Below are 61,660 nucleotides of genomic sequence, written 5' to 3' on the forward strand. Positions count from 1 at the left end.
GGTCGACTGCGGCTCCTTGGCTGCATCGGAAACACTGGGCCAGCTCGTCGAGTCAGCCAGCACGGCAGCTTCCTCCGTCTTTTTCTTTTTCGCCACCTTGCTCTTGCCTTTCGCACTTGTGCTTGTACTAGCAATGGTCGCGATGCCTGCAGCAGCGGCAGTCCCGGTCGTGCTGGAGGACGTAGAGGCAGCTGGCACAAGGTGCTGCGCTGCATATGACCCGTTCATCTTCGTCCAAGTCGTCTTTGGCGACGATGTGCTGCCGCTCTTCGCTAGCGATACGTTGGAGATCCCAGGCGTAGACACCATTGAAGGGGCATTCGAGGAGCTCGCGGCAGATTCTTCACCACTGTCCTGTCCCTGTCCTTGCCCATGTCCTGAGTCTTGACCTGCACCTGGCTCGGGCCGCAAGGTTACAGCGCTTCCAGCGGTTCCCGAGCCTCCGGTGGTGTTCCTGCGCGCGCGGTACACGTCGGTGCCGAGGCCGAGCGAACTTTCGTAGTTCACCAAGTTGGGCATGTTCTGCCCGCCATTGAGCATGTGAATCCTCCGCAACCACGCATCCTCTGGTTCATCGCCAGGCCCCGGTAGTGGATGGTAACTTCCATTCGCCGAGCGGGGCGAGTACGTCAACAGCGCCGGCAGATGCGAGTGCGGCGGTACCATAGGCAAGTTGAGCGTACTTCCAGCAGGCGAGGACGCTATCGACGTCGGACGCGTCTCTTTGTCAGAGGCAGCGGAGCCGGAGATGGGAGCACTTGATGCAATGGATGCAGCCGAGCGCGATGGGGACTGTGGAGTCACCGGATGCGAGGCAGCTATTCGTAGCCCACCTTGTACCCAGCCTGAAGCGTTTGTCGCCATCCTGTGCGATGGGAAAGTGCTGATGGGGTATGTGTTTGGCCCTGATAGAAGTGTAGGAGCGTCTCCTTGCTTAAGACTGGCGGTCCCCGATGAGTTCGTATTGACATCTGTACCCTGCTGGCTGGCGGCGGCAGCTCGGGCAGCCGAACCTTTCGAAGCAGCGTTCCCTGCAGCACTATCATGTAGTGCTGCTCTGGTAGTCTGCCCCTTGCCCAGCGCAGCTGGCCCACAGACGCTCCTCGCAGCGTCCGAGCCGGCAGTTGTATTCGTACCTTTTCCCTTTCCAAGCGTCCCATGTAAAGGTGTGGCAGTATTGCCTGGAGTGTTCGCAATAGCTCCAGTAGCTTGTGCATTTCCGACGGCAACAGGCGCCGCCTGCTCGCCGAGCTCGCTTGAGGTCGCTCCTGCAGGGGCCTGCCCCCGTTTGTCCATTTCCTCCTGCCTCTCCAACGCCGACGCTGGCTGCTGCACTGGCTTCCTCGCTTCTGTTTGCACCGGCGCTGGTGATTGGGAAGCCTGAGACGCAGAGACAGGAATCGAGGGAGAGGCAGATGAAGTAGCGGGAGCGCGCTGCGCCTGCTGGCGAGCGTTGAGCTTCTCCCGCTCCTTCTCCTCTGCCTGCTGTTTGCGCAGCTGCCAGACGTTCACCGGCGCCACTTTGGGCGGAGGCGTCAACGTGCTCACCGACACCGATCCTAACATTGAAACTGATATCGCTGACAAGGAGGAGGCGGAAGGCCCTGTGCTCTCTCTCGGCGATATCCCTGCGTTGCCTGATGCCGGCATCGCAGATAGAGGCGGCTTTGGTGAGCCGTTGGGAGCTGTCAAAGGTGATGAAGTCGGTGGCGAAACATTTGCATGCGTGCTCGCAGTGGGCAATGTGGCAGCAGCTCCCCCTGCGTACGCTATTGATGCAGTCTGAGGAGACGGCAGGGAACCGGAAGCTTGTGTCAGCGTGGATGATAACTGCGCTGCGCTCATTGATGGCGATGATGACGATGGTGCGGTATTTGGTACCCTTTGCGAGCCGTCCAATGTAATCCCAGATGCCGAAGCCTCTTTAATTTGCGGCTGCGGAGCTTGTGCTTGCGCTTGCCCTGACGGAGCCGTTGATGCTGCTAGGGACGACGCGATGCTCGTCCGTAGGGCAGGTATCGACTTTCGTCCGGTCCCAGTTGGCGTCCCTGGCCCACCGCGGCTCGCAGCACTCCCGCTGGCCCTATTTTCATCCCCCTCGTGATCTTCTCTCCCTCCTGCAGATCCGACTGCGGCTCTCCGCAAGCGCTCAGCATATGAGAGCTGCGGCTTGTCGCCACCGGCGGATGACCAAGCCGGCATCCTGGGGTGCTTGCCCTCCTCACGCCTCTGCGCCTTGCTTACGTTCCAGTTACCTAGCCACTGTGCTGCCTCCTGAGATATGCGTAGCCTGAATGTGTAGTATTTAAAGGGCAAAGGAGGCGCGAAAGGAGGGATTCAGTGGCGTGAGGTGGGAACACACAAGGGCTACGTGTTGGGTTCAGAGGCGACGAACGACGTTCGGCAAGTGGAGATGTCAGCGCCAGTTGACGAAAGCGGAAGCTCGTGTAAGGCCTTCTGCTGCGCTCACCCTCCTGAGGGACGTCCGTTCACGCTCGTCGATGAAGGTGCAGAACCCTGCCAATTAACTCCCTCAAGCAAAGGTCCCCAGCTCGTGTAATGAAATTGAATCTGCGTGAAGCCTGCAGAGGCACAGAGCTTTGGTTGTGAAGCGCGCGCTTGCCTCTCTCCCCCTTCCAAGCCAAATGCACCCCAACGCGTGACCAGCTGACTCGCCCGTCACTTGCTCCGCCTCGACTGCAACTGCTGATACTGGCGATGCTGCCGCAGATTATGGTGACGACAGAGAAAAGTTGCAGACGAGCGACCAAGGTGTTCCCCTTAATCCCTAAACAGAGAGAGAGGATGCGTGGTGGAGGGCACACACGCGTCTCTCGGCCATACGCCGGTGAAAGCCGGTCGATGCCTTTGTGCAGTCCAATCAGCATATGCGTACGGTCGACATTCGTCATGGACTCATTGTCCTCAGTCCAACATCGGCGGGCTACCGGCTGCCCAAGTGGCCTAACGCCAGCGGTGCTCGCGAGGGTTTCTCAAGCGCGAAGCGTGAGTCCGCGTTCGAGCGTCAAATGTACCTCGGTCACGCGCTGTGCGGTGTATTATTATTAGTCGTCCCAATCCCCAGCAGCAGTTGTATCGCAAGAGTAGGTGGGTGGTCGCAGCGCAGAGCCACTCAATTGAGTACGACAATGGCACAAGCTCCTGTAGTTCAGATGATCGTCTGTATCGGACGCAACCGATGATGCATTCTTGTTTGTGAATTTATAGTACGTGCTACACAATTTTCGTATGAGGGCCAGGACTTTTCGTTGGTTGAACATGCTATGCAGAGAGGATGATAGAGGTCGGTTTGCACAAAGCGGTCACGGGGACCTCAAAATGGGAGGAAAGGGGAGGGATGCTGCTGTGGTTGAACCTTTGGAGTAATGGAGAACAGAAAAAGAAGAAAAGCCCTAAGAGGATAAAAGAGAAAGGCCAAAGGGAGGCAAGTGCTTCTCTGAGGGGAAACTAGAGTGGAAGCGCCGAGGCTTAATGGCCAGCAGGGCGCTGAATTTTGCTGCTGTCCGGCACGCCCGGCAAGGGGAACCTTGTGGCAAACGCCTGGACGTCGCCCGCGAGCTGCTCGATCAGCTTGCGCCCTTCGCCTTCGCCCGTAGTGGCCTTGGCAACAAAATCCTTGAGCAGCTTGGAGCCGGCCTCCTTCTGCAGGACCTGCGAGATCTCGATGGCGCGGTGCAGGAACGTGGCGACCTGCTCCATGTCGGCGGGGCCCATCGAGCGTGACGTCAACGCGCTGGCGCCAATGCGCACACCGCCAGGGACCATGGCGGACGTGTCACCCGCGACGGCGTTCTTGTTGATGGTGATATGCGCCAGGTCACAGATCTTCTCAATTTTGCTGCCCGTCAGGCCGAGCGGGCGCAGGTCCCACAGAACGAGGTGGTTGGCGCTGCCCTCGGTCTGCAGCTTGTAGCCGTAACTGAGCAGTTTTGCGCCGAGTGCCTGGCTATTCTTGATCACCGCCGCGGCGTACTCCTTGAACTCTGGCGAGCTGACCTGGCGCAGCGCCGTCGCAATGCCGGCGATAGTGTTGTTGCTGCGCGAATGAAGAGAGGGCGGTCAGAACATCTGCGTATGCACGTCCGCAAAGCAGACAGATGACTCACTGAGGACCACCCTGGCAAGCGGGGAAAACGGCTGCGTTGATCTTCGCCTCGGCCTCCGGGTCCTTGTCCTTACGGAAGAAGATCATGCCGGCGCGAGGTCCTCGGAGCGTTTTGTGGGTGGTGGTGGTGACGACGTCGCAGAACTCGAACGGGTTGTTCTGGACCTTGGCCGCGACGAGGCCAGAGATGTGTGCAATGTCAGCCATGAGCAATGCGCTGTGCTGCTTGGCCGTCGCAGCGAGCTTGGCGTAATCCCAGTCGCGCGGGTAGGCCGATCCACCGCAGATGATCATGCGCGGCTTGAACAGGTTGGCGTTCGTCGCGAGGCGCTCGTAGTCAATGTAGCCCGTCTTGGGGTCGACCTGGTACGGGAAAGACTGGAAGTAGATCGACGATGCGGAGATCTTCTTCTTGGCCGTGTAGTAGCCGTGCGTCAGGTGACCGCCGTCCGGCAGGCCGAGACCCATGATGCGATCCTGCGGCTCGAGGAGCGCGGTGAAGGTGGCAAAGTTGGCCGTTGAGCCCGAGTAAGGCTGTACGTTGACGCCCCATACCTTGGGGTCCAAGTCAAACGCCTTGAGAGCGCGCTCGCGGCACAAGTTCTCGAGACGGTCAATGTGCTCGTTGCCACCGTAGTAGCGCGCGCCTGGGAGACCCTCAGAGTACTTGTTGGTTAGGATAGAGCCGTTGGCCTCCATGGTGGCCAGGGAGGTGAGGTTCTCCGAGGCGATCAGCTCGAGGCCGGAGAACTGGCGCCAGGTCTCATCTTCGATGATCTGGGCAACCTCCGGGTCCACCTCGGCAAGAGGCGCGTACAGGACCTTGTTCTGCGGCGCGATGGGAAGAATGGGTGAATGGAGATGCGTGTCAGCAGCCGTATCCATTATAAGCGAGCATGGCGCCAAGCGTTCCCGCTCACAAAGTCATTGGGAACGGGAATGGCCTGAGCAGACATGTTGGAAGCGGAGAATGCACGAGTTGCGACGATGGTGGATGGCCTGAACGCTGTTGCTGCTGCTGCTGCTGCTCTGCTGAAGGCGATGTTCCGTGTGGAAGTGAGAGTAAATGAGCGAGTCAACGCGGACCTGAGTGTGGTGTTCATCAATACGCGCGACCCTGGCTGTGCTTTGCGGAAGAAAGAGGAATGGTTGAATGGTGAGGGTGGATTAGATGAGTGAGGAGGAGAATGTGCAGATGCGAGACAAGGATGTGTTGAGCGAAGAAGGGCTTCTTGCTTTGGCTGAGAGAGGATCGGAGAAGGTGCATCGCACGAGCTGGTCGTCTCCCTCTTCTCTGCCGGGCGCGTGGAGTTTCGCGGCTGGGACTCTGACGGGGAGTAGGAGGGAGGGAAGACACGAGAATTGCTGACTCGCGCAATGGCGCAACTTACTGAACTCAAAGTCGAAACGGCTCGGAGACCGCTGCAGTGCTGGTCAAATGCATCCGCCACTTGCCCATTGCCACACATTACACGCCGGAAGCAAACATTTTTTTCCTTCCACTGTGCCAGCCACACACCTTCTTGGCTTTGAACGTTGCTGATGTAAGCCCTACTTTCCAACATGGGTCTGCTCAGCCCGTCGTCTCCCCTGATTGCCATCCATCGAGGCCGCCGCATTGAGGCCATCCTCATCGAAACCTCTGCTGTCCATCGATTACACCAGCAACAACGCCCGTCCATGCTCGTCACTGTTGCAGTGACGCACTACAGACACCATCGACCGTCCAACTTGTTGCATCTTGCGTGGTTTCATTTTATTTCCCTTTCCGATCCCGCAGTCTGGTGTTCTCCGCAGGAGAACGGCTGTCGGCGTGTTGCGCAGCGCCTGTATCGACTTGCACCTCCTCATCGGCGTATCCGACCTACATTCCTTACATTCCCATCCACCGTGTCTAGTCTGCTCATCACGCTTTGAGCGCTTGCAAGGACCTTTAGGATTGCTTGAATAGCTGCCAATTCATTCAATATGCCGAAAGCAGAGGCTGGCACGGCGAAGCATTTCGCCAACCAGCAGAAAGCCAAAGGGCTCACGCGTCTGCGCTTCTACTGCCAGGTCTGCGAGAAGCCATGTAGGGATGAGAACGGGTACAAGTGTCACATCGAGTCGGAGAGCCACATGCGGCGGCTGCAGGCGATTACCGGCAGCAAGGGCGAGCTGGCGGGCAAGGTGATCGACGGCTTTAGCCAGCAGTTCCAAGATGCGTTCGTCAGCCTGCTCAGCAGGCGCTACGGCACGCGCCGCATCAAGGCCAACACGGTGTACAATGAGTACATCCAAGAGCGCCATCACCTTCACATGAACGCCACGCGTTGGCTCTCCCTGACTGAGTTCTGCAAGCACCTCGGCCGCGAGGGCATCGTCAAGGTGGAGGAGGACGAGCAAATCCCCGGCACGTGGTTCCTCTCATGGGTCGACAACAGCCCCGGTGCGCTCGCAAGGCAAGATGCATTGATGAAGCTAGAGCGCGCCAAGCTTGACGATGAGAGCCGTCAGCGCCGCTTTCTCGAGGAGCAGATCCGCAAGGCGCACGAGGCAGCAGAGGGGAACAGCCAAGGGACCAGTGCTGCGGGAGCGGGGGCGGGTCCGCAAGAAAGCATGCTCATGAGAGACGAAAATGCCAAGCCGATCAAAATCGGCTTTGGCACCAAGCTCAAACCACCCAGTCCGCCAGATGACAAGGAACGCGATAACGCAGCCCCAGCGGTAGCAGCGAATGGCGATGCGAGCAGCAGTAGCAACCCTCTTTCGGCAAGCGCACTGGTCCTACCCTCGGCGGACGCACCCTCGGCACCAGGGTCAGGATTAGGGTTTAAGCTTGGCATGGGCCTTAGAGCAGCTAGCAAGTCCACTGCACCCGCAGCCGGATTCAATGCGTTGAAAGCCGCCTCTTCCAAGCATTCTGCGGCTGCGCCGCTGCCTACCAGCTTCGGTGCAAGCGCATCGGCGGGGGCGACATCTACTAAAGCGCCGCAGCGGGCATCGATCGTGGACCAAATCATCATGGACGAGATGGAGAAGAAAAGACGGAAGGAAGAACGAGAGCGAGAGCGGGACCGAGGGCAGCCGAAGCGCATGCGACTATGACGGAGGTTCATCTTCCTGTATCCTGATCCACCTCCTCTCGCTCTTGCCCCCTTTCCCTTTTTGGACCCGCGCATGTGCTGGGCCGCTTTTCTTGGGCTCCAACGGCGACGCAATAAGGACCCTGTGTGTATTTGTACAAAGTTGCATTCAAAGCATTCCATCTCACATCAGAGACTCGCGTTAGATCATGTCTTGTTGGGCCCGGTCGACATCGACCACGTGTACGAGTGCTCCATACGCTGTCTGTAGGACATTCCTCTTTGCTCAGGCGCTCATTTGACGCGTCGCATACAGCGAGTGCACTCGCATGGCGCACGGAGACGCTAGGACGCTGGCCTGCTACATGGCCTATAACCCAAGTGGCGCGAAACAAGTTGGCGCGGGGGCTTCATCGTGTATGAGTAGAAGAACTCCTGTGTCAGCTGTGACTTGCTCAAACTTTCTGCAACGCGGTTGTAGGAGACCTGTAGGCTCCTTCCTACATGGCCGTACTCTCCGCTGGCCAAACAGTCCAATGACTTGGTCCATCTCCAGCCTTTGAAATAGGAATGCCGGCGAAGGCAACTCTCCACCAACAATGATATAGGACTCCGACAGAACACAAGCAGGCCACGTGAGCGCTTCTTCCCATGTAGGTTGTGTCAACTTTTCCCTCCATCTCTTGACAACATCCACGGCCGGTTCTTGCCTATTTTGTTGAATGGGCCAAAATACGTTGACCCGTGGTGGCGGCGAACCCGACGTGCAGAACCATCAGAACAGTTTGTGCAATTGACATGCGCCTTGCAACGGCCAACTGGACAGTCAGAGGCGGACTCGAGGAGCTGCCCGGCTGGTCGTTGCATGACACACCTTTTTCGAAGTGGGTCGCCACCACCATGCTAAGAACAGAGCGTCATTTGTACATACCTCACCGGCTCCACCGCTTTCACAACAATGCGACGACGTTGGTATTCGCACGTGCCTGTCTATACATGCTCAACTTGGCAACTAGATTTATATGCTAGCTCCATGCCCTTGTCAGGTTTTATTGTGCATTCATGCATTCACGCATCGAATCAACTACATTTTTGGTCCGACAGCCGCACACATCAGACTGATGGCCAACCGAGAAACCTAAAAGCCTTCATTATTCGTATTTCGGGCTTTTATTGGCATTGACGGCATTTCATTTCTTCGGCTCCAAAGATAGTTGTTGTCTCATGCAATGTCTCCCAACCGCTACTCACGGGTGCACGCTTGCAATTATCCGCCACCCCCCAGCGTCATTTTCAATTTTCATGAAGCCGAAGAACCCCAAAGGGCTGTCTTTTGTCGATCCTCTCGACACTCCCCATGGGCCCGTTCGCCGAGAGGGAAAAGGGTTGGTGACGTCGCTGCTTCGACAAGCTGCCAAGCTTTGGGACGCTTCCTCTTACTCATGCAGAGCGCTGCAAGGTCCACGGTAGTCTACACATGACCGCACACGTCTGATGCAGACCGTGCCGCTAGTGCGGTTCGACAACCACTATGCTGCTGCCTTTCGCGGACGATAGGCGTACCATTTGCGAGTTGCGTGCTGCTGCCCGCATCTTTCTCTGTCTGCTGGCCAGTACAAGGTCTAGTTGCATCGTGTTTGAACACAGAGGTCATTCTTTCCAGGCTTGGGTCCTTCCGGCATCCGGCACATGTCTCATTTGTATTAGGTTATGCCTTGTGGGGTCCAGAAACTGTAAACGGCGGCGTCCTGCGGTGTTCAGAATCTCGATGAAAAATAAAGGGATCTAGTCCCCCCCCCCAATATCTTTCCTGAACATGACGTCCGAGTGTCATTCCATATATATATATCATCACTTGCCACTGCCACCACACTCTTTGCAACCCACTCCACTCTATAAACGAGGTTGCTCGGACATAATCCAATTGAGCTCAGGCAATCGTCTTTACGCAATACAATGTCATCAGCTAAGGTCGGAGACACCATCCCGGATGCGACCCTGCAAACCATCCCTTGGGACCCATCCCTCGAGGACGGCAAGGCGTGCGGGGCTCCAATGAAGGTGAACACACACAAGGAATGGAAGTAAGTTGCACAGCAGCGTTGCCCCCAATATCGTCTCTGCGGATACAAATGGTGCACAGTGCTGATGAGCCCTTTCTTTGAACGAATTTCTATTATAATACTTGGGCCTTCCACAAATCTCGCCCTCCAGAGGCAAGAAGATCGTCGTAGTCGCCGTTCCCGGTGCATTCACGCCCACTTGCCATGTGAAGCACCTGCCTGAGTTCGTGCAACGCGCTGGCGAGTTCAAGCAGAAGGGATACGAGGTCTACATCATTGCAGCAAACGATGTCGTGAGTAACTGTACATCGACCATCACCTGTTCGCTTCATCTGCTGATCTTGCACTCTCGCCACTTGTCTTGCGCTTTGCTACCTACTTTGTGCTCAGTTCGTCATGTGTATGTGTTCAAAGTAGCTTGCGAAGCCTACCGAAAGGGCGATGACTGATCCGCTTTGCTTCCCCTACGCAGCCGCCTGGGGTCGCACAGAAGGCGGGAAGGACGGCCTGCAATTCGCCTCCGACGTGAACCTCGACTTCTCAAGGGGACTCGGCGCGACCCTCGACCTGTCAGGCGCAGGGTTCGGCGAGCGCACAGCCCGCTATGCGCTCATCGCCAACGACCTCAAGATCACGTACTTTGCCGTCGAGGAGGGTTCGAGCGAGGTGAATGTGTCAAGCGCCTCCACGGTGCTTGGGAAACTGTGAGAGCATGAGGTTGAATACCACGCTCGTCGCCGTGGTGACGGCTGCAGCAAGTAAGCGGACCCAGGCTGGCCATGTACTATCGCGTCCTTGTAAACTTTGGGAGTTCAAGGCTTAATGCTGAATGCTGAATATCGAGTATTGTTCCCGAACTGTGCGCTTGAGCTTTCTGTGAAGGCGGCGCTTCGATGTCTCTCCTCTGTGGACTTCGCTCTGATACAGCGCCACCGGGCTAAAAAGAACTTCAAGGAAGAAAGGTCTTTGGATTGCCAGCTTGGCGTGCGTAATAAAGGCCGAAGAGGATGGCATGCGACTGGTGCAGCTTTGCACTCCTCAACACTTACGCACTAGTAGCGCCCCGCCAAGGGACGTCCGTGCTCATTTACTGCTTACTGCATGCAGCTTTCGAAGAGAACAAGTCAAGAACGCTCAATTCTATTTCTCAGTTTGCCACTTTTGATCTGGAGCTTCCGAGCTTCACTCTGCCTTGTTGAAGAGCTGGCTGACTGGCTCCCAAGTCCCATATGTAGCAGGGGTACGACGGTCAATAATATCCCATGTGTTATGCAGGGCACCATTCATGTATTCAATGCAGTGAGAATGTGGCTGCTTTGGTCCGAATGGGACCATCTTCCTCAGTCGGGTGCGCTGTGGCAGCGTCCAGCGAGGAGAAAGATGAGCCGTGGCAAATCCATCTTCACATGGGAAACGAGCATATTTTTGGCAGTCTCTCCGTTAAGTAGTTCTGGCTGGAGGGTGTCATGATAAAAGGTTGGGTCGATTTGCAAAACGAAGGCTATATATATACGTTTCATAAAGTTGCCCTTGAAGCGAGTAAAGGGATGAGCTCCATCCCCTCTACACATAGAATATAGAGCGGTCCGAGCGCCACGGGCGACTGCAAAGCGCTGTGGAGGTATACTGGAAGCTACAACATGCCACGCGCGATCATCGTCGGCGCAGGCGCCTACGGTGCATCGCTAGCTTACACGCTCATTAAAAGTGCAGACGACTGGAACATTCTCCTGCTCGACCGTGCGCCGTGTTCGCCGAGCGTCAGCTCTGCAAGCAAAGCAAACAGCCCCGATGTCCAGGACGCAGCGGAAAAGAGCTGCCTTGCGCCTGACGCCGCGTCCTTTGATATCAATAAAATCATCCGTTCGGACTACACCGATAAGAACTACCGCGACTTAGGCAAGGAAGCAATTCGCTTATGGCGCGACGAGCAAGGTATCTGGAAGCGCTTCTATCACGAAACTGGCGTCATCTTCCACAGCGGTCGTGGCAGCGATACCCTTTGTCATGGACCGGGTAAGGGAGGAGCTACCGAGAAAGACAGAGCGTATGTCCAGCTCGGAATTCGTGGAGCTCACGAAGCTGAGGAGAATGTATCGGACTCGGAGAAGCTACCCGCAAAAGCCTTCCATCTTCAGACCCCTGAAGAGGCATTATCAGTATTCCCAGAGTTGTGCAGGTCAAATATCGGCGAAGGCTTAAGCTCCATCGGCTCGCCATTGGCGCCGACAGCAGCTTCTGATGGCGGCCCTCGATGGAAGCAAGACGCCTACATCAACCCTCGAGGTGGTTGGGCAGAAGCTGCTGCAGCGACCCAATACACTTTGGCCCAGGCCATCTGCGAAGGAAATTCCAAGGGAGCGAGGGAACGCATTAAGGTCGTTGGCGATGCCCAGATCTCTGAGCTGGTTGTAGCATCAGACACTTCCTCTTCTCTCTCTACGAGAACGCGGGTGATTGGGGTCCAGACTACCAAAGGCGATCGTTTCGTGCTGAACGACGCTGAGATCAACGACGGTCAGAGCACGGTAGTGCTGTGCACGGGAAGCTGGACGCGGGATTTGCTCGAAGGCTTGCTCCCGGATCGAAGCGAAGCGTCATCAATCTCAAAGTGGCCGATGGCACCATCTGCACAGTGTGTCATCACCATCCAGCTGCCAAAAGAGATTGCGGGGAAGTACAAGGGATGCCCTGTCCTGCTTAACTTCAACACGTGAGCTTTCTCGCACTCTTCCCCCTTTGTCCTCAAGCCGACGAGCAGCGCTAACTAGCCTAACCTTTCAAAGCGGCTTTTACGTCTTTGAACCAAATCACGAAGGCATTATGAAAGCCGCCATCCACAGCATCGGTTACCAACATCCTCGTCCCGCCAACAATACTGTCTCAAACACGTCAGCACCAATCCTGCAACCAGCCTTCACTGCGGGCGAGCAGCCATCACAGTCTCACCCAGACCTCCGAATGAACGGCAACGCCGCCCCGTCGAACTTGGCAGCCGCTGGTCTGGACGCTGTCGCGGAAGAATATATTCCTGCCACCAAGCTGACCGAGATGCTGGATGAGCTAGCAGAAGTCTATCCCGAGGTCGCGGCGTACGCGAGGGATGCGATCGTCACTCAGAGCAAGGACAAAAGCACCAGCACAAAGATCGTCAAGACGCGCGTGTGCCATTACAGTGATACGGCCGACGAGAATTGGCTGATCGATCACGTACCCGGAACGGACGGGCTGATTGTCGCGAGCGGCGATTCGGGTCACGGATTCAAGGTGTGTTCATTGTGATCTTATGCCCGGATGCTCGTGATCCATGTGACCTTTACTGCTGACACGAAATCCTTTGACGCACACAGTTCCTTCCCATGATTGGCCGCTTAATTGCAGCACGCATGGGTGTCAGCTCGCCCGCCATTCCGCCTTTGAGCGAGCACCAAGCAAAAGTCTTTTCCTTCGAGCATCACTTCAGTCTCACGTCGCTTACGGACGTGGCCAAGACGGATTCCAACCGCTTCAAGCCGGCATCGCAGACCGTGGCGCGATAGCGTTCGGTTTTGGCACACTCCTTCCAGCGCCCTTTCGATAGGACCTAACCAAGGCCGATGACGTATACTATTAAAACGGTGCTGTTATTATAGAACTAGATTTCATGCTTGTTGGGTATCATTGCTTGCTGTTGATGCTGGTCGCATGTAAATGTTGTCGAAGCTGAAACGGCGGCGCGCTGAACGGGCGTGTGACAGCCTCTGCCTCATTCGAGGGGCTGTTGGACCTGTAGGGACACCCGAAAGTGAGGCAGGATGTCAGTGATGTGGTCCCCATACAAAGGAGGAAAGTTGTACATACACGCTGGCAAGGCCCTGGTGACCAAGAAGCGGTTCAGGAGCTGTGGACTTGGGCCTAACAAGGGTATTGGTGATGTAGGACTGCGCCGTAGAAGTCATGTCGGCACGATCTTTAATGTCGCCAGAGCAGCTGTACAGGTCACTCCAGAATTGCAGACGTGGAAGCGCGGCCTCCCTCCACGGCTGAGCATCGATGCTGTGAGGACGGTCGATACCTAGCTCAGATGGTGTGCCGTGTTGGTGCATTGCTAACAGCTCCGAAGGTACGTCCAGGTTGCCGGCTCGACCGCAAAAGACGTGACCGGGGTGGGTGATGGCATGCTGTGAGAGCAACAGTCGCACAAGCGTCGCGCGGCTCCCTTGGTACTCGAACAGCAACATGACTTGATCAAGGCGACGCTCAAGGACGTCCCACACATCGGTAGGGTCCGGCAGAATCTGCATCGCCTGCCACTTGCGGAGCGCACGCATGCGCTTGTCCAAGAAGATCTTATCATTGACGCTTGAAGCCGTTTGGCCGGCAAGCCCCAAGATCTTTAGGTCCTCCAGTAGAGGTTCTTCCACAGCGTGACTGTATGAATCCGCACCAAGCCACAATCGCCAAAGCTCCACCTTCTGCCGGTCTACCTTGCATGCCTTCAGCACGCGCACTACGCGTCTAAAATTGATCTCGACAAGCGCGTCCCGTGTCCAAGAGGTCTCATCCAAAGCCTGCGGCTGAACAGAACGCTCATGTACGATAACAGTGTCATCGCCGTCCTCAACCGCAGCCTCTAGCGCCTGGACGGGATTCCCGGAAGTGAGACTTTCGGGTAGTCCGGGATGAAGAGCCTGGCCCTTAGAGGCCGTTTTCCGCGTCTGTTTATGTTGGAAGCGACGCTCTCTGGTTCGAAGACTGGCGCCGGCGAAGGCAAGATCGTCATCCGCAAGCCGGCGCTTGACAAGCTTCCAGCTGATGAAGGGATTGCGCGCGTCAATCTCCTCCTGCACTGCAGGTAGATCGCCTTTCCTCAGGGACTTGGCCTTCTTCGGGTCGACGATCGCGGGGATCAAGCTCTTCAGCTCCCTGACAGTTCCAGTAAATTCTTTAGCGTGCCTTAAGCGTTTTCGGAGGTACTCAGACTCCTTAAATAAGTTGGGGTCCCCGTCGTGCACGTTTCCAGGACGCCTCCTGGGTAAGAAACCGCTACCGTGGCCCATTGCTGGAGCCCAAAAGACTTCATCATCCTCCGAGGTAGTGGAGCTGTCCATTCCCAGATCGTCTGATTCAGTATCGCTCTCCATCAATTCAGAGTTTTCAAGCGGATGGCGGACTGTTTTTTTGACGTCATCTGGCGTGGCGGCCTCCAATGCATGCGACTTTGTCGGCTCCTCAGCACTTGGGGTGGTGATGGCTTTGGTATGATGTTTCGCCAGCAAAGCTTTTCTCCGCCGCAACCTGATCCATCGTCTTCTGCGAACGAACATCCACGGGTCTGATGATCCTTGCCACTTTGCGCTACGCGCCAGGGCAGTTCTCTTCAGCGCCTCAAGGCCATCGTCTTCTCTTGTCTCTTCCTTCTGCTTTCTTTTCTCGGCGCGCGCCGCCTTTCTCTCCATATGACCCAAGGCGCGCTCTTTGCCTTTGAGCTTGACAAAGCCAATATTGGGCAGCATGTGCAGCGCGCGATAGTACTTGTGCCCAAAGTCGCGGCTGTACTGCCACCCCGCTTCGTCCGTGTCGCCTGACATGTCGATCATCCATTCGGAATGCACCCATTCCCATGACGGATCTGGCAGCTGCGCGTTCGCGACCGTGTAGGCAACATTGCGGCCGGTCGTGCCAGACGTCCACGGAGACGGGTCGCCAATGAAGAGGACTCTTGATGAGAATCGTGGCACGCCAAAGAAAAGGAGGCTGCAAAGCAATACCAATCAGGCCCGAGCCACGATCATGCTACCACATGGAACATGCAACTCACCCTCTTTGGTTCTCGTACAAAATGTCATACTCCATCTTCTCACCCAAGTCCTCCGGCGGAGCTTGCTGCAACGCCTTGCCGATCAGATTGTCCAGCGCCTTGTCGTGGTCCTCCGCCTGCGGCGTGCTGACTACGCTCGCTGCGTCCGTGTCGCGCTTCTTGCCACGGCTCAAGAAGCGAGCGGGGTTTCTGAGCACATTGCGCAGCGTGCTGGAGCGTCCGATGGAGGTCTGCGATGTGAGCGTGTTGTTCGTATTCCACCTCTGCAGGAAGTTTTCATAGCGCGAGCTTGCGTTCGTCTGCTGGCGCTCAAGCTCGAGGCCGCCTTCCGAAAACATGCTCGGCGATTGCCCACGCACGATACCGGAGCCTGCGCCCTGCATCACAGAGCCGATAGCATTCAGATCCGTGCGTGAGCTGTTGGAGCTTCCAGGCGTGGCGGTTGCGACCGGGTGGCCCTGTGTGAACATAAGCCCTGGCGCTTTGCTAGGAGCGGGCGAGCGTGTGTTGCTTCGCAGGACGATGTTTCCTATCTCTTCATAAGAGGCATTGTCCAGGGCGGCAGAGCCGTTGAGCAGTTTGCAAGGCGCGGGCGAATACCGCTCCATTGCGCGTCTGTTCCTGCTCTGCGCCGTAGCGTAATGCAAGCCTCTTGAGACGTGGAGTCCAACAGAGCTTGTGCGGAGATGTCCATGTCCTACTGAGGATGATGGTCGCGATAGCTCACCAGCAGCCATCGCCGCTTCGTCGGCCGAAGCTGCCATTGTCATAGCTTCGTCCGCTTCGCTTTCTGTGTCGCCCAACGCTTCCCCTCTGCGATACGAATGATCTCCGAGCAGTTGTGGGAGCCTACGCTTCTGCTTGCGCTTCGTCGAACCACGCCCATGCTGGAGGCTGATCTGTTTGACATCAACCTCGGACGAGATTTCGTCTTCCGAGGCCGAACCAGCCGAGTCGCCCGATCGTACCGCCCATCGATTCGCCGCAGTCCTCCCTTTTTCTTCTTCGCTCGAGCTCGTATCGCTCTCGGAGCTACGACTCTTGAACTCTGCTCGCAGCTGCGTCATCTGCAGCGGTCGGGTGGCGGAGACGGCTGCTGCCGACCCGCGCCTTGCGGGAGGCAGCAAAGCGTTTAGAAAGGGCTCGAACGCATGATGTGGACTGCTGGAGGACGGGGCTGCAAAGGGCATAGCAGCTGAGGCGGTTGCGGTCACGGCGGTAGGTAGGATGGGCTGAGCGACGGAGGCAGCAGCTGTGGCGCTCGAAGCGGAAATAGGCGCGATAACTGTGCTGTCTGTCCCAGAGCGCTTAGGGGGCATTCCTGCACCTCTGCTTGTTGCCTTGCGATCGTGGCGTTTGCGGTCGTGCCTGTGCACGCTGCTCCCGTTCTCCCGCTCCTCAGCCTTGGCAGTCCCAATCGTCGAGCCATTGACTGCGTGCGCATTTTTACAGACGGGGGTGCCACTGCGCGAGGGTAACGGGCTAGCAGCTGCACCCGGCGTAGTGGACGCGGCCTTGGCTGCGCCTTGGCCCAGGATGTTGACACCGGGTAGCGCGGCGATCTTCAGTTTGACTCCTTCGTACGCTTTGCCAAAGTCGATCAACTCGGAGGCTGAGTCTGAGTCTACCACCACTCAAGCGTGGATGCGGTGCAAGGAAACAGTAATCATCAGTATCCATATCTGGCTGGGCTACGTCGCGCATACAGCCTAATTCCAAGCATACGCTATCTTCATCGCCGCCGACCGGCTGTCTTCTTCCTTTTAAATTCCTCAACGACGCGCACTTACCCTTCTCCGCATGACCATTCTTCTTCTTAAGTCGATGCTTGATCAGGCTCTTGACTCTGAGGATTCGCTTGGCGTCATTCGCCTTGCGTATCTTGTCCAGGCGCGTGAGAGCCGCGCTGCAGTCCTCCGCCGCGCCGCGTCGCGGCAGGAGGTACATATATTCCATATCCGGAGACAGCGAGAGCGGAGAAAAGGGCCCGCTGCTGCTGCCGGCGGCGGCGGCTTCGGCTTCTGCGCGAGCACCAGACGGGGGGAAGCTGATCACTCGATACCGGCTGTCGCGCGACTGCTGCTGCGAGCCCGAGACGCCCATCGAAGGTTCATCGTGCATACGGTCATGCAGACCCCATTCGTGTCCAAGACCCGCTTCGCGCGTGAAGTCGACGTCGCGCACATCCTGCACTTTTCCGATCCATTCTGCGCCTCCTGCGCCAGGAACTGCGCCAGTGGCAGGGTCATGCTCGCTCTCGGACAACGGCTCGTCGTGCTCGGTTGTGTCGCGCAGGTGCGAGCCGCGGCGCAATGCCGGCAGCGGTGGAACGCGCGCATGGCCTTGATAGCTGTTGTTGGGATGGTAGTCTATCGCTGCTGCTCCATCTGCCGCGGCTAAAGAGACCGTAGGCACGTTCCCTGGCGACCAGGGTGGGAGGTGCCCATGGTCACGTGCAGGATTGGCCGCCGCAAAGGTGCCGGCGGTGCCCAACCTGAACCCTCCGGAGCTGGTGAAAGGGCTATTTCTTCCGCCGCTGCCTGCTGCTGCCGCTCCTCCTGCAGGTATCGGCGTGCTCTGCTGCGACGTCGAGCCTGAAGCAGAAGCAAAAGTGCTCATGCTCAAGTCGTTCCCGAACGGCGAGAGCTCCAGCAGAGAGCCCGTGCCAGCCAAACTGCCCGAATGGGACGTGGCATTGGACGAGGCGGGGGCCATGGCGGTGGAACCTGGTATGATACGCGGTGAGGCGCCCAGGCGTGGCGACGGCCCTCGGCTAGTGGCGTTGCTGCTAACAGATCCAGCGACAAGGACACCACGGACCGAGGACGCCGAAGAGGAAGAAAGGCGCGCAGAGCTCGGCGCAGACAGGGGCCGCGGCGGTGGGACGATGGGTGCGGCGAGGTCGAGCGTGTCAATGTTGACGACGGGCGTGGTGATGACGGATCTGCTCAAGCTGCCGTTACATGAGGAAGACGTGCGCATTGGCGGTTGGGGATGGCGCGTTGAGGCCGTGTGCGATGGGCCTGGGAGAATGTCCTGCGAGGTGGAAGGACGGCAGGAGGGTGGTCTCGAGCTTGGCGGCGTCGCTTGCGCTGCCCGGCCATTGTTCCTGGAATGATACATCGAGTCACCAGCTCCCTCTCGCCCTTCCTGCCGCTGTGCGTCCACGTCTTCGTCATCAGCGGAGATTGGGGAGCCGACGAAAGGCAGGCCAGTCCAGGAGAAGCTTTTCTCGAGCGATGCAAGTGGATTGTGTACTTCTGCTCGCCCTCGTGATCGTGCTTGAGCAGCGAATGGCGGGACCTTGAGAATCGAGCCAGGTGCTGCGCCGCCTTCTCCACCCTCTGCTGGGGGTGTTGACGAAGAGGGGGGCAGCATGTTGAAGGGTGGGGTGCGTTCAAATGCAACCCATTGGCTGCTCAAACAGAGTGACAGACATATGCTGCCTGGGTGTTCACTGCTGGGAGGCGCAAGTGCAACAATCACGATGCCTTCTTGTCGGAAAGCGTGGCATGGCTGACGTCCGGTTGTAGACAGCGCCTGTACTCGACTCGGCTGTTGGCCGCTCTAGGCTGGAGTGTGGAAAGGGCAACGTGCCTACGGCAAACGATGAGCCGTGTCCCTGCCTAATGTACAGCCGACAGGAGATGGTAATCGAAAGCACTGGTCCATCTGTCACGGGCAGTGTCCACCTCGCAACCTATGCTGGGCGCATGACAATGACGATGACCAGTCAGCCTTTGTCTTTTGGCGTCATCAAGCTGTCGCAGGGAGTGTATGATCGACGCTGGGACGAGCACAGTTCCAAGTAGAAAGCAACCCACCTTGAGCCCTTCGTGCCCTTGGAGAAGTGGCACCTCATCGAGACTAGGGGGTCAGAAAGGGGTTCTTTTCACCTTTTTCTGTTCAAAAAAGAATCAAATGATTCCGATTGGCTGTGGGGCGGAGCCGGCTTCACGCGCGATCGGCCCATTACGTAATGTTTGACCATGGACCGGCTACCCGTTACCCCACGTCGGCTGATGCACGTGGGGAAGCGAAGGCGACGATCTTCGCTCCTTCCTATAGAAGGGTGGAGGTTCGCCACTCACATTCGGCTGCAGAAAATTATTTAAAAGGAACCGCTACTTCCATCCTGTCGCCCATTTCTGAAGCATTTCTTATTGCCTACCTGCAAAAACTTCGTTTCCGCCGAGCTGCTCTCAGTTCTTCGCACAATGGCAAAGCGTTTCGTCTTCACTGTGGGCCTGCTCGCCGCCGCCACAACCAGCACCGTCGCCAGCAATGCAGTCGGTCCTGCGCCTGTGCTGTATGTCGACCTCGCCCGAGAGGCCTCACTGCCTGTCCCATTCACAGGGCGCGACATCTTCGTGCCTTACGTACCCGCCTCGATCGCCAACGTGAGCGTCGGAGCGTCCAGGAATCAGCACGACGCCCTGGCCGCCACGCCGCACTTCCAGATCCGCAATGCCAAGCTGGCACGCACGATTCTGACACCAGATGCGCGCATGGTGCAGCTCGTCTATGAGCCCGGCTACGCCTTCGCGCACGAGGCCGTCACCTACTTCCCCAACACAGATTCTCTCTACTTTTGCTCCGATGCAGGCGGCCGGCTTGGCCGCTCCAACGCTTCGACCAACAACGTCGAGTTCCAGATCCGCAATATAACCGACGTCGCGGCACGCGCGGCGAGCGGCCAGCCAACGTCGTTTGCGCAGGACGTCGAGGAGGTCAAGATTGACTCGGACAGCGTACAGATGATCAATGGCGGTATGCCGTACGGCTCGGACCACGTCTTGCTCGCCACCTCCGGTCGAGGAGACACGCTGCCCGGTGGGTTAGCACTCGTGCCACGCGCCAACTCGACCAACCCGACGATCCTCCTCAACAATGCCTACGGGCGCCAGTTTAACTCGCCCAACGATGTCGGCGTCCACCCGATCAGCGGCCAGATCTTCTTCACTGACGCTCTATACGGCGCTGTACAAGGATTCGTGAGTAGCGATCTCCAGTAGAGGTTTAAACGAACCAGGTTCGACTCTTCTGACATTTTTCTGGCTCGCATGTGCCTACAGCGGCCAAACCTCTCCATGCCACTGATGACGTGGGCCTATGACCCGTTGAGCGGCAACCTTAAAGCTCTCGACGACACGGTCACCGTGCCTAACGGACTCGTTATCTCTCCGGACGGCAAGACGGTATACATCACTGACACCAGCCCTGTGGGATTCCCTCCAAACCCGAAAGCCAGCAACAGAGCTTCCATCATTGCGTTCGACGTCACATCCGAAAGCGTCCCTGGCTCCTCAACGGAGCACATCACCGCGCACTCGCTTGTCAACCGCCGACTCTTTGCGTGGCCGGAAACAGGCTTCTGCGACGGCATCACGGTAGACACGAACGGCAATGTCTACTGCGGCACGCAGGACGGCATCGAGGTGTGGAGTCCGCAAGGGCTGAGCATCATGAAGATGTTCCTTCCCAATGACGGTGCGGTCGACCTCGCCTTTGCAGGGCACGGCCGGATCGCCGTCAGTGCGCAGGAGCGCATCTGGCTCATCGAAGGCCTTGCAGTCGGAGGGCCAGACTTCACTGCGCTGCCGCCGAAAGGCAAAAAGTTTGAGTCAGCGTGAATTGGAGTGCTAGGAACGGCTCCATCTCCGCGAACAGTACCTCTGCAGGGGCCAGCACAGGAAACAGCACCACGGTTGTCATCGCCGCGGAGCAGATCTTCCAGGGTTTTCTCTAAGCTCCCACGAAGCATCGCTCGTCGCTTGCAACACCACCTTGCCTCCTGGCTTGACCGCGAGGACCATCCTAGCGTGGTGCTGTAGCTAGAACTCACCAGGCATGTTTAGAATGTCATCCGCTCGACCGTGCAGTGTTTCGAGACTTGCAGGGCGATAGAAACAGTCGCTCCCGTAGAAGGACGAGGCGCGAAGAACGGTGAATGGCGAATGATGATGATACACATATGTGTTTTGAGGTGCAGAATTGTGGCGTACGCGTTGGCGATGGAATTCCAATGCAGATGATCATCGTCGCTTTTGCTATTGCAATTGCTGCCGATTCGATAGCCATAAATTGCCACCAAAATTGGTGCACCTAGACATACATACATGGCATACAAACATACAAACAGACATTCGCATATGTAGAGGATCTTCATCTTCGTTGCGCTATGCCACCTTGACTTCTGGCCCTAAGCCCCAAGCGCACGTCTCGTCGACATTAAATATCGAGCAACTTCGCAAGATGAACGCCTCATGTACCGATCTCGAGGTTTGTACGACCAGCCCCACGGCCGGCTTCGATCAAGCGCTACTGGCAGGCCTCACTGATCATCTTCCCGCGACTATGTGGGAATCGCTGCCCAGCATGCTGTTTTCCTCCGTTCTGAATTCAATGAGTCTGTAGCTTACCTACCTACATGATGTGCACCACGCTCTCCGAATCTTCGATTCAAAAATCCTAGACCTGGCTTGGATGGGGAATGGAAGACGGTGTACATCACTCTTTACGCATCTGAGGCTGTACACGACAGCAATGCGAATGCGTCTGAGGTTGGCCAAACCCCTCTCTCCAGCAGGCACGGGCGATGGGAAAAGCAGCAGCGGCGATAAGAAGGTGATCATCGCCGGCCTGTCAGGTCATACTCTCAGGAAACACCTTTATATCAACCTTCTATGGTGCGACCCGTCCCTTCGCGGGAACCGGTATCGGCAGGGCTCTCATGCTCAAAGCAGAGACGTTCGCAAAGTCAAAGGGGCTGCGACAAAATACTCGTCGACACAGGCAGCTGGCAGGCGCCAGGATTCTATGAGATGCTCGGTTATAGTGAGATTTATCGCACCCAAGGCTGCTTCGGCAAGCCCGAACTAGACAGGGTCTATTATCGCAAAGTAATTCTCGAGAATGAACTCTAGACGTTCGATACGTCATGGATAACCACCAAAGACAATAATTATGCTACACATGTCTCACGAGTCTCCCTTGCTATCGAGGCGAATATGGTCACCACTGCCAGCTACTATCGGCCCCGGTGCTGGGCTTCCCGTTAGTGGCAATGGCCGTGGATGTGGACCGTGAGAGCGACGAAGCCGATCCACCCGACTTGATGGTACCATTCGAGCTGGTGCTGAGCCGCTTCTCGTCCTTTGATCCCAGCCCCGGTGACGGTGAAAGCCTCGCCGAGTCTGGTGGTGGTGGTGGCGATGCGGCAAATGTCGGACTGCTCGCCTTGGATCGGAACCAGTCCGTTCCCAGACCCCGCAGCGCGGTCCGCTCCCTCTCGTTGGCCTCGTCTAGGTGGATGCGCCGCGGCATTGAACCGTCGTGGGCGCTGTCGTCCAGCACGATCCCACCTTCTATCCGCGGTCGCTCGCGCTCCGCCATGCCCCCTTCGTCAATCGTCACAATGCTCTCCAATCCCTTCTCCGCTTTCGCCAACAACGTCGAAGCTCCTTCTCGCGCCTCCTTGAGGCGCTGAGACCAGGTCCCCCAGCCACCAGCGGCATTTGCACCGCCATCGCCTGCGTTTCCTCCCGCTTCTCCCATTGCAACACTGCCGAATGACACGACATTGAAGCCTGGAAAGGCGCCGAACACTGAGGTGCGCTTTGACTGCGCCGAACGGCTAGAACTCAAGCTCGCCGTCCGCGGTACCGATCCGCCAACGCCTTGCAAAAGCGAGCGGGTGCTCGTATCCTTTGCGGGAAGCTTCGGCAATGACTTTGTGTCCGCCGCTTTCTTGCCCCCAATGGCCATCGAAGCTTCGTCTTCTTCTGCCTCGGAAAGACTCTCGAGGCCAGTTCGGGAGTCCTTCATTGGCAAATCAGGCACAGGTCCTTCATCTGTTGCGGCTGACGACACTGATATTGCTGCTTCAGAAACATCGATCCCAGTGGACGTGGAGAACCGAGGATCCGGCGTAGGCGCCGCGAGAGCGACCTCGAAGAAGTTGCTAATCTTCCCGCTCCACCCTTTAATCGTCTCTGCCGCTGCTGCCTGCATAGCAGCGAGCTCAGACGTTTCCGATGCGACGCTTGTGTTGCCACTCGTGACGGACGAAAGGGATGAGATAGATATTCCCGCGCCGGTGCCGCTGTTGGCGTGACAAGCGTGGAGGGGCATTGCAGCGAAAGAGGTACGACCTGCAGCCTTCTGCAGCGGCTGATCGATCAAGCCTTCCGTCGCGATCGTGTTCGCGACAGACCTTTGCCATGCGTCACGCAGCGCCTTCAGCTCTGCTTCTTCCCGGCCGAGCTCTGTTGATCGCCCAGAAGCTCAGGTCAGCGCGAGCCCCTGTTAGTTCGCATGCCAGTGGCGTATGACACTAACCCTCTTTTAAGTCTAAGCATCGCTGCTCTTTGGCGGCAATAGCGCTCAGCAAGTTTTTGCTCCTGGCCATGGCGGCCTCCACTTCCTCCCTCGGACCCGTGCCTCCCAGCCCAATCGACGGTTTGCCTGCACCACCACGCGTTGGCGAATCCAGCAATGACATGCGCGTAGTAAGTACAGACGCCGGTAGCCCATTCTCGAGCGTCGGCGTCAATGCGCCCGTGCCTGCTCCGCCAGAATGGGACGCGGACCCGATGCTTGACATCAATCCGTGTGGGAAACGCGAAGGCGAGGTCGCGCTGGAAGCGGAAGAGATCGAGGGCGAATGACGAATTCTTCGTGCACCTGGAGCTCCATAGTTGAAGTACGAAACGTCGCTCGAGGCGGAAGCATCGGCTGCGTAGCCGTTCGTCTCTGGTGTTACCGAGCCGGGGGTGTCTAGCCCTGACATCTCAGCTCCTGCCCCTGCTGGACTTTGAAAGCTCGCAAAGCGCCCGCCCACGGATCCCATAGCTGGTGAACTGGTCCCGCTGGAAATGTACCCGATCGACATGCGCTTGCCTCTCCGCAGCGGGATTGTCTTGCTGCCTGACACGCTGGCCATAGCGGCCTCTTGTTCTGAAGCAGATGCACGCGGCGAACCGTGTACACCGCCTACGGAGCTTGCGGAAGGCCTCCGATTGAATTTCGTGCCGAGGTCGGAAAGAAGACTGGTGCGCATCGCATCTCTCCGTGTTGCCCATTGCGCATGCGTTCCAGAACGTGGTGATCCGCTGAGCAGCGACCCTGTTGTTGGCAACATGGTGCGATCTCGAGGCGGCGAGTTGAAGGCATCTCCAATGACTGCTTGGGGCCGAGGCGAAGTGTGCAGCACGTCTTTCGCCGGAAGAGCTGGTGCAGTGTCTTCCGCCTCCTCGATCGCATCAGTTGCCGCATCTTCCTGATTTGCTTGCGCCATCTGGACATGAAGCTTTTCCAAAGCCCCTTGTCCTCGTAATTGTGGGCTGCCTTGCATCTCCTTTGCCTCCTCAGCTCCTCCGTCCTCGTCCACTGCCACATTTGCGCTTAGCGCTCGGTCCCGGAATGTTGTAAGGTTGTCTTCACGAAGTTTGATCCCCTCTACTTCATTGACGGATGAGCTGTCCGAGTCCGGAGACGGTTGTAGTTCCGGCACGATTGCAAGGCTCGAATCATCTGCAGTTGCCGGCGTCCTATCCTCAGTAGCAGCTTCGCCATCGGCGACTCCCGGCCTATCTGGTGCCTGTAGTGTGCTCGTAGAAGCAGGCGTAGTAGACAGTACATTGTCTGGCGGATCCTCCTTTCCTGGCGGTCGTGCCAAAATGGCACTGCCACGCTTCTGTACTTTCACTGAGATGGACGAGTGCTTTCGGTGATGCCCTCGACGACCTGCGGCCGAAGGTCGAGCCTGCAAGTCATTGGGGGCGGCAGAGGTTGAGCCGCTCTCCGACGACGCATTGGCGTCTGATGGCGTGTCCGCTTGCATCCTTTGGCATAGATCAAGTCGGCCCTTTCCGTATACCCCTGTCCCCACGCCGTTTCCCGCCCTGCTCCTCAAGACTCAAGACTATTCGGATCAGGGCACCCAGCCCAAGCGGATAGATATGCGTTGGCGGGCGTCTCGATCGTCGCAAAGGTCGCTTCCGGCTGGGCCAGTCTGGTTCGACGATTCACGCCGCAGTCTCGGTCGCTTCTATCCGACTCTTCAATGTGAGCACAGGTGCCTCGAGCGGATAGGGACGACTCGCATCGGACAGGTTACGGGAGGCATTAGTCCTGGGCGCGTTCCAAGTATGGATGAGTCTGTCCAAGAGTGGGAGGACACTGGCAATCCCGCGGTTTCGCCCAATCCACAGGCAAGATGCACAACCCTACAAGTTTGAAAGGGGGGAACGAAACAAAGGCCAACACCTCCCAAACATACAAGAGTTCATATCCACTCAGCCTTTATTGTGGAGACCAAGCTCGCCATTCACATTGGCGAGGACAGCGGGCTGCAGTTGCCAGTCGTATGACATCCATATATGCAAAGTATGCTCGATGTGTAGTTCAAGTGGATGGACACGAGGATAATAAGCAGTCTTTGTAGCACGGAGATCTCAAGTCAGCACGGCTCAGCTGTGGATTCAATGACCTGCACGGTGCAACACATGCACGGCTTTCGCCAATCACCTGCTAGGGCGGTGGGCTGATTGGGATCATGGAGTCGCTACCTAGCGAGCTGCTCGTCTGCATCTTCTCATGCTCCGTCCTAGGCCTCGCCGACCTGCATAATCTCCGGCTTGCCATCTCGGCCCCTCGGCACCTTCATTTGCGCAGCAGCAACAGCCGTGGATGGCGGTCGGATCATGTACGGGCTCAAGCTGAATCCGAACCAAACCGAGATACATATGCAGACGGAGAATGGATCATCGAAGCGATTGATCGAGCTGCGAGACTTCATCCTCACACGTCCGTGCTCAAGAATCGCCTACCGCGGCGCCTGACGCGCCATGCCGAACCGGTCACCGACATATCATCATGGCGGCGCTCTCTTCGTTTCGAACACTCACCACTCTCCCCAGGCGGCAACATCAAGTGCGGCCGGCCGTCCAAGATGTGGGACATTTTCAGCGCTACGTCCATGCTGGATGATTCGGCGCTCGTAGATATTGCAGATTTGTTTGCTAGCTTGGCCATGCAAGCCTTCACCGACGGTGAGGACCATGACCCTGAACAAGAGGGCGATGACGAAATGACAGGGGCGCTACAAGACGACCCGTGCAATGCGATTCATTTCTCCCTCGCAATGTGCCTTGCGACACTACGCGCACTCAGCCGCAGACCGTGGAAACGCAAGGTCAACGTTGCTCATTCCGCGCAGGCACAGCCAGCTGCATTCACGGACGCACCCTTGACTGAACTCGCGCCGAACACCGGTCATTGGGGATCAGCTGCAACATCCGGCGCGGCGGGTACAAGCGATGTTGATGAGGGTGCCTTGTCAGAAGAGCAGATCGACACGCAGCTCTCTCGCGAATTTCACGTGCTGCGCAGAGCTCTGCGCCGCTGCGACCCTCTGCGCGCTCACGACCATCTGCGACGGCAAAAGCAGGAACACAATCCTCGCAGCTGCTACACCCCGTGTCCCTGCCTTGACCGGACGTGGCAGAGCTTCTACACAATCGCATGGCAATTCCTTCTGTCGCGCTACCGCCGCCATTTCCGGCCAGACGATATCGCGCATGTCAGCTATCGTACCGTCATCTTCAGCGCCTTCTGTTTTCCGTCCAGCGGCAGTGGAGGAGACGCAAGAGGCCACAGCGCTAGCGGCCTTATGAGCAGTACGCGCTTCGGCTTCGGCACCACACTTGATTCCGCCTCGTCAGGCGCCAGCGGTGGCAACGTTGCGCGAAACTTCTATGCTACGGCGCACCTCAATCCGGACGCCATGCTCTTTAACCTGCTCGAGTCGCCCACGTACGCACGCACTAAGGAGTGGTTTGGCATCAGCGAGTACATCCTCCCGCCAGGCCTGGCGCGACAGTGGGCCAGCTGGCTCGGGTACGACTGGGGCGAGGGTGGTCTCTTCTGGAAGGACAAGGAGCGGGGCATGGCAGAAAGACGGCTGCGGAGCGAGATCTCTGGCACCAGTGTGGGCGCATCTGCTCCTTCCTGCGGTAGCGCCAGATCAGACGGAGCTGACGTCATACCTGGATTCAAGCGTGCGTTGCGACCGATCGAAGTTGTGCTCCTTACTCACGCACGGTGGCGCGCACGCATGCTGCTCGCAGCGGTTGCCGCGTCTGAACAGCGGGCATCATCGACATCATCATCAGGTAGGGAAGCAGGCGATAATAGGAGAGCACAAGCTGAACACGTTGGTGCGGCTACGGACATCCATCCGGAAAAGCTCGCTCAATGCAGGGACATGGATATTCATTTTGTTCGCAGAAGCCTGCAGATCCAGTCGTGGGCCATTGGTGGGGTGACCGAGGTGCATCCTTCCGCCTCTGCATCAGCGCCTCCGTCCGGTCCAGTAGGGACAGCCGAGGAAGAGGAGCGTTCACCCCTCGCAGGAGCCGTGCATCCCTCTTCGCCTTTCCTCACCATCAGCAGCGACGATGTGTCTCTTCTAACAAGATGGCGTCGCTGGACCTGGCCGTGGCACTTGCCTTGGCCCCAGCACGGGCAGGCTGCGAGCTCGAGGCCGTCGATTGACCCTTATGATCTAAGCCAAGCATGGATGGACATCATCGCACCGTTGCGACCCGCGATCAGCGCCGAAAGATCGCCTGCGCCGCCCCTCCCCACTCGCCGTGTCGTTGCTGCGTCTGCTGCTTCTGGCAGCGTTCATGAAGCAGAAGCACACACGCTCGCTCGCAAATGGCAGAACTACGCATTGAACCTTCTGGGAGACCTGCACAGCGGCGCAGGTGTCGAGCATCGCGTGTGCTCCGAAGTGGAGGACTTCATTCCCTTCGTACCTGTGCGTGTCGACCCCGAAACACGCATGTCTTCGGCGGGGACGATGGCCTTGCGAAGCTCGCATTCGCACTTGGCCATGTATCCCCATTGGCAGGTCCCTCTCGCGCTCTGGGTCGCGGCAGTCGTGCTCCTCTTAGCGCTGATGTTTCGCAGCGGCGTGTAGGTACATAGCTCGATCCTCTGAATCGTCGAATGCTATTCGATGCTATATCGAATTTCTTTTCCCCTCCTTTTTCCCCCGTGGATACCGTCACATTGCCACTTCCAAAGCGCGCCGCACCTCGGGCCGCTGGATGAATAGCTGCTCGAGTAGACCCACCTCGTCCGCCTTGAGATGGGCGCCTGTCGCTTTGAGCAAGCTCGCAACGTGTGTGTGACCTGCGCGCACGGCGGCGAAGAGCGGCGAGAAGCCGTAGTGGTCGCGTAAGTGAACGCTAGCGCCCGCTGCGAGCAGCATGGCGACGAGGTCGTCCTTTCCCTGCGCACTTGCATGGTGGAGCGCCTGCTGTTCATCGATCAGATTGACCTTGCCCACAGCTGCCGCCGTCGCAGTGGCCGCTGCAGATGCAAGAGGCCTTGCATCAGATACAGGCGTGGCGTTTCGGCCGCGGGCACCAGCGGTATTGGCTGCTGAGGCTGCTGTCAGAGCCATTGCTGTCGATAGGTCATCGCTGGTCCGCTCGAATTTCTCGACTTTTTGGAGATGGTAGCGCAGCGCTTCGGCATTACCATCTTGCACAGCTTTCAAAATAAGGTCTGCAGTGGGCAGGGGTTATTCATTAGCCTTCTCGTGAACTTTGGCATTGCGAATGTTTCAGAAGCAACGGGGTGAACACTCAACGTGGCAAGATGGCCCTGTCTGCAGCTTGCACTTCGTGTGCGGTGATAGTCCAGGACGCGGTTGTCTTCGTCGCGTGCGCAGCACCTGGTGCTGCTGGGGAAGATGATTGGTAGAGGATGTCGGCAACGAGCTCTTGGATGCGAGGGGTTGTCTCCGCTCCCTGATCCTCCACTGGTGCTCCTGGATCCGCAGCGGCAGCGGCTGCTGCTGCTGCGTCCGCATGCTCGTGGTTGCGGGAAGCAACAGGCGCGGTCGCGGTGATCTCGCCGCGCAGAGAGCGGCCAATAAGGTTGCGAACATCGTTGCGCGAGAGCTCTGGCTTGCCGAGAAGGTAGGCGAGCTTGATCAGTGCGCACTCTGGCGTCATGTCCTTTCCGCTGACGACGCCCGCATCCTCAAGCTTCTTGCCGGCGGCGTAGATGTTGCTGACGGTGCCCTGGAGGCACTGGGTGATATTGACGATGACGACACCGCGCGCCGATGCTTCGGCGAAGAGGTCAAGCAGGGACGAGCCGGCGTTCCCTGCGCCGAAGGTCTCGAGGACGACGCCCTGCGTCGGCTCGGCAAGGATGGAGCGGACGAGGCTGCGCGGCAGTCCAGGGAAGAGGCGTAGTATGGCGACGTTCTCGCACAGCTGCGTGTGCGCGCGCAGGGCGCGCAGCTCGCGCGGGCGCTGCACGAGCTGCCAGTGGACGCGGATGTCGATGCCGACGCTGGCGAGCGGGGGCATGTTAGGCGAGTCGAACGCCGCGAGTGCGTCGTTCGATGTCTTGGACGTCCGGTTGCCGCGGTAGAGCTTCGAGGCAAAGTACAGCGTCACCTCGGGCAGGATGTAGTCACCGGCCAGCGTCAGCGCGCCAAGCATGTTCTCGATTGCGTCGTTGCGCAGCTCGGACAATGGCACCTGCGCGCCGGTCACGATGACTGACTTGCCGAGGTTCTCGAGGAGCATGGACAGCGCGCTCGCAGTGTACGCCATTGTGTCGGTGCCGTGCAGAACGATGAACGCATCGAACTGTGCGTAGTTGAGCGCAATGTCCCGGCTCAGGCGCTTCCAATCGGAGAATGTCATTTCGGATGAGTCGAGAAGCTGTCACATGAAAGGCAAGTTCGGCTGGATGAGCACGCCATGCACCATCCAAGACGGCCTGAAGATGCAACTCACCGGGTCATATTCCAAGACGGCATAGCGCACGCGCTTGCCGGACGCGCCTTTGGGCGTGATCATCGTAGGCAGGCGCATTTCGAGCACCTGTTCCTGTCCCTGGCCTAGCTCGTTGACGCTACTAGGCGAGTCGACGGCGGCGGAAGAGACGTTGACGACCTTGACGTCGCGCGCATTCAGTGTCGACGTCCCCTTGACTGAAGACGAGCGCACGGTGACATAGGACCCAAAGGGGGGCCACACCTGCGGCGGCGCACCGTTGTCTGTACCGCTGTCTCTCCCTTCGCGAATGGCGGTGGGGGGCAGCTCGGGGAGGCGCTGCGCGGAAGCGGGAGCAGGAGCAGCGCCAGCGCTGCCTTGAGCCTCTCGCTGCCTGCCGCTGGAGTTGTCTGGACTGGGGGCCCTGCTGGCGCGGGCGCTGCCACCAGCCGAGTGCACGCCGCTCCACTGCTGGTAGCGGTCGACCGAGTCGCTCCAGCTGAAGATGCTGTTGGCAAAGGGATCGTGGAAGCGGGCCTGGGTGCGCAGCGTCTCGGTCAGAAAGGACGGGTGGGGCTGGTAGCCGTGCAGGGGGTGGCGGATCATGCCGATAGTCCCCCCTGCGTAGAGGCAGAGGACGAGCGACTCGGAAGCCATGGTCTAGGACAAAGCAGGAATGAAGCGGCAAGGAAAGGGGGCAGACCACCGCACCAAGAGACTCCTTCTCCACCGTGCTACTGCCACTGCTGCTGATGCTTCCGTCTGTGGTGGCGGCGTCTGCATCTATGTCGATCAGCTGTGCTGCATAACCAAGCCGCCCCGCCCGATGATGAAGCGACCCCAACCCCAGAGACTCTCCACTATTCTGCACTGTCGGTTTCTTCCACCCCGCTCGCTCGTTACTCGCCTGGGGTTTCTTTCTTTTTCTTTCCTCTATTGAACACACAAAAGAAAAGAGCGACGTGACGCGTCGCGTCGCCCAGAAAGGGACTCCCCCCGAACCTTCCCTCGCCCTTGTAGTCAGTCGTCCGCTTCAGAGAGATACATGGACAAATGTACACACATGCCCACAACAGCATCATCTCGCATGTACACAGAGCTAGCATGCATGTAGCATCGTCCGTGGTTCGGGGGACGCACACCGTACGCTCGAGCACGGCGAGACTCTGCGCAACGCATGTGCATGTGCATACCTTGTACATCGATACCCTCAAGCAGCACCGAGACGCTCAGCGGCATCCCGCAGGTGGGCGGGGTGGTGCGGCGGCGGACGCGGACAAGGTTTCTCGTTCCTCATCCCATACGTAGCACCGCTACCGGTCACCGCTCAACATGGCCACATCACGTTCGGCAGCATCTTCCGGCCGGGCTCCCATTTCAGGAGCAGCTGGCTCAGCAGCCCTGCCACCAGTGACGCCCGCAGCAGGCAGCAAGTACGCCAGCAGCAGCGGCAGCAGGCGCAACCGCAGTCTCCGGCCCATGAGCGCCAAGCAGCTCGACAAGGTGCGTTCGACAAGTTAGAGACCGCTAGCACCGGCATGTGGAAGGGAAAACAAAAAGGCGCAGGCCTAATGGACTTACTTCCCTTCTTCCCCCAACCCCTTGATGCTCCGCACACAGATCCAACGCAACCTCGTCGCCGTCGAGCGCTCGACGCGCAACCGCGTCTCCAGTGGAGCGTCCGCCCGGTCGGAAGAGGGAGAAGAGGGCGCAATCGACCAGGAAGCCGACGCACAGATTGCTCACGCGCAAGCGCTCGCTGCCGTTGCTGCTGCTGCTGGCAGCGGTGTTGGTATTGATGGCAATGGCGCCGGCAGCAGTGCGGGCAACAGAAGGACCGAGGAGGAGGAAGTGCTGGCGCGCTACGACCTGCGCGAGGAGCACTACCTCAGGCGTCCGACACAGTCCAGCTTGATCAACAAGCTGACCGGCTCCTCCGTCGCTGGCACGACGGCGATGCCCTTGGACGACCCGCGAAAGCAACAGCATCCTGCAGCCGCGCTGGCGCTCAGCCGCTCGGGCGCAGCGGTCTCCTCCAGGGACGTCCGAGGTGCACAGCAAAACATGGCAAGGGGGAGATCACAAGGGGCGGGTGCAGGTGCAGGGAACGAGAGCTTCATGCACGAAGCGAGCTTCGTACTCAACCCGCTCAATCGGCGCACCACCGCCGCGTCGCCCCGCCATGCGCGCGGCACATCCGGCGCATCTGCTTCGACCAACACGGCTGTCCATAGGGCGAAAGGCAAGGGGAAGGAAAGAGAGAACGACGAGGCGCTGTTTGCACGTACAGCCAGTAGGGCAGCCAATGATGCAAAGCAGCCTTCAGTTACGAAGGCGAAGGAAGTGGCGAATGCAGATACCGATCCCGACCCCAATGCGGACACAGACGCAGACGCAGGCCTAGACGCAGACGCGGACACCCCCGTCCTGCCGATGAGGGACATGGACAAGGAGACGCAGGAGGCCTTCATCCTAGAGGATCTGCTCTTTGTCCTGCAGGTGCGTGCCCCTCCCCTCCTCCCCGACGGGGCTGATGAGTCCAGAACCATTGCACTGACGCATGCATGCATGAGAAACAGGGGATAGAGGGCGACTACATCCACTACGCTTCATCTTACCACCCCTCAAAGCCGGCGCATGCTCTGCGCGGGCCGCGCTTCTCCATCGCCGACCTGCACCTTGACCCGTCGCTGCGCGACATGGCCGAGCGTATCCTGCCCCTCGCCACACTCTTTGCCGCCATCGACGCGTTTGCGCAGATGCAGGGCGAGCTCGCGTTCGGCACCGTCGCGCATGCGCTCTGCGCCGCGATCAAGGATTTGCTCAAGGTGCGTTGCCTTCGTCCTTCTCATCAGAATCGTGTGACATCAAGGTGAGGCCGGGACAATCGAACAACAGTGACTGATATCTTCTCCGGCAGGAATATGAAATGCTGCTCGTACAACTCGAACACCAGTTCAACACCTCCGCCTCGTTCACGCTGCAAAAGCTGTGGTTTTACTTGCATCCGACCTTGCGCACGCTCTCGCTTGTCCACGCGCTCACGGCCGACATTGCCGCCATCTCGTACGCGAACATCTTTGAGGAGCAGGATGAGGAAGATGACGACGATGATGATGACGATGACGGCGAAGATGACAACAGTGACGCCAGTGGCAGTGGGCGCGGCAGGACCGGGAGCGACGCCAGCCTCGAGCGTCAGCGCCGCGCGCTGCTCGGCTTGGACGACCCGGACGACGAGGGAGTCGAGGGTGGCATCGTCAAGGGGGGCGAGATCCTTGCGATGCTGTGGGATCGAGTGACGAGGATGAGTGGGTGAGTCTCTGCCTCATTCAGCATTATGTGCCAGTTGCATGATAAACGCCAATCTGACCCCCGCGCGCGCCGGCAGCGATCCATCGGCGCACGCGCTTTACCTCTCCCTTTTCCGCGCCGCCTCGCAGCCCTACAAGGCGACGCTGCTCCGCTGGATTTCGACCGGCCAGCTGTCGGACCCGTACGAGGAGTTCATCGTCATGGAGGACACGCGCGTCACGCGGGCCAGCCTCGAGCAGGACCCGACGGACGAGTACTGGGAGCGCAGATACACGCTCCGCGATGAGACGGTGCTTGCCGCGCGCGAGCAGCTGCGGCAGCAGGGCCTGCTCGCGTTTGACGACGACGATGAGGAAAACCAAGAGGACCAGAACGCAGGCGGCGACGCAGAGCCGGGCGGCGGCGGCGGTGTGGGGCGAGGAAGGAGTGGTGCAGAGGACGAAAGCGCAAGAGGGATCCTGACAGGCGGAGCGAAAGTGCCCGTTTTTCTCGAGCCCTGGAAGCAGAAAATCTTGCTCGCTGGCAAGTACCTCAACGTCATCCGTGAATGCGGGATAGACATCACACGCTCCGAGCATGGGCATGGAGATTGGCTGGTCAGCGTTCCTGCTGGCATGGATGAGTCTCTAGTGCTCAACGACCCAAAGTGAGCTCAGTTGACAGCCCGCGGGCAGACGGGCGGGCGGATGAGCGAGCAAGCTAACCTGTCCCATTTGAGCAGCTTCCTCAAATGCATTGAGCACGCTTACGAACGCGCGAATACGACGCTCCTCAAGCTCCTCATCAACGAGCAACACATCATTCAACGCCTCCGCTCCGTCAAGCACTATTTTGTCATGGAGCACAGCGACTTCTTCATGTCCTTTTACGAGCAGAGCATCCGCGATCTCCGCAAGTTCGTCGTTCCCGGACGTGTCGGCTCGATCCCCATGCGCCTCGGCCAGCAGCTCGGGATGGTGCTGGGATCATCGACAACCATTGGTTCGGACGACCCGTACAAGGAGGACCTCCGCGTAGAGTGCAACAACGAGAAGGTGTACAGTCAGCTGATGCGTATCGCCGAGACCAAAGGTGGCATCGAGGCCGCTAAGGCGCTCGCACGGCAAGAGAAGAAGGACAGGGCTGTGCAGCAGTTCAAAGGTGACTCTCCACCGTGCTACTGTGGAGCTGCACGTGAGCTGACCAACACTTGCCTTCGCTTTGTGTTACGTGCTTCAAACAGTCATGGATGTCCTGCAGTTTGACATCGCGGTTAAGTTTCCCGTCTCGCTCGTCATATCCAAGAAGAACATCCTCCGCTGGCAGTTCCTGCAACGTGTCTTGCTCCACCTTAAAATCCTCGAGCGGCAGCTCGTGGAGATGTGGAGCGAGCACCAGGAGTCATCCTGGCGGCAGGTAACAAAGGGCCATGCGCCTCTGCAGCAATGGAAGAACCGGATCTTCAAACTGCGCCACAGCATGACGTTTGTCGTGCAGCAGGTCTTGGCCTTCATCACCAATGAGATCATTGAGCCTGGCTGGGACGATTTGGAGAACAAGATGGCCAACGCCAAGACGGTCGACCAGTTCATGCGCGACCACTTTGACTTTCTCAACGTCGCTCGCAAGCAGGCCATGCTTACCGACTTTAAGTACCTCACTGTGAGTCTCGTTTGTCAAGAGTGGACGACTCTACAAGCCTTTCTTACCATGAAGCCATCTTCATAGTTCCACACACGTATGACTACTGTTGTCGAGTACTTTGTCGATCTGCGCGCCAACTTTCGAGACCAGCTACAGAAAGAAAAGGCTGCGTTTGAGCAGCTGTCACCAGGCGAGAGTCCATCCATTCATCCAGGAGTAGTCAAATTCGTCGATCAAGTTGAGGCGGCGTGGATGAAGCAGTCCAAGGTGAGTGGGCTAAGCGTTGACGGCGGTTGAAGAGCACGAGGTTCCTGACCACATCTACATCATACACTTTCCAGAGCTTTCGGGATTGTGTCATCTTGCTCTCAACCACCGAGAACCCAGCTGCTACTCCCCTTGCTCATAAGTTGCAAGCTGCCACGCTGTTCTAGGCCCACCCGTCTGCCGCTACCGGCCCAGTATTGACATGCAAGCCTAGTCCTTGGGGTCGCACGCATTTTCAGTTGCGGGGTAGAGTTGACCACGTCTGGTCATGCATTCGCTTTATGTACAGAGCATGCAATGTCCAATGCAAGGTTGGAGGATGTCCGATAAACGGGCGCTCTATGAATGCGTAGCAATGGCAAACTGTTGATACAGTGGTGTTCGTGAATTTAGCACCAAGTCTGGAGAATGCGGGGTCATTTATACGCAGCTGGAAAAAGGAAGAGTATGTGAGAAATGCCGTAAACTAGGTGGTCCAGACATGCGTGGAGATGCCATTGGGGAAGATGAGATTTTCGGCGCTGCAGTTCAACACGGCAGTCAACGAGGTGTCGTCGCAGGTGGTCTGCACGAGCAGCCAGTATCGCCGTTCGCCCGTTAAATTAGAAGCCGATGCTTGCCACGGTGTGGCGAAAGCGTGAGCATCGATGCATTTGGACGGGGACCGAGCGACAGTCGCGGCCAGTCAGACCGCCAAGCCGCCGCCGAAGCGTGTCGGGTCGGACGCGGTAACGGATGAGTGCGAGAGCATATTTGCACATTGGCGGTGACAACAGTATCATCGACTATCAGTGCGCCCTTGCACTTTGTACAATAGGCACAGTTAACATGTGGGCCATTGTCGCTGTTCAGCGCGAGGTTCCACACGGTGGGTAAGAAAAGTCTCGCTCGATGAGCGGCAATGAGATGTTGTTAAGCCACCACACATGTAGCCCTTCGATGTGGGCGTGTTGTGTCCCGAATCTTGGCGAGAGGATTCACCCATCATCATTAGCTAGCCGCTGGTTTTTTGCCGGCGGCGCGAACATACTGGTGCAAAGCGAAATGAGTCAGGAGCGATGTCCATTATGGTGAAAGGATAGATTGTCTGGACTCACGTTGGATAATAGAGACGCTACCGTTGTAACCGTGCCAGGGGATGCCATCAATCATGCTTAAGTTGTATTTAACAGGCGATGCGGCGTCACTCCAGCCGATAAAATTGACCTTGTGTCCGAGGAATTTGACGCTGCCCAACCCCATCTGCGGAAGACGTCCTCGTAGGATCTAGAGGACGTGAATTTTGTAGTCCTTCGTTATAGACATGAACAGGTATGCCTTCGGGTTGTTACGCTCTTAGTGCCCGACAAGAGCCCAAGGCTTGACCCCGAGCGCAGCTTTGAAGCCTTGGACGGATTACACCAGATACTCGGCTACGAGCGGTGACGCGTCAGCAAGCAAAGTGTCACCGTTGACCGAATCGTTTTCCTTCATCCAAGCGGGCGGATTTCAGGGGAGAATGAATATCTTGAGATCCGGATTGACTTGCAGGGCGACTCTGTGGAAGCGGAACAATCAGGTTTATACGATGTTGGTATTGAACGACGAGGAAAGAAAAGAGCTCATGTCGCTGGTGCTGGCAGTTGCCAGACGGTGGCCTGCAAAGGTATATTGCAAGTTTTGGGAGCTGAAATTTGTGGTTCCGATTGTTAATCGCAGAAATAGAGTAGCCCGTGCGTCGCTTAAACAGGTGGGTCATCGATCGTCGGTACTCTGTTGAATGGCTGCTCTTGAGATTCGATAGCAAAGAAGCATTCACGTCTGTATTGCGGCCCCAAACGCGTCAATAGCCGTCCCCGTTATATTGCTGGACATGATGTGATATTTGCAACGCTTCGCAGAGCACCGAATGTGACGACGCCTTCGCTCCAGCTGAGTTGATTGTTGAAATGGTAAGACGAATAAATATACGACCCGCTTTGCCGCATGCCGCTCTCGCTGTCATTTTGACTTGCAGGTGTTTGAGGTGACGACAAGCCTGGAAAGCTGGAATCGCCAGATACAGAACCGGAAGACTTGTGTCAGAGCCCAACTCTGAGTCCGAATCTAAGCTGACCAAACAGCCCAAGTCTGGGTACAAACCGCTTCCGATAACGACCAGGGTGCGGACTTGGATTCTCACTGCAATTGGCAGAAAGTACGACAAGCCCTACGACGGTAAGCATGATAAAGTTCCTCCGCCGGCGAGACACCCTGGAGACGCTGTACTTTCCCACGGCTTACTTGCACCGCTGGGTTGAAGTCAGTGAAACATGCTGAATTTTGGGATTAGTGTTCCTAGGGTAGGCAAGAAACGAATCGGCGCCAGAGCGAGTTCAACACAACGACTTTAATCTTTCGCAGCCCAAAGGTGTGCCAGACAGATGCTACTCTCTTGAGCATTGTCGGTCGGGAGGCAGGCATTGCAGTTACACTGCAACAGTGGTGAAGGACAGAGAAGCAGCGTCTGTCCAATCTGCACAGTGACAAAGATCAGACAAATCGCTTTCCATTTCAATCCGCTCAGAGATGCCACCTCGACTTCATCTCAACGCTTTGCATTCATCAGATCGGATCTTGGGGATGACACATGCACAATAAAGGCGGTTAAATGATGAAAGTGGAGAACATCTCTCAACGTGTGGGAAGCCTTCGAAAGCTTCTCTCTTATGCAGCAACATGAGACTTCCAAAAAAACTGTGAATACACACCAAAAAAATATCGAACCCACAAGTGCCAGAAAATCTCGTGAGTGCAAGCAGATGCGCACAAGCCACAAGGCTAACAAGTGTATTGATAGTGAACGAGCTTTCTACGGGGAGATTCGTCTTCGACTCAGTGCGATCACAGCGATCTGTTCCCTCGGAGGCTCTCGGTTTCCATCCAGCCTCTTGTCAACTTCCCGCCCGAGCCGATCCGAACACACGCCCTGCGGCCAGTCTGCGGTTTGCCGCATTTTCACCCCCGCCGCGAAGAAACCAGCCATGCTTGACTTGTGCTTCCCCCGATCCCCGGAAAAGTATCCTGGGCTTTTGGCGTTTTCACCCGGTTTCTGAACGCTATGGCCGACTTTCGCGACGGCCTGACCCGCAGCTCTGCGCCCACCACGACGTGTATTGGACGCTGGCGATGAAGCTTCTTGATGGACATTACATTCGACGGGTCGTGATCCTGTATAGGCAAGCTATAGGAAAAGGTATTCGAGCATCATCAACTTTCGCCCAAGATGTCGTACACTATCGCAGGTAAGCACCAAGTGTATTTTCCTGCCATGATGCGAGCAACAGAGATGCTCCAAAGACTGATGACCATGTTGATCTCATCTTTGTCATCTCCACGTCTCGGCGCTCCACTATCCTTCGTTCTTCGTGATCCTTGGCGATCATGATCGTTGTTCCGACCAACCCGCGCTCCTCTGTGCGTGTCGCAACAAGGCAAGAAGATCCTTAACGAGTACATCGCACTGGGTACTTTCGCAACCTACGGCTTTCTCGCCTACTCGATGACCGGCGGTAGCAAGGAACAGGCCGGCGCATCGGGTGCGTCCGGCGTCGCTGCCAAGGCCAAGGCCATCCCTCCACTGAATGCCAGCTCCTCGTGAGTAATATTGTGGGAGAACAATCAGACACCTGCTGGAAACTTGGAAAGGTCGGGCGGGAGGAAGCGCACCGGGTGTCGTGGCAAGTTGCCTTCATGCCTCACTCGCTATGGAAGCCTGCATTGACATCAGGGACGGCGCTTGTTGATCCAACGCGCTCCAGCTCTGCTCTGATGACCAAGGGGGAGACTGCCTCAGGCTTAAGCTTCGGGTGACGAAAGCGGGAACGGGTAAAGTGGCATCGATGCGTTATTGCAGTGCCAACTTGCCATTGGCCCACAGGAGTCTGGTCATCGGCACCGTCTCGCTAGTGGCAGGTGTAGGCAATGTGTCACTCACCGGCAGCGAGCTGACTCAGATGGTGCTTATGCCTGGTGTCATTACAGCGATGAAGAAGCGTTCATCAAGCAGTTCCTCGCCGAGGCGGAGGGTGGCAAGAAGGACAGGCTCGTGTAGATGCTCCCAGCTCCTAGTGAATGCACGACACAGTTGGCAACGGAGCGTGTATGATGCTGTAAAATCAATGCAGGGGCGCTGACGGCTTGTGGTGCATTAGTGGTGGCCTTGCAGTGGGGAAGCTATGATACAGGAAGGGGCCATGAGCACGAGTTTTGAACGTATTGTTGTCGAGCGTGAGACGCAGAGTTTTCAGCCGGCCAACATAATAAATGAGGCTGGCGGGTTGCGAAGAGATCCAGGCTACGGTATCTGAAACACCTGATTTCTACTCTTTGATTGGCTTTGATGAGTAGCGACTGAGGGATTTCCTTAAACAAGGCCGAATGGGCTTTGAGGACAGCCACTTTTTGGCCTCAGAGCTACAGCCACAACGCTCGCGCCTTCTGCATTCCGTCATTAGAGAGCTGGAACGAGGACATCGCTGCCGATCGTGCGTGCAAAGACGATTCCGCCGGCAAAGACGGCGACGCCCCAGAGGATGGACAGGTTTCCTTCTCGCATGTCCGCTCCGACAATCTCGTTGCGCCAGAAGCGCGAAAGGAAGGACTCGGGCTGGCGAGGCTTTTTGTCTGACGTAAGGAAGCCACCGCGCTGGGCCGAGCTGGAATAAGTTTGGGATCGGTCATTGTTCAAGTGGGAGCCGGAAGAGAGACCAAGGTGGATGGACAGGGATACAGACAGGGATGATCAGTACGAACCATTGATCGTTGGAAGCTGCGGGGGGATCGGGACTGGAAGGCACACTCACAGGTATGAGCCCTCTTCTCCACTTAGGCGAGCCATTGTGAAGCTGTTCTTGTTTTTTCACACTTGTCAGCAAAGCCCTTGTCGAGTGTCACACAAAGACTTGAACCACATGGATGTCCGTCGACCTCATGTTCTCCTTTGAAGTCGTTCATCAACGCACATCATCGTCAAACCTTCATCGCGTTTGCGGCGTGCGGAACCACCGTTGAAAAGACTGAACCGAGGGAAAGAGCTGATGGAGACTACAGGGCGCAGTCGCCTATTTGATTTCTGCACATAACCCTATTTCTTCTTCATCTGTGTTGTCACCGAGAGTGTAGGTCGCAACAGGTCACAACCCTCAAATCTCTCTGGCAGCTGGCTGCCCGCATGGCTCCCTTCAGCCATCGTTGACCGTAAGCGGAGACGTGGTACTTAAGTCCTTTGTGGTAGCAAGCCATCCGCTGTTGTTCCTACAGTGCCCGCATCAGCAGAAACATCCACAATGAGCTCCGCTGAGGGGACGCTAGCACTCGAGGAACCTCTCAAGGCCAACGACAGCGGAGCCAATGCCTCCCCCGTTGCGACAAAGAGCTCCCCGAATGACTTTCTCAAGGGTGAGTAAGCGTTGGAGATAAGAGCCCCTGGTGGTGAGGCCAACATTGATTGGCAACAAGGCTCTTCCGCTGACTCGCATCGCTTCCTGCACGTTCATTTCTCTCAGGTGTCATTGGCAAGCCTGTCGTAGTGCGACTGAACTCTGGAGTAGACTACAAAGGTACGCAGGCTTCACATCTAACCCACCACCTTGCTGACCTTTCAGCGCTGAAGCACCCTAATCTCTCCTACAGGGACATTATCATGCCTCGATGGCTACATGAACATCGCGCTCGAAGAGACGACGGAGTGGGTAAATGGTCAGATGAAGTCGTCATACGGGGATGCGTTCATCCGAGGAAACAACGGTAAGTTATTCTTGAGGTCTGAGAGTATGCAATCGACCCTCGCTGACCCGTTCTTGGAACATGACCAGTACTTTACATCACCGCAGCTTGAATCGAGTTGGTTAGCAAGAGAACGAGTTACGAGTAAGCGCTTCTTTTGGCGATAGCACCAATATTAAGTTACAATAATGCATGGTTCTGCGATGCAATGTCGTGATGACGATTGCGTGGGCGATATTAGCAAGGAACTTATCTAGAATAGCGTCCGTAGTCAGAGGAAGCTGGCTGAGTCTGCTGCTGATCTAAGGGATCCGGACGTTGATTAGCGGAGCTGCTCGGAGGTGGATGTGGAGGAGGGGGAAGCGGTGTACTGCGGCCAGCCGCGGTCATGTGAAGGGCGGAAGGTGGGCCATATGCCAGGGGAGGCTGACGCCTTCCTTGTTGGTAGGTGTGCTGCTCCTCAGCGTAGCGAGGGCTCTGGGCAGCAAACTCTTCTTGGCTGTACACCCCTCGCTGGGAATTCGCGCCAGCACCTGTGCCGCCGCTGCCTCCTGCGATGGACGGCAATGTGTAGAGAGGTGGCAGCGTGGGCCGGTCTATGCTGCTGTGGCGCGAAGGAAACGGAGAGGACGCCACGGCTCTGTCGGCCAGTGTACGCAGAGCCATGTCGGACGGATCGCGCGTCAATTGAACTCCTGTCTGCCCATAGGTAGATTGCTGTTGCTGCTGCTGCTGCTGCTGCTGTTGTTGTTGTTGTTGTTGTTGTTGTTGTTGTTGTTGTTGTTGTTGCTGCTGCTGTTGTTGTTGTTGCTGTTGCTTCTGGCGGTCATCGTAGCGCGCTTGGGGAGGTGAAGGGGCGGGTGAACCACGGAATGGTCTATTCGTTGCAGCCGAGTGCCGTCCCGCTGCAGGTGGCGAGCGGCCAGGGCCATGAGTCTTCTGACTCCACTCGTCTGCTGGCGCGTATGGCAGAAGAGTTGCACCTGTGGCGGTAGCTGGAGTGGACGACCGCGGCCCGCCCAAGAGAGAGCGACTAACATCGTATTCTGCAGCCGCGGCTGGAGACCGCACAGAAGCCACGTCAGGGAAACGGTTGCGCATGTCTTGCGGCGAATCAAAACTGGGTTGAGGGGCTGCACGAAGTGTGTCAGAATGGAACATGCCGGGCTGCGCACCCATTGCATAGCTGCCTGATGGAGGGCTGTACCTGTACATCGGTGGTGGAGGCGCATACGGCTGTTGCGAGTTGGGACGGTCATATGGCTGCGCCTGCTGCGGAATCAGGGCCTGCTGTCCAGAAGTATCCGCAAATCGTGTCTGGCTGGCTGGCGCACTCATGGGATGATAATGAGGAGCCCGATAGCGCGAGTCCGCGTGGGTGTAAGATTGCACGGGAGCAGGTGGCAGACGAGATGAGCCTGTGCGTTCATAGTACTGGTCGCCTTCTCTGGCATAGCCTCTGAAAGGCACACCCTGGGGTATTTCTGACACAGTCTCAGGATAACGAGAGGAGTATGGGCTCGTACTGGACGGCGGGCTGCTGTTGTAGCCTTGTGAACGGGCCAATTCCTGGAATTGCGGCCGGTAGTTGCCCGAAGAGCCGTACATGCCGAAGTCCCCTGGGGCCATGGCGGAAGGCGCTGACATGCTGAGTGGGACGGATGCACTGTGATCATCGCTTCTGATTCTTTTCGCTGGTCTCTTTAGGCCCTCGACGGGATCATCCGGCTTGTCATCCGTGTCGTCGCTTCCTTTCTTGGCTGCCGAGCGACGCAAGCGTGGGTTCTTCCGCACTCGGACTTTGAGACCCTGATCGGCGAAAGCGCGTGAGAGCTTCGTCGATTCTTCCATTCCCGGAAACCGCTTGGCTGTATAGACATTGAAAGGAGCAGTGTAGATGGATTTGCAGTGGTAGACACCGTGCCTAGAAGTGGAGAAAATTGATAAGTCCCCGCGGTCAGAACCTCATGCTGGTCGAAGGCGCACCGTGTACTCACCCTATCGTCTCAAACAGACATAGTTTGAGCTTGTACCTCCCTTCGACGCGGATGCTCAGATCTGGAAAGATAAAGAAGCCTTGGTGACTGCCGTCGATGTCCTTCAGGTGGTAAAGGCATGAGACGCAGCTACCAGTCGTGTACCTTGTCTTTCCGTCGGGTAAAAGATGCAACTCTTCGTCTGTCTCGATGTCCGCCAGCATGGCGTACATGAAATAATATGGATTGTCGAGGTACCAAGCCTTGTCTTCCCAGCCCGTCCCAAAAGAAGTAGTGACGGCGACACCGCGATGTAGCATAGACGCGGCTGAAATGTTGCGATCCGCACTGCCGGTGTCAGCATCGCTGAGCGTGCCCTGAAAATCTGTGCTTCCTGTGACATTTCTTCCAGAAAAGGGATGTATTTGAGTCTGAACGGCAGAGACCGCGTGTTCATGCGTAATGACTCGAAGCTGGACAATCGGAGCTGGGTCGATGGGTCTCCTATCGGCTTGATGATCACACATTTTGCACGAGACTGGTGTCAGCCAACACTCGAGAGGGCTCATCACCATGCCGTTCAGCCTACCTTTTTCGCCAATACCGCACATGCGAGAATGTTTTGGCTGTTCTCGGATCGTCAGTTGGTACTCACTGCACATTGCGATGCACAGCATCAGCATGGACATCCGCGATGACTGTAGTTCGCCGTGAGATGCTCCACTTACATGTTTTCGCGACCGCTCGTGATTTGGTGCATTGGCGCGTACATGTATGCCATATCAGACGCGTCGCCAGGCAAGCTGGCCGCCTTCTCGCCGGATGTCGCCATTCGGGAGGTTTGTGGGGCAAAAGAAAACACCGAGGTTGACCGCTGATCGGTGGTGATGCAGTCGGCGCTTACGAGAGTGTCCTCTGGTTGGCTACAACTTGCTTCGCTATGGCTGCAGGCTGTCAACGCCTCCCAGCTGCTATTGGGTGAGCTGCTCTAGACGTGGATGCGGACAAGCCGAAAGATACTCTATTCCCGCATGAACGAGCGAGAGGTAGGGAGTCGTGGACGAGATGAAAAGAGTGTGCGCATCGATGGTGCATGCGAATAGAAGAACCGGTGCGCTGGAGTGCTCACTGCGCGGCCACCTCGCTTCAATGCTCAGCTGTGCGAGGCCGTACGAACTACGAATAGCTCTCTTGGCCCACAAGTGTTATTGCTACGCCTGCTGTCCGACCGACTCTCCGGTCAACAGCGGAGATAAAAGTCGACGGACGTGCTGTGATGCGTGATGAGAATACCGTGTTGATGAGACCAATACATATGTACCGCGAAACACAGCGTGTGCTGGCTCATCGATTTCACTCTTCTGACTCTTTGTGCACAGACAACGGTAAGAGGCTTTCAGCTACAGCTTACACTATTCAATGCTGGAGCCTGGAGAACGGAGCGAGATCTTGCGATTCTCCGAAATCTCGCCTTTTGGGAGAACTTTGGAAAAAAACCGGAAGGGAAGTGGCAGTGTGTTCGCAAAAACCTGCGGTAACTAATCGGCGGAGTGCATGGATATCCGATCTTGGATGTACGTACAAAGCATAGTGCAAAAAAGGCATTTGGTGAGATCACCTGCAGCTAGAGCGGCGGCCCAACCCGCTAAACTTCATACTCGGGGTGGGCACCAGCGGTATCTGGTTCGGTTCGGGGAATCACCTTTGCCAAAGTGACAGCACGGCCAGAGGTGCCATCACTCTCGGTTCACGCCAGACCAATGATTTTGCCATTTTCCTACGGCCATGTAGTGTGGGCGGACGGATTCCAGGAGAAGCAGGAGCCCAGCGTCTGGTTGGGGAATGAGGGCGTCTACATACATTCTTTGTGCCTGAAAGATTATATTAGCGGACCTGGTATAGTTCCGCCGGGTTAGTTTCGAACGTACATGCAGTCTACATATGTATATATACTCTCTTGCGTTTTGTTTGTTCTAAAATACAAAATATGAAAAGGTCTATATGTCATGTACGTTGGTGCTGGCTAGTGCCTGGTAGCCTGCTGATGTTGGTCGGCGACCGTGGTCGAAATACATATGAGGCACGGTCGGGGCCACAACAGAGTTAACGTCACAAGTGCAAACGAAGTAGCTCTGCAGCGGACCCCGACGGCTTTTCGGAGTGATCCGATCGACTGGGAACAACAGAACCCCGGCCGGATGCCACAGTGCCAGGGGACTGTCTAACTGGAAGCCTCAGTATGTAGTGAGGTGATAATTGTGAGTATTAGTGGGTGTCACAACACGCCATGCCTTGTGTTGGAATCGAACATTCCTAGTTCACCCATCCCCTGGAATGGCTTGAACCACCGGAATTTGCATCCAAAACACTGATTTTCATTTTTCTGATCATGACCTGCCACATGCACAGAAGCCTGGAACTCTGAAACAACATAGAACATCCCAAGTTTCCAACACGTGGCACTCTGATGCCAGATGTGAGGCATCATCGTGCGGACCACGGTATCAGCCCGGCCTACAAATGAAGCATGAAGAACTGCAAGATGGCAAGTGCAAATTGCCAGCTTGCACAAGACATTGCGAGCCTGTAACAGTGGTACACACAAGACTCAGGGCTCAGCACTCATCAGGCAGCAGTCTACATAACATATTATCGCCATCACACATACTCGTATGCACCAAAATATGGCATTTGTAAATTTCGTACATAGCGCACAGGCTCCCTATGTATGTGACTAGACTATATGCGTACGCAAAACAGAGTCGCAGAGCCCAGGCATAGGTACAAGTGGTATCAGAATATGAACCTGCCCTACGTACTCTGAAGTCCCGCAGCTTCCATTCCAGCCTTCCATAGCCCCATGCGTCATGCGAGGACTTGAGGAGGCGTCACCAGTATGTGAGTGGCACAGAGGGCCTGATGTTGGGAGCGACTGCCACCATGCTACCCTTTGTTCTGGACTAGTAGTACAGTGGTGTCTCAAAATCTCGGATTCTCACTAATCAGGGCTTCATCGATGCGCGCGTCGCCTCATCCGACCATCCACACCTCGAGTGCGATTAGGAAGTCTCAACGCCAGTGAATCGTTCACATGCTGTCCGACAGGCGGCAGGTTCCGTCCTTTTGCAGCATCGTTTCTTTCGTGGTTTAATGAGTTCATGCCATCCGCCATGTTCATCTAGTAAGTCCAACATGGCATATGTACATGTTCAATAGATACAATTAATGTCGCATTTGAATGGCAGGAATCAAATCGCACACTAGATTGTTCTTTTTTTACAGCTGCCTGTTCACCAATCGACAATTGACCTCAAATCTCAAGGATGCATAAATGCCTGAACGTGCATGGGATCTATGATGGGCATCTTGGTCGTTGGTATGTATGGCTGAAGGCCAACTTTTACGATGTACATCAGTTATCAACTGCAAGTCTCATCGACTCACTCCTTCCAGTAATGCAGTTGGCCAGGTGCCCACCAATGACGAAGTCCTTTTTACACACCTTTTTATTCTATCGAGTATTGATTATATTATATTACTGAACAATTTTACAAACTGTGGTTTCTAATTGAATAATATAAATTTGATTCTGATGAGTTCACCGATCATATTTACCACTTGATTAATACATAATGATTCTTATTACTTCACTGATGATATTTACTAATTGCTGATTTCTGATTGAATTTGCTGATGTACAGCTACTGATTACTCATGTCTGATGTCTGATGACACGCGTAACAATGACACGCAATCACAGAGTTACCGCTACCTGCTGCCACATGCAACTTCAGTGAAGCCCGGACCACCAAGAACCTCCGAGACCCTGCAAGAACGCGCAAGGATGGAAGGGAAGTGCTCATTCGCTCATCTATTGTTACATGGACTCGATTGACTTACCGCGCGCCCTTCCATGTACATATGCTTCCACAGAGAAAACGCTAGGCCTACGGCTTGCGACTACCTGCAGACTACCATCCTCTTCATGTCTGTCACGGCCTGCACTCTGCTGATTCGCTCAGTAAGCTAATTTCGAGTTTAACCTCAGCAACCCCATAAGGAAATCGAGTAAGAGGGCGCATCATGTGCAAGTCCACGAGGCGTCGACAACGGGAAGCTATCGTAGCAAGCCGACAACCATCCTGGCAGGAGCAAAAAGGGTCGGCTCCTTCCATCTTATAGCCGCACAAAAGCGTTCTCTGACCTGCTGACATTCAACAGGCGGCTAAATTGCATCAAGAGGGGACCCAAGACGTTGCTTCCGGTGAGGATACGCCGAGCTTACGTTGGCAGTCTTGCCACATGCTGTCTCTGCCAAGGGGGGCGCATGTGTGGAAGGCCCACGAGCTGGTGCGCCTTGCTGAAGAGTCTCAAGCAATGAACGTTCAGCTGCTGCGTGTCGCACGAATTATCGACAGGTGGCAGTGCTGACTTGTACCTCTCGATCTGGAGATGGGTAAGAGTAGCAGACGAAGACCCCGACGTTTCACAGCTATCCTCCTGCGTCTGAGATATCGAATGACCGAGCGTTGCACGTGTCAGCACGACCTTGATGCCGGGCAAAGGTCAGCGGCCAGAAGTCAGCGATGATACTAAATCGCTTTTGACCAATGCTGAAGAAAGAGCAACGAGATCAAAAAGGTACTAAGAATCACAGATCAGCAATCAGACCCGCATCAGGGAAACGATTGTGTGAAGCCGAGATAGATCATTTGTGATTTGAATCTGAGGTTGCACTTTCGCCAACTACATGCAATGCATTGCGTCCAACCGGACCTTTGCGCATGCGCGTTCCCTGCCATCTCTGGTGCGAGCCTAACCATACGATGGTGTATATGGACGCCTAGACGAGCCTCTTGAACAGCTTCCTGAACGCCATGAAAGAGCGACAGAGCAATTGTGAGTGTGCCTTGTTCATTTGATGGGGGGCGTAAAATGCAACTCACGGCGCTGTGCACTCTGATGCGCAGTGGGCAAGGTGGACTGTAGGGGTATGTACATCGCTCGTTAGTCAAAACTCAAGCTCGATGGACGTAGGTGCCCAAGCTGAAAAGGAAATGCGGCTCACAGCTGCAGCGGGCAGTGTGGAGCAATAGAATTGGAAGGGTCAATTCAATATTGAGGAAGTCAATTTAAGGGCCATACGCACAATTCCTCGATGCAGTCCTCGCCCTTGAATCCCTTGCCCTCCTGGACTCGTGATTGGCACGCATCAAAGTGATGCTTTGCTGGTGCGCAAGCCTTTGAGTTTTCGCAATCTGCCGGCCAGAGGAAAAAGGAGTGGTAAAGCCAGAAAAGAAAATAGCTGATGTTAGTTTCTGCGGCTCTTCCGTAGAATCCTAAGACGGAAGGAAGCGCACCGGCGTAGATGGTCTCTTGTGGCTGATCGAAGCAGGTATCATGGTAAAGAATCAGGGTTCAGCAGAGGCTAAAATGATGCGTGCTAGACACTTTTTCTCACGTCTTCCGGCTCGTCATCATCCTGGATCGGGCATAACACTGTCAGCTGGTCCGTCCCTTACGAGGCGATCAGTGCAGCGAGTATTTACCTCCTCTTCCTCTCCAGAGTCTCCATCCTCCCCCTCTCCCTCCTGTAAGCAGAAGAGCTAGTCAGCGATCATTGTCAAGAGCTTCCCATACCAGGCGCTGGCTACAGCCCTCACCTCAGCGTGCGCGACTGGGAAGAAGGACGAGATGAAGGAAGAGATGCTGCCCATCAGGCTGCTCTCCTCCAGCGCGGAGACAGCGCTCGTAACGGACGAGGAAGACATCGTGCTCTGTCTGGGGCTCTCGAGCGGGCAAACTGCGCTGTCGACTGTTTGCTGCGAGTGCGTACAGGTTGCTTTTGAGAGATCGCTGGTGAGCTGACGAGAAGAGTGCAACTGGTTGCCGCCGCTGGCGGTCGGGCTCGGGATGCTCGGAGCAGCACTCAACATACGATCCACACACCTGGAGATGCTCGTTGGGATTTACATGTTGTTGACCCGCACTCTCAAGTCTTGACTGCTCCAGTTACTATGAATCGCACAAGCGAAAATGCAAATTATTCAAACATTCACCTATGATTCAAATGGTGCCAACCCTACTTTGCTTCCGACTGCTGCTCAACTTTTTTTTCGGCCGAGATACGTCCGAGAGTAAGTCATGCCGCTCCTCGCAATCTAGACATTGAGGGGTCGCGATAGTATGCAGTCCTCGCACAGGCTCGGTTCAATCCACAAATAATATATGTGGATCCGATACAATTGTATGATCTCTACTGCATTGACATGGAGCAAGGTTTTTTGAGGCATTTGGAGAAGCAGCTCTCCAATTCGGCGTGAGTGTTCAGACGTGGAAGTAGTAATACGTTGTGCTCAGGCTTGGGGTTGAGTTTGAAGAGGGAATATATTTGCCCCGCCGGAACGTAGGTGCACGCTGACGAGCAGCGAAAAGTCGTACAGGGCGTACCGCATGCTGATTGTCATTTCCATGCCCTTAGACCACCGACCGCATGGCCGGCGATAGGAGGAGGGCGGCGTCGACAAGCGCTGCGCTTCCTGTTGGAACGGAATTTTCTCCATCTGTAGCGGCAACCGGATTAGGGAATATATCAAGGAGTACCAGCAGTCACGTCGCAAGTGGTGCTGCAACGACGAAACCAAGCCTAGGACAGCAACTCTTACGCACTTTCCGACAACGGCAGTCGACAGTTTCTGCTCAGACGATTTCCGTCAATGTGGGCTCGTCGAGATCTGCGCCGTCCTCAGCTGCTCTCTTGAGTGCAACGGCTTCGTCGGCTGCAGCTTTCGATGCCTTCCAGACTACCGCGGATCTGCATGACTTCGCAAGCGCAGATGCCGAGAAGATCGCTGCATTTGTCCCAAAGGACGCCGGGGCTGCCGAAGCGCTTCTGGGCGACATCCGAACGGCGCTCCCCTTGACACAGCCGCAGAGCGATGAAGCAACATCAGTGATCTGCCAGAAGATCCTCGCCTTGACCGTCGCTGTCAAGACGAGCACAACCTTCGAACAGCAGCAGCAAGAGCAGCAAAGCGACGAGGCGTCCGAAGCGATCGCAGATACCACAGTGCAGCCTTGCCTTCCGAGCCTCAGCAGCGTTTTCCAACTATGCATCATCTTGTTGGACGGCGACGCGCCGCTCAGTAAGCTGCACATCTATACGGCAGACCTGCTCACGGCGTCAGTCAAGCTTGCCGACCTATGCAGCTCACATGGATCAATGAGCCGCAGCGTCTCTGTCGGCGAAGCCGTTCTGGACCAAGCTGTCGGAAAGGTCGTCCTTACCACGATCGACAGAGCGTTGTTCTATCGCCTGATCTGCGGTCTCTCCCGTTCGTCTTCAGGCGCTTCGCCCTTCGAATCTATGCAATCTGCCGATGGCGTTCCAGCACATCATGTGCGTGCCGCTCAGCTGCGGGCATTTTGCGTGCTGTCCCGCGATGGAAGGGAGATGGTGGCATTCCCCGGCCTTATCGGCTTGCTTAGCGAGTGGATGAATTCAACTTGGGTAGCGTTGCTCGCTGCGCGTGTGCGCATGCGCTTGCTAGCTACTTTAGAAGATGAAGGTGCGAATTTGAGGGACAAAGCGGACCTTGCCAGTGAGCTGACAGTCAAGGAGTGGAACTTCCACGCCATCCTTGAGCTGGTCTCCAACTCCTTTAAGTTCAGCTTTGCCAGGATACCGCTTGGGAACATTCAGAGCACTCTACGAACGCTTTGCGGACTTGTCATGCCCTTCGAAGCCCCAAAAGACATCGCCACAGCGCAGGTAGTGCCTTCCAGCGAGCAACCTCTGCCTGCTTCTCAATCGCGGCCCGTTCTCTCTTCGCCACTATTGCGGCCGCAACGTCGAGCAAGGTCAAAGGAGCGAAAGCCGCTGACAGAAGGCTATTCGTACTACGGCCTGGAGCTCAACTCTTCTGAGAGCACATCCCCAACAGATACGCCGCGACTTACCCCAAGGATGAAGCCGCAGACGTTACCAGACTCAGGGCCCGAACTCGCATCACCTCCGCGCCAGAAGGCGCCAGCACCGATCGTTCTTGCTACCCTTTCCCCTTCTACAGTGGCATCCAACCCCTTCGGTGGCAGTACTGACGGCCGCACGAGCAGTGTCTGTGCATCCAACGCAGTAGGTGAGCTGAAAGAGGAGGCAGCATCCATTCAAGAACTCGATCCTTTAATCGAGTTGCACACCGAGGATCTGCGGGCCATCTTCAAGGTGCTCGACTCGCTTCTGCGCTTCGGCCTTGTCCCGCCACAGAGTGTCTCGCCAATCGTCCTGATGCTCTGCCGCATTCTGGGCCAAGCGGAATCAGCCGATGCTTCTGGGAAAGAGAAGGCAAAGTCAGTTCGATCGGATTGGCGGGAGCAAGCACTGCGGATCCACAACAACCTGCTGCGAAGCCATTATGCCAATTCTGCCGTCAGGACGGTCGTCGACACACTTGCCAAGCCGACATCCAGGAGTACCTTGGCGAACATCGACAAGCCGCTCTTGGTCGGTGGACTGCGCTTCCTTCAGTCCGCCGCCCAGTATATCGACGATCTTGCAGAAGAGGCAGTACATTCACAGTTGCAAACAGCAAAGCCATGCTCTGGCGCGGGAGCACAAGAAGATGCACTGGCACCTGCCTTGAGCCTTCCAATCGTCATGCCCGCGCTGCGCGGAGCTGTGCAGTTAGAGAGCGATGATGTTGATCTGGAACTCATCAAACTCTTTTTCTTCATCACGCGCGGGAGAAGCGCATCAGCGCCGAATCGCGCCACCTGCCTGGCTCCCACTACCACGATGGATTGGGACAATATGCTCGAGCTTACTGCCATGGCCAAACGGCATCTGCAAGCGATTGGCTCGTCGCTTGGGACACCTTCCTTCTTCCCCCAAAGCGGCGAGAAATCCAAGCAGGTGAAGCAAATATCAAGTGATGCCAAAATTGTCAGCCCAGTAGTCACGGCATTTTTGCAGTTCCTTTCCAGCAGTCGTTTCGCTCGTCCAGGGCAGAGTGGATCACAGGCAGATAGCAGCAATCAGTCTTTGGCGATCCCTTGGTCTAGGCGGCTGGCATCGCTGATGCTCAGCCTGTCACCGCTGCTTCCGGACGACAGAGTGACAGATCTGGTGGACTATTACTGGTCGCAGCATCTCTGTCTTCCTTGCACCACTGATTGGATTGCCAACATCAAGGCTCTGCTGCAAGCTATCTTCTATCGGTCCGACGGCCTGGCGCAAGAGTTTGGCTCTACACCGGCCCCAAACGCAAGGCAGCGCGTTGTCTCCCTCGTCTTTGAGCACGTCTATGTCGCCGTTTTTGATCTTCCGCATCATAGAGCGAACCTTATGCTCAATGTGATCCTGCCGCTTGCAACTGCGTCCTTCGGGATGGAGAACGATCCTGCAGTGCATTCCAAGGTCAGAAGCTCGCTCGTCGAAGCAGCTGCATCGGCTGGCGCCGCGGAAGAAGTGGTCAGGCTGCGAGAGGACGGCGACGAGGATCAACCAGCCTTGTCGGGTGACTCATCGCTGGACGACAACTCCAACGTCTTCAATGCAGTTCGAGAGCTGCTGTCAAAGCTTGTGCGCAGTGTTCCACTGCCCAAGGAGGACCGAGTTTTCTGCTTGCACTCCGCTAACCGTGCTACCGTACCCAAAAGCGTCCACGCTACCCTCGATCTCATCGCCATTTTCAATCGCATGGCATTCAGTGCGCCATGGACACTATCGTCCGCGCGGATGGAAGCGCCTAACAGTGTGCATGTTGGTGAAATCTCTGCAAGAAGGCATTGCGTATTGCTCTTCCGCGACCTTGTCCGGATCATCGAGGACCCTGTCATTGAAGGGAAGGATCAGTCTCAAGGGCGTGTACCGATCGTTTCTCGACTGTGCGCATTACAGTGGGCATTGCGACTTCGCACGGACCGGAGGCATCGCCTGTATGTCCTACAAGACCTCGATGACTACATCGAGCCGTATGCTCGCATGCTGGGTAGGGGCCGAGGCATTCACGTGGCGACAACTGTGCGCGACGAAGCGCCTGCTCGGGCTGGGCGCGCCACCGAACGTCCGATAGAAGCAAGTGACCGCTCCAAATCACGAGTCAGAGAGGAGTCCCGCGATCGAGGACGCGGCAGAGGGGACGACGCACGAGAGGATTCTCGAAGGGCTAGGGAACGCAGTCGCGCACCGCCTCCTGGACGAAACGTCGCGGATAAGCCTTTACATTGGCATCTTCCTCAGCGCGTCTTGTTCGAAATGCCACTGGTGTCCGTCCGTAGCGACATTGTCTCAACATACATCCTGAAAGACGCTTCGTCGCCTAGCGCCGAAGAGCCGCCGAGCGCGGTTCCTCTACCAATTTCTGAGCTGCTCAGTGCGATCATATCGATCCTTGCCGATGAGCAGGACTGGGACCTGGTCTCGTACGTCCTCTGCCATCTGCCATTCCAACTCGCAAATCGATATCTCTTTTGTGGTCCACGTGCGCAGGACCAGGTGCTAAAGCTGCGCCAGCTACTCTGCTCAAAACTGCCCAGCTCTAGCCTCTGCTCCAAAGCCACACTGCCGACTGAACTCAGGCGTACCGACCTCATTGCTGTCGCCTACTTTACTCTGCACATCCTCATCAGCTATCGCACTCTCTTCACGCGATCGCAGCAAGACGAGATGGTAGAGTCATTCTTAGCAGGACTCAACAAATCCCAGAACACTGCCAGAGCCTGTGTCAAAGCTCTTTCAATTGCAGCGTTTGAGCTCCAAAAGTCGTTCACTCGCCTCCTGTCTGGTGGCCTTGTGAAGCTATCGACTGTCATGTCCTCAACGGCCATGAGCGTGCACATTCTCGAACTCATCGTCTCGATCGGGCACATGCCGGCTTGTCATGCGAATTTCACGGAGGCTGACTACCGCCGGGTATTTGGTATTGCTTTGCAGTACATCCAGTACCATCAAAGCCCCGCAGCCTCGTCGCGCGAAGACTTTAGGGCCAGCCCAGCAGCGTTCGCGCTTTCGCAGTACGTGATGATGATGGCGTATTACAGCCTAGCTCTGTGGTTTATGCTGCTTCGCGTCAGCGAGCGACCAAAACACATGCATGCCATCGCTCGTGGTCTAATTTTGGCCAATGAAGGGCGAGAGAAGATCTCGGATCAGACCGAGACCATGTTCGACTTCCTTGCACGAGCCACGCACGCAAATGCACAACCCAAGCCTCGACGCTCCTTCATCAACTCGGTCCTGATGGGTCCGTCATCAGTAGGCATTGGCAGGCCAGGCGTGAAGGATGCCACTCGCATCACAAAGTCGTGGCTGTACGGCCAATCGATCGTCACGTTCACTTCGCTCCATCGCAAAGGCTGGGTGGAGATCGTTATCAGACGACCGTCCGGCGCCACCGCGATGCTATGTAAGCTGGAGAACGAGGATGGCGTACCAGCAGTGGATGATCTGGACGATGCTCCCGAGATGCTGATGTCGAATCGCGACCCGGAGCGACTGTCGAAACCGGTCATCAAGGCCCCGCCCATACCAGTGCTGACTGTGCAAGAACATCTTCGTCGAGGCTTATCGACGCAAACACGACGACTTGCTGGGCCTGCCAAGTTCGGACTCGGGAAGCGTCCCCGCGCCCTTTCAGCTGACGCAGGCGCTGAGATTTTCTCTCGGAGAGACCAGCTTAGTGACGCTGTGCTCAGCCCAACAGTGCCCAGCAACGATGCGACGGTATCGTCTCCATATCAGGGCGGAGAGAACAAAGTCACTCGAGCGATGAAAGAAATCATGGAGAGTGCTTTGAGGGTAGAGGCAGAATCACAGCCTGCAAAGGGCAAGCAGAAAGCAGAGAAGGAACAAGCGACGGGCACCAACAAGACCAGCGTTGTTGCGATGACTGATCCCAGCTTCATCGCTCTGCAACTGTCGTCCTATCCGGACATTGATCTCAGCCGCGCACCTCTCATGCTCCCTGATGAGCCAGCGACAGACAGAATGATCCGTGCTGTCGACCTCACTCCAGTCGTCGACTTCCACAAGATTGGCGTCCTGTACGTCGGCAAGGGCCAGAACACAGAGAAGGAAATCCTGGGCAACAGACATGGCTCTGCTGCCTACTCACGCCTACTGTCGAGGCTCGGAGATTTGATCGTGCTGAAGGAGCAGCAGGATGTCTATATTGGAGGTCTGGATCGATCGAATGACGAACATGGCCCCGTGGCCTATATCTGGGGAGACGAGATCGCGCAGATCGTCTACCACACTGCAACGCTCATGCCCAACAAAGTCGAAGATGCCGCTCACCGAGCGAAGAAGGCGCTCATTGGCAACGACTGGGTCCACATCGTCTTCAACGAATCTGGCGAGGAGTACAAATTCGGCACGATCCCGAGTCAGTTCAACTACGTCAACGTTGTCATCTCACCAGACTCGCGCGGCGGTGTAGAATTTGGCTCAGTCGCAATGGACGATGTTATCTTTTGTGAGTTGGAAGGCAAGCACTCTAAGTGAACGTGCTGGATCGTGAACATGCTGGACGATGGACGTGCTGGACCGTGTGTGCATCATGCTAACGCGCAAGCCCCACTCCCCGCTTGCATTTACCGTTCGAAGATCGCGTGTCCTTGCAATGTCGGCCGGGTATGCCCGCTTTCTCCCCTGTCGGTGATGGTGTCATGGTCTCCGAAGACAATCTTGCAGACTTTGTGCGGGTGCTCGCGCTTAACAGCAACCTGATGAGTCAAATCTACCTCGACACCGGCGAGTCGATGCAGCCATACACGAGTAGTGAGTCGTGATGGCGCGCCATGCTATCTTCTCGCTTACTAGAAGAGAATTGTGCTGATTCTACGACCTTGGTTGTGCCTCCATCTCCGTGACGAAATAGACTGGGTCAGCCGCTTGCACCATCTGACGCGCTTCCGGGCACAGCTGGAGGCAAAGCGAGCGCAGACGAAGGCCAAGGACGAGAAAGAAGCTGCTCCTATGGATCCACACGAAGCCATTACGCGTTTGTTCTAATGAGTAACCAGCCCGATCTCATTCACGCCCGTCGCAACCTTGATGCAAATACTTCCCGCGAACAGATGCAGCATGTAGTCAACCTGCTACCATGTATGTGCGTGTCGAGTCTTGATAATCATTGACGCTCAGCCCAAGATGATCTCGTGGAACCTTTGCCACCACCCAAATGATTCAGCTCATCCCTTGCAGCCGCCTGCTGACCCGAGACTGTAACTCCTCCCTGACATACCTCTAGACATTCTCCGCCACGACAGCGGCGTGCATACCCACTTTGCGGTTGGCTGACTTCAGGTCGATCCTTCTGTCGGAGATGCGCAGACAGCACTCGATGATCGTGCGCGGCCGGCGGGTGTACTCTAGCGCGTCGTGGTCAAGCGGAAGGCCTGGATAGAGCCGCAAATCGACAAGAGCAGGTATTTCGACGGTCAGAATCGAGGCTTCAGCCAGGAAAGAACCGAGTTTGACGGCGTCTTCACTCGCGGTAATTCGAGGGGCCCAACGGTAATCAAGCACGATAGCATGCGGTGGCATGTGCCCATCAAGGTTGGCATGATAAGGTAGTAGGCACAAACTTTCCTGCACGCTGGAACGAGCCTTTCCGAATCTGAGGGCTCTTCAAGGTCGAGATGGTTGCGCACCGAGCTGCTGGGCCGAGCGCTGTCGTCCGTATCTGCTCTAAAGATGGTGCTGTTATGACAGGTGTCGTTGCGAAAGCTTATGCTGCTGCTGAAGTTACCTTTGTTGGATGTTTATGCATCGCTGTAGATAGTTCGCATTCTGTGTTTGGACAGCATGCATCAGTCTCCTTCGATGCGAGTCGAGTGTGCGCGACCGACGTGAAATCCATCGCTCGTACTGGTAAACACAGGAAGACGGGGCGCTAGGGGTAAGAGTAGGGCTCGGATACATGGCGCAGGAGATGGGAACTGCGACAGAAAGGAAATGCCGCCACTCTCGTTCTCTGTACCGTGTCGCTCGTCGTAGCGGCCGTTGCAGCGGTGTAAGGACCACCTTGAAGCGGGAGCTGAACAATGCGCAGATTGCTTTCTGGTGGGAGAGAGGCGACGAAGATGTCTCCGCCCTTCACGGCTCGCAATTGCTACCGGATTTGCACGTCCTGCTAGCTATGTTTTTAATATTTGAAAACTTCATCAGCTGCTAGTCTGGTCTGACATGGGAAGCGAAGCCGGGTACGGCCATTGTCATCGATAGCGTTGTTTCCATCAATTGTGTCACGCGTATCCATTCGTGGCGGGACGGGGAACAGCGCCCTCAATCACGTCCGCGCACTCGCAATTTCGGAGCCTTGGAGTGCAGGGAACCGCCGGCGCCGATGCCCACAAGCCATGTCCATCAACGACGAAGAGGGAGGATCAGACCAGCGTGATCAGTCTCTCGCATCTGTGATCAGAGTATCGTTATAATCCATCAACTTTTATGACCAACAATACCCAAAGCACCTTCCTGTAGGCTATATTTATGCTGCGCCCCTGTGCAAGTGACAGGAGGAATAGATTGACACGGGGCTTTAGGGTTGTTGCAAACCGCCTCGGATCGCATCGCTCTCCACGCATCTCCCTTGATGCTCCTCTCAGTCGCACCACAGATGCGAAGCTGTAAAGCTGAGCTGCCGATGGAATGCACCCTCCAGTCGCTTGCAGACTCCTCCCTCTGTCCGTTGCCAGTGACGGGCTTGAAGCACATCAGCCAGGTGGGCAGGGCTATAGAGCGTATAGTAGCGGCATTCCCTTTCTCAGTGCTTGCAGCCTGCGTCCAGACATCGCCTGCGCCGCCAAAAAATATATATCCAGATCTACGAACGGCAGCAGTGGTCTGCGTACTTCATCAGTACTTTACTCAGCCTCGCTCACCATCACCCTTCGCGGCACTCGCACGCTCCAAGGGAAGCTCAGTGATTGAAAGACATGGCATACAACTTCAATCGGCCCACAACGAGTGGAGTCTACGGTTCCTCGTCCTCTTCCTCCAACCAGCAGGGCCCCGTCGGTGCACTGACCACGCTGGCAGAATGGGCCGCCCGCAATCTCGACGCCGAAGCGCCGGCGACCAAATTGCAAAGGCTGGTTGGTGCGTGAAACGAGACAGAGCCCGAGAATCCCTGCTTGAATCTCTCTTACAGATTCGAAACGAGTGGCCAGGAGCACTGGCTCAAGGAGGCGGGTAGATAATTGCTGACATTCACATGGCCCTACCTGGAACACTCGCAGACCGCGCTTGTGACCCATACCTAGGCGAACCGAACTTGGCACTCAATCTCGAAGTAGCAGACTATGTCAACAGGAAAAAGGCGAATACGTGCGTACTTCTGGAATCAAGTTGAACTGTTGTCTGAAGTTCATGTTCGAGGGAGAGGCTCATGTCAGCTTCCACTTTGATCCACACTGTTAAAGACCGCGCGAAGCAGCGATAGAAACCGTGCGAAGAATCAATTCGCGAAGCCCGCACATATCCATGCTCGCACTTAGCGTGAGTTGCTTTAAAGGTGCTTCGCACAAACAGTGATTGGGCAGGACCATTGACGTGTTCATCTCCACGCTGCCTTCACCCGACTCATTTCTCTCGACCTCCTGATCTTGAATATGATGCCAACAAATAGCTACTAGACATGCTAGTCAAGAATTGCGGCTACGCTTTCCACCTCCAAATAGCGACCAAAGAATTTCTCAACGAGCTCGTCAAGCGCTTCCCTGAACGTCCGCCGCTCTTCCTCTCGCCGTATCAGTCCAAAGTGCTTGAGCTGATCCACGAGTGGAAGCTGACGATTTGCATCACGAGCAAGCACAAGGAGGATCTGGTGCATATCCGCGATATGCATCGTCTGCTGAGCTATAAGGGTGGGTAGCTGGTTTGGAATTGACCTCATGTCGCCTGAGCATACTCAGCTGACTCTCGAGTCGTTGTTCTCCGCATTTCCTGCAGGGTACCGATTCCCAAATGTAGATACGCGCGCTTCGTCGGTGTTGAACCCGGAGAATGTGAGTTGATGGCCTACGAATCATACTACTGAATCAAATTCTTCACCTTATGTCCAAGCGGCTGACAATTGTTTCTATCTTGTCTATCTTCTTGATGAATTGGCCCATCGTAGAATCTGAAAACGCCTGATGAGCTCGAAGAAGAGGAACGAGAAGCGCAAGCTGCCAAGCTGCAAGAGCTCATCCGGCGTGGGCGGCCACAGGATCTGCACCAGGCGCAGGAGCTGATGAAGATCATGTCTGGCGCCGAGCCGGAAAGCAAGCCTGATTACAAGGCGCAGACAACCAAGGAGCTAGATAAAGTGCAGAGCAAGGCTGTGCTGCTCAATGACATGCTCAACCAGGCGAAAGAAGGGGAGAGATTTGTCAAGGACGATGCCTATGATGTATGTTGCGCGCGTGCGGAGTGTAGTGTGTATGTCACACTGTCGAGGTGATGCTGATATCCTTTCTTTTGGTGATTAGCAAATCTGCACACAGCTCAAGAGCGTACAGCCGCGATTACAAAAATGGATTTCTGAAGTGGAGGAGGAGGATGAGAATTCGTCCATGGGTGAGCAGAACGGTCTTCATCGCACTTTTCAATGGTCCAATTCATCCTTCTCACACATTCTATTCAATGGTTGCCGCACCACTACGCAGACCGACTACTGCTGATCAACGACACGATCAATCAGGTCATCGCGCGCTATGCAAGTTACGTTAAGGGCGACTTCAGCGCGACCGTCTCCATCGATCCGTCCATCGACCCAAGCAAGGGCGGCGCTGACGCTGTGCCGACGCCCAAAGTCACCGACCTCATCTCTTTCGACTTTGACGACGGCGGAAACGCGTCGGCGTCTGGAACTAAAAGCGCAGAAACGGGCTCTAACTCGCTCATGGATGACTTTGCCTCCTTGCGCTTTGATATTGATGCCGCTGGGTCTGCTTCTTTGCAACCGTCCCAGCAACAACAGCGGAATGGCGCAGGCTCATCTGCGGCGCCGCTGCTGGACCTTTCGAAAGTCAGCAGTCAGCCGACTGCAGCGGGCATGGGAGGTGTTTTGGGGGGCATTAGCCTGCCGATGAATGGTGGTGCCGCTGTCGCTCAGCAGACACCGATGACCGCCTCGCTCTTCGGCAGCTCTAGCTCGACTTTCGCGCTCCAGCAGCAGCAGCAGCCTCTGCAGCCGAGCAAGCCGGCGGCAAGCGGCGCTACTGCTCATGTCCCGCCAAGCGCAAATACGAGAGCAACAGCAGCAGCCAAGGCGGCTGATCCCTTTGCTGGCTTGGATGATATCTTCAAGTGAGAGGGAACAGGGAGAGGCACGCAGAGATCAAAGGTGATTTGCGGAGAAGTGGTGGGCACGGCACTGGCACGATGAATACATGATGAGCATGTACGCATTGGTATACTCTACAAATGCATTGACTTGCAGGGACTGCTATGTTGTCGGCTCCTGTCAACTGCTTGTCCCTCAAAGAGATTGAAACACTACCCAAGGGCCTCAGGCTGTCCTTGCCCCTACCTTGGCTAGCGCTTCTCACATCAAACCGGAGGTGGACGGAGAATCGTTGGTTGTGTGTCTATGTACATCATCCTTTCATCCATTCCGCGTGTGCATCCGCTTTTGCTTCACAACCCACCCTTTGAGAGCAGGTCGCTGCGCAATCAACCTTCTTCCCTCTCGCTCCCTCTTTTCACAAGCACTCATCAGCGTACGGCAGCTTGTGCACGTCGCCAACCACGACGGTCGTCGGCTTGCTCTTGAGCAGCTTCTCGGCCGCCTTGGACAGAGCGGACGCGTCGACTTTGTCGAGCGCGCTGAACACGCTGTCAAGAGTCGAGACACTGCCGGACTCGAGCAACTGGCTGCTAACAGCCTCGTGGCTCGCCGCGCGGCCCTCGAGCGTAGCAGCCGCCTCGAACTTGGCCTTGGCGACGGCACGCTTGATGTCGTCCACTTTGGACTGGCTGGCGATCTCCTTGAGGGCGTTCATGGCCGACTTGGCGACAGCGGCGATGCGCTCGTGCGGTGCGGAAACGTGGATGCCGAATAGGCCAGCGTCGGAGAAGCCAAGATTGAACGCTGAGACAGTAGCGCCGGGTGCTTGTGCAGAGATGGCCGAGAGCGGAGACTGGCCCTTCGACCACTTGACAGAGCTCTCACCGCCGAGCAGGGAGCGCAGGACGGCAAGCTCGGGCGAGGCGCCGTTCGCGGCTCCCTCGAATGCAAGGAAAACGTGGCCGAACGAGGCGCGTGCGGACGAGTCGTGGTGCGCGGGAGCATACTGCACGCGGTGCTCACCGCCGTAGTAGGTGCTAGGGGTCTTTGTGGTCGAGGCACTGGATGCGCTGGGGGACAGCGGGGCAAAGTGCTGCTGGACAAGCTTGGCGAGCTTTTCGCTCTCGATGCCCGAGCCGAGAACGGCGAGGTTGTTCTTGGCCAGCACGGACTTGGCGTAATGCTGCACATCGCTGTACGAGATCGGCGACGAGTGAGAGGCGAAGAGCGACGCGCCGAGGCCCCTGTTCCGGTAAGCAGTCGAGGTGAGCTGGTCAAAGCCGCTGACCAGCGGGTTGGCAGCGGCGAACTCGGCGTCGCTCTGGATCAATGGGACAACAGACTCGCTGTATTCGTGCCTAGCGAACTTGGCCTGCGAGACGGCGTCACCGAGGACCTCGACGAAGAAGTCCCTGAAGAGGGGGAAAGACAAGGGTGATAGGTGTGAGGGCTCCGTTTGAATTCAGTCATGTGTGCGGACCCAGCAAGCTTGCTCACTCGTCTCCTCGCAAAAAGTCTGCGGTGAGCAGGATGTGCTCTTTGGTTGTGCTGGAGGAGAAGAAGCCTCCATAGAGCTCTGCTTCTCTGATCAGGG

The 61,660-nt window shown here is 56.4% G+C and overlaps 19 protein-coding genes across 19 annotated transcripts in view; 10 read left to right on the forward strand and 9 right to left on the reverse strand.

Moving 5' to 3' along the window:
- On the reverse strand, window positions 1-2,294 carry K437DRAFT_193303 (uncharacterized protein; the record flags this gene model as incomplete). Its single annotated transcript, XM_013385763.1, has 1 exon — window positions 1-2,294. A coding segment is annotated over exon 1 (2,202 nt), but the record flags the coding sequence as incomplete, so codon positions are not given.
- An 882-nt stretch (window positions 2,295-3,176) lies between these two features.
- On the reverse strand, window positions 3,177-5,278 carry K437DRAFT_258814 (glycine hydroxymethyltransferase). The gene is made up of 3 exons (XM_013385764.1): window positions 5,047-5,278; window positions 4,128-4,954; window positions 3,177-4,057 (listed from the first exon to the last, which is right to left on the reverse strand). Exons 1-3 carry the CDS (start codon window positions 5,080-5,082, stop codon window positions 3,490-3,492), a joined length of 1,431 nt encoding a protein of 476 aa, XP_013241218.1. The 5' UTR covers window positions 5,083-5,278; the 3' UTR covers window positions 3,177-3,489.
- Window positions 5,279-5,792: 514 nt separating this feature from the next.
- On the forward strand, window positions 5,793-7,379 carry K437DRAFT_258815 (uncharacterized protein). The gene has a single exon (XM_013385765.1). The coding sequence runs from the start codon at window positions 6,095-6,097 to the stop codon at window positions 7,211-7,213; it is 1,119 nt and encodes a 372-aa protein (XP_013241219.1). The 5' UTR covers window positions 5,793-6,094; the 3' UTR covers window positions 7,214-7,379.
- Window positions 7,380-9,099: 1,720 nt separating this feature from the next.
- K437DRAFT_258817 (Redoxin) lies at window positions 9,100-10,098 on the forward strand. Its single transcript, XM_013385766.1, has 4 exons — window positions 9,100-9,275; window positions 9,406-9,547; window positions 9,645-9,654; window positions 9,727-10,098. The coding sequence occupies exons 1-4, from the start codon at window positions 9,148-9,150 to the stop codon at window positions 9,960-9,962; spliced, it is 516 nt and encodes a 171-aa protein (XP_013241220.1). The 5' UTR covers window positions 9,100-9,147; the 3' UTR covers window positions 9,963-10,098.
- A 667-nt stretch (window positions 10,099-10,765) lies between these two features.
- K437DRAFT_258821 (FAD dependent oxidoreductase) lies at window positions 10,766-12,905 on the forward strand. Its single transcript, XM_013385767.1, has 3 exons — window positions 10,766-11,967; window positions 12,041-12,521; window positions 12,605-12,905. The coding sequence occupies exons 1-3, from the start codon at window positions 10,895-10,897 to the stop codon at window positions 12,791-12,793; spliced, it is 1,743 nt and encodes a 580-aa protein (XP_013241221.1). The 5' UTR covers window positions 10,766-10,894; the 3' UTR covers window positions 12,794-12,905.
- A 6-nt stretch (window positions 12,906-12,911) lies between these two features.
- On the reverse strand, window positions 12,912-17,769 carry K437DRAFT_264405 (uncharacterized protein; the record flags this gene model as incomplete). Its single annotated transcript, XM_013385768.1, has 4 exons — window positions 12,912-13,020; window positions 13,095-14,990; window positions 15,055-16,678; window positions 16,845-17,769. The coding sequence occupies 4 exons, from the start codon at window positions 17,767-17,769 to the stop codon at window positions 12,912-12,914; spliced, it is 4,554 nt and encodes a 1,517-aa protein (XP_013241222.1).
- A 1,419-nt stretch (window positions 17,770-19,188) lies between these two features.
- Window positions 19,189-20,953, forward strand: K437DRAFT_258823 (calcium-dependent phosphotriesterase). Its single transcript, XM_013385769.1, has 2 exons — window positions 19,189-20,048; window positions 20,130-20,953. Exons 1-2 carry the CDS (start codon window positions 19,272-19,274, stop codon window positions 20,685-20,687), a joined length of 1,335 nt encoding a protein of 444 aa, XP_013241223.1. The 5' UTR covers window positions 19,189-19,271; the 3' UTR covers window positions 20,688-20,953.
- Window positions 20,954-21,982: 1,029 nt separating this feature from the next.
- Window positions 21,983-25,154, reverse strand: K437DRAFT_295959 (uncharacterized protein). Its single transcript, XM_013385770.1, has 2 exons — window positions 23,395-25,154; window positions 21,983-23,321 (listed from the first exon to the last, which is right to left on the reverse strand). The coding sequence occupies exons 1-2, from the start codon at window positions 24,896-24,898 to the stop codon at window positions 22,069-22,071; spliced, it is 2,757 nt and encodes a 918-aa protein (XP_013241224.1). The 5' UTR covers window positions 24,899-25,154; the 3' UTR covers window positions 21,983-22,068.
- Window positions 25,155-25,391: 237 nt separating this feature from the next.
- Window positions 25,392-28,071, forward strand: K437DRAFT_258825 (uncharacterized protein). The gene has a single exon (XM_013385771.1). It carries the CDS (start codon window positions 25,613-25,615, stop codon window positions 28,040-28,042), a length of 2,430 nt encoding a protein of 809 aa, XP_013241225.1. The 5' UTR covers window positions 25,392-25,612; the 3' UTR covers window positions 28,043-28,071.
- A 58-nt stretch (window positions 28,072-28,129) lies between these two features.
- On the reverse strand, window positions 28,130-30,521 carry K437DRAFT_270117 (asparaginase-domain-containing protein; the record flags this gene model as incomplete). Its single annotated transcript, XM_013385772.1, has 3 exons — window positions 28,130-28,635; window positions 28,721-29,810; window positions 29,886-30,521. The coding sequence occupies 3 exons, from the start codon at window positions 30,519-30,521 to the stop codon at window positions 28,130-28,132; spliced, it is 2,232 nt and encodes a 743-aa protein (XP_013241226.1).
- Window positions 30,522-30,959: 438 nt separating this feature from the next.
- Window positions 30,960-35,410, forward strand: K437DRAFT_250373 (uncharacterized protein). Its single transcript, XM_013385773.1, has 9 exons — window positions 30,960-31,367; window positions 31,485-32,363; window positions 32,444-32,692; window positions 32,785-33,179; window positions 33,256-33,825; window positions 33,901-34,319; window positions 34,402-34,820; window positions 34,887-35,069; window positions 35,144-35,410. The coding sequence occupies exons 1-9, from the start codon at window positions 31,197-31,199 to the stop codon at window positions 35,234-35,236; spliced, it is 3,378 nt and encodes a 1,125-aa protein (XP_013241227.1). The 5' UTR covers window positions 30,960-31,196; the 3' UTR covers window positions 35,237-35,410.
- A 3,166-nt stretch (window positions 35,411-38,576) lies between these two features.
- K437DRAFT_258828 (uncharacterized protein) lies at window positions 38,577-39,313 on the forward strand. Its single transcript, XM_013385774.1, has 2 exons — window positions 38,577-38,684; window positions 39,072-39,313. Exons 1-2 carry the CDS (start codon window positions 38,590-38,592, stop codon window positions 39,139-39,141), a joined length of 165 nt encoding a protein of 54 aa, XP_013241228.1. The 5' UTR covers window positions 38,577-38,589; the 3' UTR covers window positions 39,142-39,313.
- K437DRAFT_258829 (uncharacterized protein) lies at window positions 39,214-40,011 on the reverse strand. Its single transcript, XM_013385775.1, has 2 exons — window positions 39,893-40,011; window positions 39,214-39,745 (listed from the first exon to the last, which is right to left on the reverse strand). Exons 1-2 carry the CDS (start codon window positions 39,925-39,927, stop codon window positions 39,541-39,543), a joined length of 240 nt encoding a protein of 79 aa, XP_013241229.1. The 5' UTR covers window positions 39,928-40,011; the 3' UTR covers window positions 39,214-39,540.
- Window positions 40,012-40,375: 364 nt separating this feature from the next.
- On the forward strand, window positions 40,376-40,926 carry K437DRAFT_270121 (Sm-like ribonucleoprotein; the record flags this gene model as incomplete). Its single annotated transcript, XM_013385776.1, has 4 exons — window positions 40,376-40,487; window positions 40,595-40,648; window positions 40,722-40,835; window positions 40,904-40,926. 4 exons carry the CDS (start codon window positions 40,376-40,378, stop codon window positions 40,924-40,926), a joined length of 303 nt encoding a protein of 100 aa, XP_013241230.1.
- A 1,519-nt stretch (window positions 40,927-42,445) lies between these two features.
- On the reverse strand, window positions 42,446-43,452 carry K437DRAFT_250382 (uncharacterized protein; the record flags this gene model as incomplete). The annotated part of the gene is made up of 4 exons (XM_013385777.1): window positions 42,446-42,738; window positions 42,812-43,053; window positions 43,237-43,301; window positions 43,380-43,452. Coding segments are annotated over 4 exons (672 nt in total), but the record flags the coding sequence as incomplete, so codon positions are not given.
- Window positions 43,453-47,487: 4,035 nt separating this feature from the next.
- Window positions 47,488-48,729, reverse strand: K437DRAFT_258831 (Non-heme 11 kDa protein of cytochrome bc1 complex; the record flags this gene model as incomplete). The annotated part of the gene is given in 8 exon segments (XM_013385778.1): window positions 47,488-47,658; window positions 47,737-47,773; window positions 47,926-47,927; window positions 47,940-48,048; window positions 48,151-48,172; window positions 48,252-48,272; window positions 48,340-48,381; window positions 48,454-48,729. 8 exon segments carry the CDS (start codon window positions 48,724-48,726, stop codon window positions 47,634-47,636), a joined length of 531 nt encoding a protein of 176 aa, XP_013241232.1. The 3' UTR covers window positions 47,488-47,633.
- Window positions 48,730-48,851: 122 nt separating this feature from the next.
- Window positions 48,852-56,196, forward strand: K437DRAFT_264412 (uncharacterized protein; the record flags this gene model as incomplete). Its single annotated transcript, XM_013385779.1, has 7 exons — window positions 48,852-48,927; window positions 49,066-49,109; window positions 49,272-55,263; window positions 55,395-55,568; window positions 55,669-55,791; window positions 55,868-55,899; window positions 56,041-56,196. The coding sequence occupies 7 exons, from the start codon at window positions 48,852-48,854 to the stop codon at window positions 56,194-56,196; spliced, it is 6,597 nt and encodes a 2,198-aa protein (XP_013241233.1).
- Window positions 56,197-57,427: 1,231 nt separating this feature from the next.
- On the forward strand, window positions 57,428-60,090 carry K437DRAFT_275855 (VHS-domain-containing protein; the record flags this gene model as incomplete). The annotated part of the gene is made up of 8 exons (XM_013385780.1): window positions 57,428-57,893; window positions 58,034-58,121; window positions 58,217-58,292; window positions 58,423-58,660; window positions 58,746-58,801; window positions 58,915-59,187; window positions 59,267-59,354; window positions 59,444-60,090. The coding sequence occupies exons 1-8, from the start codon at window positions 57,731-57,733 to the stop codon at window positions 60,088-60,090; spliced, it is 1,629 nt and encodes a 542-aa protein (XP_013241234.1). The 5' UTR covers window positions 57,428-57,730.
- Window positions 60,091-60,195: 105 nt separating this feature from the next.
- K437DRAFT_239164 (putative QCR2-40 kDa ubiquinol cytochrome-c reductase core protein 2) overlaps window positions 60,196-61,660 on the reverse strand; it is a 1,859-nt gene continuing 394 nt past the window's right edge. Inside the window, exons 1-2 of the mRNA XM_013385781.1 lie at window positions 61,564-61,660; window positions 60,196-61,478 (exon numbers count right to left, since the gene is read on the reverse strand). The exon at window positions 61,564-61,660 is cut by the window's right edge and continues 394 nt beyond it. Of these exons, the coding sequence (XP_013241235.1) occupies window positions 60,482-61,478; window positions 61,564-61,660 (1,094 nt within the window). The 3' untranslated portion in view covers window positions 60,196-60,481. The remainder of the gene's footprint in view (window positions 61,479-61,563) is intronic.

The sequence above is a fragment of the Tilletiaria anomala genome (genome assembly GCF_000711695.1).
Source record: "Tilletiaria anomala UBC 951 chromosome Unknown K437scaffold_97, whole genome shotgun sequence".
Taxonomy (NCBI): Eukaryota; Fungi; Basidiomycota; class Exobasidiomycetes; order Georgefischeriales; family Tilletiariaceae; genus Tilletiaria; species Tilletiaria anomala.

Excerpts from the sequence above, each read along its gene's own strand:
- K437DRAFT_250373 (XM_013385773.1), top strand. The coding sequence starts at position 31,197 with ATGGCCACATCACGTTCGGCAGCATCTTCCGGCCGGGCTCCCATTTCA. Across the intron at positions 31,368-31,484 it reads GCGCCAAGCAGCTCGACAAG|ATCCAACGCAACCTCGTCGC; the intron begins GTGCGTTCGACA and ends CTCCGCACACAG. Across the intron at positions 33,826-33,900 it reads CTAGTGCTCAACGACCCAAA|CTTCCTCAAATGCATTGAGC; the intron begins GTGAGCTCAGTT and ends CCATTTGAGCAG.
- K437DRAFT_258823 (XM_013385769.1), top strand. The coding sequence starts at position 19,272 with ATGGCAAAGCGTTTCGTCTTCACTGTGGGCCTGCTCGCCGCCGCCACA. Across the intron at positions 20,049-20,129 it reads ACGGCGCTGTACAAGGATTC|CGGCCAAACCTCTCCATGCC; the intron begins GTGAGTAGCGAT and ends ATGTGCCTACAG.
- K437DRAFT_258814 (XM_013385764.1), bottom strand. The coding sequence starts at position 5,082 with ATGTCTGCTCAGGCCATTCCCGTTCCCAATGACTTT. Across the intron at positions 4,955-5,046 it reads TTCCCGTTCCCAATGACTTT|AACAAGGTCCTGTACGCGCC; the intron begins GTGAGCGGGAAC and ends ATCGCGCCGCAG. Across the intron at positions 4,058-4,127 it reads GCTTGCCAGGGTGGTCCTCA|CAACAACACTATCGCCGGCA; the intron begins GTGAGTCATCTG and ends TCATTCGCGCAG.
- K437DRAFT_258828 (XM_013385774.1), top strand. The coding sequence starts at position 38,590 with ATGACCGGCGGTAGCAAGGAACAGGCCGGCGCATCGGGTGCGTCCGGC. Across the intron at positions 38,685-39,071 it reads CCACTGAATGCCAGCTCCTC|CGATGAAGAAGCGTTCATCA; the intron begins GTGAGTAATATT and ends GTGTCATTACAG.
- K437DRAFT_258815 (XM_013385765.1), top strand. The coding sequence starts at position 6,095 with ATGCCGAAAGCAGAGGCTGGCACGGCGAAGCATTTCGCCAACCAGCAG.
- K437DRAFT_258829 (XM_013385775.1), bottom strand. The coding sequence starts at position 39,927 with ATGGCTCGCCTAAGTGGAGAAGAGGGCTCATACCT. Across the intron at positions 39,746-39,892 it reads GGAGAAGAGGGCTCATACCT|CTCGGCCCAGCGCGGTGGCT; the intron begins GTGAGTGTGCCT and ends AACTTATTCCAG.
- K437DRAFT_295959 (XM_013385770.1), bottom strand. The coding sequence starts at position 24,898 with ATGCAAGCGGACACGCCATCAGACGCCAATGCGTCGTCGGAGAGCGGC. Across the intron at positions 23,322-23,394 it reads ATGCTTAGACTTAAAAGAGG|AGCTCGGCCGGGAAGAAGCA; the intron begins GTTAGTGTCATA and ends GGCGATCAACAG.
- K437DRAFT_258821 (XM_013385767.1), top strand. The coding sequence starts at position 10,895 with ATGCCACGCGCGATCATCGTCGGCGCAGGCGCCTACGGTGCATCGCTA. Across the intron at positions 11,968-12,040 it reads GTCCTGCTTAACTTCAACAC|CGGCTTTTACGTCTTTGAAC; the intron begins GTGAGCTTTCTC and ends AACCTTTCAAAG. Across the intron at positions 12,522-12,604 it reads ATTCGGGTCACGGATTCAAG|TTCCTTCCCATGATTGGCCG; the intron begins GTGTGTTCATTG and ends TGACGCACACAG.
- K437DRAFT_258825 (XM_013385771.1), top strand. The coding sequence starts at position 25,613 with ATGGAGTCGCTACCTAGCGAGCTGCTCGTCTGCATCTTCTCATGCTCC.
- K437DRAFT_258817 (XM_013385766.1), top strand. The coding sequence starts at position 9,148 with ATGTCATCAGCTAAGGTCGGAGACACCATCCCGGATGCGACCCTGCAA. Across the intron at positions 9,276-9,405 it reads AACACACACAAGGAATGGAA|AGGCAAGAAGATCGTCGTAG; the intron begins GTAAGTTGCACA and ends CTCGCCCTCCAG.